This window comes from Geotrypetes seraphini, chromosome 5, assembly GCF_902459505.1.
Source record: "Geotrypetes seraphini chromosome 5, aGeoSer1.1, whole genome shotgun sequence".
Lineage (NCBI taxonomy): Eukaryota > Metazoa > Chordata > Amphibia > Gymnophiona > Dermophiidae > Geotrypetes > Geotrypetes seraphini.
In genome coordinates, this window is record NC_047088.1 from 209,252,247 (window position 1) to 209,322,666 (window position 70,420).

Consider the following 70,420-nt stretch of genomic DNA (forward strand, 5'->3'; position numbering starts at 1 on the left):
ATGTTTTTTTTCTAGAATGGCCTACCTGTATGTTCAGACGTTTAATCACCCAGACCACTGCTACATCTATATTTAAGCCCTGTTTCCGAACAAATATTTGCCCAAGTACCAAACGCCCAAAACAAGACATTTTAGGTGTTGTAGGGACCAGTCCTTCACCTAAAACCATGATTCTCTAACTGGCGTCTGTCATAAGCACCGGTTAGAGAATCGTGGAACTGTCCCCCCCCCCCCCAATGATCGCGGAAGGAGGGATGCCCAGTCCCTCTTGGCCACACCCATCACAACCTCCCCGCAACAATCACGGCAGGAGGAATGCCCAGTCTCTCCTGCTTGCACTCACTGCTACGCCCCCACAACAATCGCCGGCAGGAGAGATGCCCAATCTCTCCTGCCAGACACCCCCACGAAGTCTCACAACGATCATCGGCAGGAGAAATGTCCAATCTCTCCTGCTGGACACCCCCCCCCCCCTCCCGAATACTCAAAAGTTTGTCGGCAGGAGAGATGCCCAATCTCTCCTGCTGGACCCCCCTCCCCTGAAAGTTTGCCGGCAGGAGAGATGCCCAGTCCCAAACACATAAAACAGACCCCCACACACTATCCCAGTAATCACTGACCCCCTCCCCACCCCCATAAAAATATTAATCACATCTTTAAAATTCAGCCTCCAGATCATCATCACCTGGCCACCTGGCATAGGAAAAGCTAGTTGTCCAGCACAGAGGCGGCTTAAGTCATCTTGGGGGGTGGGTTAGGGTCCCATAGAGAGGAGGACCCATGTCCATAAGCCCCTGTAATCACTGCATTGATACTTAAACATGTGCACTCCCCTATACACCCCCAAAACCCTTTTTTACTGGCATATAAGTGGCTCCTGCAGCCATAAGGGCTATTGGGGTGGTAGATAAGTGGGTCTAGGGGATTCTGGAGGTAGTTTGGGGGGCTCACCATGACCTATATGGGAGATGTAGGGAGGAGAAGACATGGTACCCTTTTGTGATGTTCACAGCAGTGCCCTGTAAGGTACTCCACTATTTAGGTGCCATGTCTGGGTGCTCAGTCCATCACTTTGCAGACCCCTCCCACGTCCAACAGGGCTTGTTGTAAACGTTTTTGACTTGGATGAAAAGTTAGATGAAAATGTGGTATAAAGATGGACGATTTAGTGGCTTGGACGATCAGATCGGCAGGACGTATAATTAGACGATTTTCGAAAGTAAAAAAATTTTGGATGTATTTTTCAAAAATTTATCCTGGGCTGTTTTTTACTTTGGACGATGTGCGAGTTGGACGTAAACGGACTTAGACGTCCCTTTTGATTTTTCCCCTCCAAGTGACCTACATTTGGGTACTCAAGTATTTTTCCCTATCTGTCCTAGTGAACTTACAAATTTGACTAATGTACCTTGGGCAATAGCGTTAGGTGGCTTGCCCAGGGTCATGAGGTGCAGTACTGGGCTTGAACCTGTAACCTCATAGGCCGCAACCCTAACCACTAGGTCACTCTTCCATTCCAGCTGAACACTTCCAGTTGCTTCTCCTTTCCTGGTATTCTATGAGCATTGGAACTTTTACTGCCACAGCCGACGATAAAAAACATTAAAGCAGCTTCATATAAGAGGGGAGGGGGGTTTAGTGGTGGTTTAATTTTTGCTATTTTTCCTTTGTGCAATGCTAATGTTCCAAAAGAGATTACTTACAAATTTTGAACTCTAACCAGAAATTTAGATATGGTGTACCATGTGGTGTTCCCTACGATCCTGAGGACTTTTGCCATGGCAATTTTAAGGCTCAGAATTCACAGCTGCAAGAAGCTAAGTAGTAATAGGGTTCTGAAAGCTTATTTAACCCTTACCTGAATGAATGCATTGTTCCATTAATAACAAACTCCTGACCAGATGTCCAAAATAAACATTTCTATTGTTCTGCCTCAGTGCTTTCCACAGACTGATACTCTGCTAAGTCTCCTTCACAGCTTTATTACAATTTTCTTTTTTTTTCTGAGGCAGTATCAAGTTGCCTCTTCAAAAAAGACATCATCTTAAAGTCTTCACTCGATTTGCACAAAGACTGACACTTGATATAAGAGGTTGTTTAGACTTGTTTCTTAGAAGTGTCTAAAAGTCATTGAATCCATATATGTATCTTTACCTTTCCTGTTTTAGAACACTTATCAAAGAAGATTCTCTTTTCTATTTCATTTTACAGCTTTTCAGAAGGTTTTTTCCCACTCAGACAGTGCAGATTTTGCATTATCTTAAAATCTTGTCATTGTTTTCAATTTGCATGCAATATTTGAACCAATCATTTAGTTAATATACAAAGTATATGTTGATCCATATCATATTTCAATTACTTAGGGATCCTTTTTACTAAGATGTGCAGCTGAGTGCTACATGACATATGCTCTGACACCCATTCAATTCCTATAGGGCGTTAGAGCATTTATTGCACTGGTCCACGCTGTCAGGCTTAGTAAAAGGGGAGGGAGGGGGTTAATACTTTGCACTTCATTTATTTTTCTTGCTTTAATGTGGTTGATAGTACACTTCAAAGAAGTATATATTGGGTACCCTAATAATTTTAAACTGGGGTGTTGTAATATGGCTGAGCTGCCAAACCACCCCTTTCCCCAGTTCAGTTAAGGTTAAGCTAGCAATCTTGTGTGAGAAAGGGCACAGCAAGTTTTGTGTGGAGAGAAGGATTTGATTGGTGCTCAAAGGGGGGGGGGGGGGGAGATTGAGTACCGATCATATCCTGGAAAGGTGCAAAGATAAAGTGGGATTTTAGGCAGGCTGATGATTTTTGAGCAATTTGATTCTGTTTCAGAAATTCTAAAGGAAAAGAGGTTTGGGCGATAGGTAACAGGGGAGGTGATAACACCATCCTCAACTGGAGATGGTTCATTGCGGTTGTAAAAGAAGGCTTCTGTGAAACCAGTGGGGAGATGGTTCCATGTGTGCCACTGCCATAGGACTCAGGGAGCAAATATAACTTGGTGATACTGTAGGCCATACCTAAGTTTATATGAACTTAACCGGGTTATTTATAAAATTTCTATACAGTTTTTATCCAAAACGGTTCACAAGGGGTTACATACATAAAATGTTAAAAGTCTATACAAAATAAGAAAATAAAAAAGACATATTCAGTGTAGCATAAATTCAATGTAGTATAAATCAATTGCTCAGAAAAATGCATTAACAAATAGTTAAGTCTTCAACATTTTTCTAAAAAAGTTTCTCTCGATTCTAGAACTTTGCAGCGCACGAAGATGGCTGGGTAGAGGATTAGCTCTGTTGTGACAGGCAAATTTTATTAAGATTTTGGCAGTTAAAATTAAAGAAAAGTGAAGGAAAAGAGAGAATTGAAGTAAGAAATGGCTTCGGGTAAAACTAGTAAAAGTAATCCGGTGAATTCAGGAGCAGGAAGTAAAAAAAGAACAAAAATTGATTCGGTATCCCCGACAGCGGTCCCTTTGCCTCAGGAAGAAATTGATAACAGTGATTTGATGAATGAACTTCAGAAAATTAAAGAAATAGTAAGTGATAACGCTAAAAATATAAAAGATGTGAAGAAGGAAATAGAGAGTCTGACAAATAGAATGCAGGCAGTTGACTTAAAAATTGAGCAGTTAGAAAAGCATGCTGAGAAATCTGAGGCAGAGATGCTGGTGTGTAAAAAAGATCACAGAGAAATAGAGGCGTTGAAAAAGGATTTTGAAGACTTATCAAATCGTGAAAGAAGGAATAATTTGCGTCTGATTGGGATACCTGAGGGGATTGAGCAGAATGATCCTATTCAATTTGTGACTAATTTTATCCCAAAGATCTTGCCATTTAAAAGTTCTTTTCCTTTGGAGATAGAAAGAGCACATCGGATACCGATGAAAAGATCAAATAGTCAGAAGGGTCCCCGTCCAATAATCTTTAAGCTGCTAAGACATCAGCAGGTGGTAGAGATTATAAAGCTGGCTAAAACAAACAAGGATCTTAAATGCCAGGATTCTAAGATCTTTATAGTACCTGACTTTGCAAAAGCTACAGCCTACAAAAGAAAACAGCTTTTGGATTTAAGACCTAAACTGAGAGCAATGGGAGCAAGATATGGATTGATATACCCTGCTATTATGAGGGTAACTTATGAGAATAAAACTTATAATTTTGAAGAAGCAGGCAAATTACAGGAATTTCTAGATCAATATAATTTGCCTATGGTTTCATGAAATTATTTAGAAAATGTAATAAATAATATACTTAGATTATTTTTGGTTTATATTTTTGAGTGAAAATTGAAAGATATTTTATAAAGAAGGAAAAAGTGGAAAAAAAATAGAAAAGGAGAAAATATTTTCTAGAAAATTGTTGCAGTTAGGTTTAAGGGGGATCAACATTTCAAACAAGATTTAAAGAAAAGAAATGAAAAATTTTAAAGAGACAATAAGAAAAGAAGAAAAGAAGATTTTGACAAGGTAAGAAGAGGGATGGAGCATATAGGAAGTGAAGAAAATATGAGGAACAATTATAAGATTTGGATGGTTTCTTAATGTGAATTTATAATTTGCATTTGAGCGTGACTGAGATAATATGAGGACACATAAATGCTGCATTGGAGAAATGTGGGAACTTAGAATATAATAAGATGAAAAATACAAAAGACTATTGATGTAAAGAGAAGAAGATGTGAAGATGGACTGATGGAAATGACTTGAGCATTATTTAGATTTACAATTTGCATCTGAAATTGACTGAGATATAAGGATGATGTTGCAAAAATACTTTATTGGAGAAAGATGAAATAGCAATCTGCAAGAAGATGGAATAAGAGACTGAAACAGCAGGATGAAGATGTACAAGTGTTACAGTTGTGCAGAATGGAGAATAGACTGTAATAGATTGAAGATGCAATGAAAATTAATGAGAGTTTTAAAAAATATGAGGTCTGCTTGGTTGAAATGTTTGATCCTTCTTTTGATGTAAGGTTAAAAAAAAAAAAAAAATGAATATTATAGGATGGAGTGATGTATGTTCCATTGAAGTTGTGAGAAACTTAGGTTAAAAAAAAAAAAAAAATAATAAAATAATAATATTAATCTTGGGGGGGTATATATTGTAAGAAATGGTTTCCGAAATATTGGGTATATACTTTTATAAATATATTAGAGGTATAGGATGGAAGAATGTTTGGAAATTTGAATGAGAGGGGAAGTATATAATAAAGAATTATAGTAAATATAGGTATTTAGGGTATTGAAGAATGGATTGACTGCAGGATAATTTAGTGTTGGTTGTTTGAAAGATTAGAGAAAGAAAAATGAGTATGTTATTGCCTGTGGGGAGTTTATTTTTGCTCAGTAATATGTGCGTTTCGAAGTTTGCATTTGTGTTAGGGGAGGGGAGGGTGGGGGATGGGAATAGGGGGGATGGGGAAAGAGGGGAGGGAGGGAGACTCATATATTGGTTTAAGGAAAAAGAAAAAATGTATATTTTATGTTTGAGTGGATTATATATGTATTTTATATTTTATTTGTAAAATGGGTTTTAAAATTTTTTCTTTGAATGTAAATGGCCTTAATCACCCTATAAAAAGGAAAAAGGTATTGGAATATATTAAACAACAAAATATAGATATATGTTTCTTGCAAGAGACACATTTGTCTGGAACAGAGTCTATGAAGCTGACAGATAAGTGGATAAAACAATGTTTATTTGCACCAGCGGTAAAAAAGAAGGCAGGAGTAGCAATATTGATTAATAAAAAATGTTCAGCAACATTTAATATGGTAAAGGCAGATCCTCAAGGAAGGTGGGTACTTGTTGACATGAGCATGGGCAGTAATACAATGGCGTTACTAAATATATATGCACCTAATTCGAATCAAAGTGAATTCTTTAAATCTCTACAACAATTAGTTTTACCACTGGCTACTACTAATTTAGTGGTGGCTGGGGATTTCAATGCTGTTATAGATCCAATAATGGATAAAAAGCCTAGTAGAATTATGAAATCAATGGGATTAGAAAATTTGATACAAGCATGTAATTTGAAAGATATATGGCGTATTCTTCATTTTAATGATCGGGAATTTACATTTTGTTCACATGTTCATCAATCGTTTTCAAGAATTGATTATATATTTGTTTCAGATCAGATTGTACAGCAAGTTGTAAAAGCTGACATAGAACCAATAGTAATATCTGATCATGGTGGTGTGTGGATAGAAGTTAACTTATTAGATCAAGATAATTCCAAACCTGTATGGAGGTTTGATAATACTTTGCTTGCTGATTCTAAATTTTGCACTGAATTTCAGATAAAAATGAATGAATATTTCAGACTTAATGACCTAGAGGAAATGTCGATTGGAATATTATGGGATGCTTTCAAAGCAACTATGAGAGGACAAATTATATCATATTCTGCGTATAAAAAGAAACAGATAAGAAAGCAATTTGCAAATTTGGAAAAAGAAATTAAAAATTTGGAATTAAAATTGGTTAATAAATGGGAACAAGAGACATTTCAATTATTGTTAAAAAAAAATGTGAATATAATGAAATTTCCTCTGGATTAGTAAGGAAAGATATTTTTGCTCAGCAAACGATGTATTATGGTAGTGCAAATAAGGCTGGAAGATTATTGGCAAATTATTTAAAAGCAAAGAAAAGAAAGGAGAAAATAAGCATAATTAAGGATGAATTAGGACATTCTCATTCTCAAATTGGAAATATATTAAAACAATTTTTAAAATATTATAAGTCACTGTATTCTTCTGAGTCTTATTTAGATAAAGAGAAAGATGGGTTGGATTTTTTGAGTTTAGTTAAAGGACCTAAGGTTCCTGATCATATAAAAGGAAGTTTAGATAAACCTATATCATTAAAAGAGTTACAAATGGCATTGAAATCCCTTAGAGTTGGGACCGCTCCAGGTGGAGATGGATTTACAGTGGAGTTTTATAAAGAATTTCAAATTTCCCTTTTACCATATTTATTAAAACTATATCAGGACCAACTGAATAAAGGTTGTATATCAGGCACTATGGCAGAATCTTTAACTATTGTTTTGCCAAAGCCAAATAAAGATCCAACATTAATGTCAAATTACAGGCCTATATCTTTAATAAATGTAGATGGTAAAATATTAGCTAAGATTTTAGCATTAAGATTGGCTAAAGCTCTTCCGCATATAATAGGAATAAATCAAACTGGATTTGTTGCTCAAAGACACTCTTCAAATAATACTAGACTGGCATTTCAGATGTATTATTTAACAAGACAAATTAATGATCCGGCTTTTTCAGTATCACTAGATGCTGAGAAGGCTTTTGATCGTGTAGAATGGAATTTCATGTATCAAGCTATGGAATGGTTTGGTATTGGATCCGGATTTATACAAATGATTCAAGCACTGTATAGCTCCCCAACTGCTCGTTTATACATAAATAATAATTTTTCAGATGCTTTTAAATTGCAGAGGGGAGTTAGACAGGGTTGTCCATTATCTCCTTTGCTCTTTGATATAGTTCTTGAACCCTTGTTGTTAGCTATTCAACAGGCAAAGGACATAGAGGGTATTCCATGTGCTGGAGTGGAATATAAAGTATCCGCTTATGCAGATGATATATTGCTTCATTTGAGGAATCCGGAAACAACAATTCCATGTCTACTGGAGATAATAGATACATTTGGAAAATTCTCAGGATACAAAATAAATTGGAATAAATCAGAAATTTTACCTTTAAATGTGCATTGTACAAAAGGTATACTTGATTCTTTCCCTTTTATTTGGAAAGAGGATGGTATAAAATACTTAGGTATTTGGTTGAATAAAACACTTGAAGAGACAATGAGAATAAACGAAAAATTTTTATTACAAAAAGTAACAGAGTTATGTGAGCAATGGAATCCTTTACATTTGTCATGGTGGGGAAGAGTTCAAACTGTTAAAATGATGATTTTGCCTGTAGTTTGCTATCAATTGGGAATGATACCAGTGTTTTTTCAGGGGTCTTTTTATAAAAAATTAAATAGTATTCTGGTTAAATTTATTTGGCTGGGTAAAATTGCAAGAGTGGCTCTAGTGTCTTTGCAAAGACCAATTGAGGAGGGTGGGGTAAATTTTCCCAATTTTTATAGGTATCATCAGGCCTATATCATGCGCCAAGGTATGTATTGGGTCCTCCCAGAGCTTTTGGAACAATTACCAGAGTGGTTAAGGGTGGAGAGATCACTTATTTTTCCACTTAGGCTTGATCTTCTGCTTGGTATAAAAGTGCCTAGAATACGTAAAGACAATAGAGTATTAATGGATACTTGGAAAACATTAAGATTTGTAGATAAATTAACTAGTGATTCTATTTTAAAATCGAAACAGCAGACTATTTGGGTAAACTCCAAGATACAAATAGGCGGGTTTAAGATTGTCTGGAAGGATTGGATTAAAGCAGGTATAAGATCCTTAACGGAAGTAATTGATAATGGTAAGCTGCTTGATTTTTCACAATTGCAACATAAATATGGTCTGAATAAAAAACAAAGTTATAAGTGGTTGCAATTGAAGCAGGCTATTCAGGTGGGGTTCCCTGAATGGAAATCTTTAAATGATCATTACAGCTTAGAATTCTTATGTTTCCAGGCAGATTTTCTGGGACACCAGGCCGCAAAGTGGTATAAAATGATATCTAATTATTTGAATAAGAAACCAAAAAATGGATTAAGAGATATTTGGAGCATTGAGATTAAGCATCAGATTAATGCATCTCAATGGCCACGTATTTGGTCTTGGAGAATTAAAGGTACGATGTCGGCATCTATTAGGCAAACATGGTTCTTTTTGTTGCATAGAGCATTCTGGACCCCTACTAGATTACAAAAATTAGATTGCTCTAAGTCTAATAGATGCTGGCATTGTAAAATTGAAATTGGAACTTTAGACCATCTTTTATTTTATTGTCCATGTATTCAGGCATTTTGGATATCAATATGGGATCAAGTTAATATATTGATGGAAAATCATGTAGCATTATCCTACGACACAGTGATTTTTGGAATGTGTATGAGGGCCAAAAGTCAAATATCTGCAGCAAACAACAAATTATTGATGATTCTTACTGGAGTGGGAATTCAACAAATAACGACTAATTGGAAAGACTGTTCTAGATTGAATTGTAGTTTTTGGTGGAACTCAGTTTGTCATTTATATAAGATGGAAAGATTTCTTGCCGTACAGAGGGGATATTTTAAAAGGTTTAAGGAGGTGTGGAGGCCATTAATTGAATATTGTAATGATTAAGGGTTATTCTTTTTCCTTAGGGGATAATTTGTAAAAATGGGGGGGAGGGAGAGTCTAAATATGTATATGTTTGGATAAAATATTTTGTTGATAGGGGAGGGGATGGGAGGTGGGTGGAGGGAATTAAAACATGTGTAATAATATTGCTTAAGAATGTCAAGTGAGTGATGTGAATTACTTGTAATAATATTGTACACTTGTTGAAAGAAATAAAAAGGAATAAAGATGAAAAAAAAAAAAAAAAAAGTTTCTCTCTCCACATTTTCGAATCTGGCCAACAAAGCCATTCCATAGCTTAACTCCTGTACATGTAAAAGTCGTGGTGTTTGTATCTACATGTGTAGGGTTAGGTCATGACATCTAACTTGAGGATTATTGTGTTGATATTGACATGTTTAAGTATTTTGGGGTGGTTTGTGAAGTAAAAACAGAAAATGTTTGTTAATGGTTACTCAATAAAGTTGCAGCCAGTTCTGTCAGAAGCATGTAAGTTTATGGTTATTCTTTTGAGAGTTGGAGTCTTTGTTAAGTATAAATATTATACACATATCTCTTTAATCAAATGCATAGATCAGCCTGTCATATTGCTCAAACTGATTCTTTTCAAAGTATTTATGCATTTTATTCCAAGGATAAGCGTCTGGTACTATAGTATCTAAGAAAATACGTAATTGTTTATGGATTGTATTTAAGAAGGGAAACCATGAAGAAAGGAAATCATTTTATAAACATTTTTCCACAAGTAAACCCCATTTGTCAACTCAGAACAAGGTTTTTATAAAATAACACTGGGATTACATACATATAAGACTGGCACAAAGAAGGCAATGTTGCTCATCTGTACGAGATACTTTCCATAGACAGCACGAGTGATAAGATACCACAAGTGAGTGACATCATTCAACTGATGAGACTATTAATCTAATAAAAATGCTGCTTTATGGAATGGATGAAATATCTGGAACAACTTCCCTGTGACTTGTATGTGAATTCGAGAAAAAAGATGTCTGAGAGAGAGAACAGGATTGTAGAGCTTAGTAGTTAGTTGTGATGGGCAGATTGAAATGACCATATGTTTTGTTTTGAGTTGGGGTTTTTTTGCCATCATTTTTCTCTGTTTCTAAAAATGTCATATTGTACACTCGATGTTCTTTTCACTGTCTTTAGTTCAAATATCAAAACATGGACAACGTGTGCTCACAGCTTAGATTACATATAATTGCTCATAATGACTAGAGATTCAGATGTTATTCATTTAACTTAATAGGCTTTCAATAAGAGCTTTTTCTTATTCAGCAGGTTTACTGCATATTCTGTAGTGCTTCTGTATTTATCCCTTAGAATCAATCACTTTCTATAAACAATTCTAAATACTCTGAACTTCTTCCATCATTCAACTGTGTCAGAATCCTTAGCATTTTTAGTCCAGAATAATTAGCTACAACACAGGATCAATATTTGATCATGTTCCATGCCATTTATTCTTCCTGAGGTTTTCTTCCACGGTGTCAATAGGTTATGATGTTTAATGTGATTTTTTTTTTTTTTCTCTGTTTCTATAACATTTTTAAATTGATAGATATTTTGAAAAAAAAAAAACAAAACCCTCCTTTACAAAGCCGTGTTAGCGTTTTTAGTACGGCCGCTGTGGTAACAGCTCCGATACTCATAGAATTCTATGAGCATCCGAGCTGTTACCATGGCAGCCGGTGCTAAAAACACTAGCACGGCTTTGTAAAAGAGGGGTATATTTTAACAATGAAAACCAATTAAAATATATTCTCTGCACATTTTATTTCCAATAAGTCATACATTTAGTAAGCACTTCACTGACATTCAGCATGTCTTTCAGGGCCTCTTTTACAAAGCAGTAGTAGCAATTCCCATGTAGTAGCAAATGCAAGCAGCCCATTCAATTCCTATGGGCTGTATTGCATTTGTCATGTCAGGACTCATTACCATGGCTTTATAAAAGGGGCCTTTAGTTTTTTGCACTACTAAGAGGGGCACCCTTCCTTATTGTAAAGCCATTAAAGTAAAATAATAGGATTCTTCTAGACAGAGGAACAAAGTCAACCTGGAAAAGAGGAGGCTTAGGGGGGACATGATTGAAACTTTCAAGATCATGAAGGGCATGGAGAAGGTAGACAAGGATAGATTCTTCAAACTACGGGGAACCACAGGCACAAGAGGGCACTCAGAGAAACTGGAAGGGGAGAAGTTTAGAACAAATGCCAGGAGGTTCTTCTTCACACAGAGGGTTGTGGACACATGGAACGCGCTCCTGGAGGAAGTGGTCGGGCAGAGTATGCTACGGGGATTCAAAGAGGGATTGGATGGATTCCTGAAGGATAGGGGGATTGAGGGATACAGATAAGGGTAGATAAGAGTATGGAAAGAGTATAGATGAAAACAAGGGGGCTATAGGGCTAAATCAAGATAACATGACAGGTCATGGACCTGATGGGCCGCCGCGGGTGCGGACTGCTGGGCGCGATGGACCTCTGGTCTGACCCAGCGGAGGCAAATTCTTATGTTCTTATGTTCTTTTCTTTCTTCTAGCATACCAAGAAATAAAAAAGTAACCTGAGCAAAAATTAATCTACTGGAATTCATATGTTTACAGAAAGCATAAGAATAAGATTTTGCCTTATTTTCTAAAGGCTCCTTTTACTAAGATGCGCTAGCCATTTTAGCACGTGCTAAAAATTAGTGTGCGCTAACATGTGCTAATGCATCCATTATATCCTATGGATTCATTATTGTGCATTAGCATTTAGCGCATGCTAATTTTTAGCGTGTCCTAAATCGTTTACCACACTGTAGGGCTCCTTTTACAAAGGTGCACTAGCGTTTTTAGTGTAATAGATTAGCGTACGCCAGCCAAAAAACTACCACCTGCTTAAAAGGAGGTGGTAGTGGCTAGCGCGTGCGGCATTTTAGCGCATGCTATTCCATGCTAGGGCCCTAATGCACCTTTGTAAAAGGAGCCCTTAGTAAAAGGACTACTTAGTAAAGGTGAGGGGTAGGTACAAGCCAAAGAGTCACGAGCACAATGAAAAACTAAAAAAGAAAGCATGAAAAACACAGATAAGTGACTTTGAATCTACACTCAAAAGAGAAAAGCATATTAAGGACAGTGAAAAGAAAAGGAGAAAATGAATAGAGGAGAAAGAGAGGGGAAAAGACCAGTTTAAAGGAAGAATAAAGCGAAATGACATACGGTATACTTATCTATGTAAAGTTCAAGGTACTGGGTTTCCTGGTTCCCTGGAAAAGAAAGAACACATAAAAGATGTGGTTTTCTTTAAGATAAAGTAATTTAATGAAACATATTTTGCTTTTAGCCAGAGTTTATGTAGTAAACGGAAGAAATGTGTTATGTAGTTGAAAGGTGGAAATCTTTGTTTCTGTTATTAGGTGCCGAGTTATCTGGTATGCGAAAAGAACTTAAACTGGTAGAATTCAGCTGAATTCCTTCTTTTAAAAATTTATTCAGTTAAAACATTAAACATTTATGGGTTGTAAGGTAATGTATTCATTCCTTTTAAATACAACTATCCACTAAACATTTTATTCTACTGTGCATGCCACATTCTCATTCATATAGCACCTACATTTTGGGGTTAACAATAAATAACTGTTTACACCTTAAAGTTCTCAAATGTGCTTTTATCCAGCTTTAGTTTTCATTTCCTCCAATCTGTCTCAGATGTATTAGATAGGTTTAGTATCCACAATCTTTTTCTTCAGAATTCAGTACTTGTATGGTAACTGCTACTGACTACATCTTAAGTAAATTGATAGGTCATTTGCAGATGTAATGGTATGATTCATTGTGGCCAATTCATAGCGACTGTTTCATTGCGGCATGATAAGAACACAAGAATAGCCTTACTGGGTCAGACCAGTGGTCCATCCTGCCCAGTAGCCCATTCTCACGGTGGCCAATCCAGGTCATCAGTACCTGGCCAAAACCCACAGAGTAGCAACATTCCATGCTACCGATCTAGGACAAGTAGTGGCTTCCTCCATGCCTTTCTCAATAACAGATTATGAACTTTTCCTCCAGAAAATTGTCCAAACCTTTCTTAAAACCATTTACATTAACCGCTCTTACTACAACCTCTGACAATGCTTTTCAGAGCTTAACTATTCTCTGAGTGAAAAAAAAAAAATGTCCCCCTATTGGTTTTAAAAGTATTTCCCTGTAACTTCATCGAGTGTCCCCTTGTCTTTGTAATTTTTGACAGAGTGAAAAACGGCTGTGCTGAGCTGGATGCACTGAAACGACCGTGCTGAATCGACCCAGATGCAATGATTCATATTGCCCAGATTGCACAACTCAGAAGTCAATTCTGAATATTAGACAGTTCTGCTCTCAGACTTGTGCTCAACCCCTGGTTCCAAAAATCCTATTTAACAAGCCAAACAAGCTTTTTACTACCCCATTCACCCAAATGCCATGGTAAGTGATGTCATCTCTACTTGAATAGGAAAGTAAAACAAAGTAGATAAAGAGTCTAAAATGAAAGCTAACAGGTAAAGTTTGCAGAAATCCTAAAACAGACATAAATCAGAGTCTCATAATAGCACAGACAGAGCCTATGGACGGAACTTAGGCACAGTTTGGATGTCCTTAATGCGATCTGCTAAACAGCTCTCTAGGTTTTTAATTTTGCTTTATTAAGCTCAAAATATATTTAATAAGGCATCACATAAACAGGGCACATCAAAACAGTTATATTGCAGTAATTTCAATCTTTACAATATCTTGTTAATGGCTTCCAAATAACCTGAAATTTCTTAAAATTTCCCTGCTGCATACACGTCCAGGGTGGGGTGGGGGTTGGTGGGAATATTTTATGATTTCTTTTGCTTATGAATAACTGTGGGTATAAGGGAGGGGGGATATTTGATGCGAGTTAGAATTTGATGATATATTAAGTGATGTTAAAGTATAAATGATTGTTTTATATGTTACACTTATTGTGAGTTTTAAAAATGAATAAAGATTAACAAAAAAAACCAACATTTATATTGCATGCAAAACCTTCTATTTTTGTGAACAAACAGCAATGTTATTTGCTAATTAGAAGAAAACATACATTAACTGAAGCAGAGCATATAAAAAACCCCACAGCTTTAGGGTTCTTGCTAAAAAGCTACCTTTTTTTTCTGACTAAACAGTGCTCCAATCAGTTCATACTTGTAAGCAAAGAAAGCAAATGAAAAAAATAATATATAGATTTCATACATAACTTCATTTGCAAAAGCTTAAAAACAGAAAAAAAACACCATATACAGACCATCCTTGAGACACCCAAAGCTCCCAAAGCTTACAAAACTTCAGACTTGAATCCAACCGTCGGAATTCAGGAAGTCACTGGAGATGCTGATTCCTGGCAGCTGGTAACTTCCTCCACAGGAAAACGCAGAAAACCTCATTCTGTTTCTCTCTCTCACATACAGGGCAGCTCTACATCGATACCACATATCCCCCTTAAGAACAGATACCAGCTGCTACAGGAGGGTCCTGACAACGAGGTACAAGAAGTGGTTGAGCAGACGGTTTCAGTTCCAGAGTCAACAGGTCGGCCCACCCCTAGAAAGCGCAGAGTTGTGGTCATCGGGGATTTGCTGCTAAGGGGCACCGAGGGACCAATTTGTAGACCTGATCTGCAATCAAGAGAGGTCTGCTGTTTGCCGGGAGCCAGGATCCGGGATGTAACCGCTAGCCTGGGCAGACTCATCAAACCCCAGGATCACTTCCCTATGATTCTCATCCACGTCGGAACCAACGACACTGCCAGGTGCACCCCGGAGAGCATACCCGAAGACTTCAGAACCCTGGGAGAGAAGCTGAGGAGGATGGATGCGCAGGTGGTCTTCTCCTCGATCCTCCCAGTGAGGGGCAAGGGCAGTGCCAGAGAGGATCGAGTCCGGAGGGCGAACGACTGGCTGCAGGGATGGTGCAAGGAAATGAACTTTGGGTTCCTACACCACGGAGAGGCACTGCAAGGACTGCTGGGACCAGACAGGTTACACCTGACCAAGAGGGGGAAGAACGTCCTTGGATACCGTCTAGCCCGCCTACTACACAGGGCTTTAAACTAGGTAAGTTGGGGGAGGGTACGGGCGCAAACAACCCACCTAACGAGCTAAGCTACCAATACTCTTTTGAGACTGAGCTAAGTAAACAGTATATTTCTGGAACACATTACAATTTTGGGTCTAGGGGGAGTACACATACCAATTCTGGGTCTAGAGGGAGTACACATTGTAATTCTGGGACCAGCGAGAGTGCACACGTTGCAAACTGCACTATAGGAGCTCAAGTAGCCCAAATGGGAATACCCCCACAGAGTACACACATTACTGAGTCTGAGATAAGAGCACACTATAGTCATGGGGAGTCCGAGACAGGTACAAGTCTTAGCTCTGGGTCTAGGGAGTGTAAGAGACATGCGAATAATGCTAATGGTGTCCCAGATGATAAAGAGGGATTGTCCCCACTGAGATACAACAAACACACAACATGGAGGGCTATGTACGTCAACGCCCACAGTCTGGGAAATAAGATCCTAGACTTGGAAACAGAAATGAGGAATGCCGACCTGGATGTGGTGGCGATATCTGAGACCTGGCTCACAGACTCCCACGGTTGGGACATGGTCATACCAGGTTACAACTTGCTTCGCCGGGACAGAGAGGGTAAAATGGGAGGTGGTGTAGCATTATATACTAAAGATGACATTAAGGTCACCAGAATCACAGATGTACAGTACACTGGGGAATCCTTTTGGGTAAATTTGGCCAGAGGGAAGGACAAATGCCTGTATCTTGGTGTCGTATATAGACCCCCAAGACATCAAGATGACCTAGATATGGAATTAATCGGAGATATAGAGAATGTCACCTTGCGGGGTGACACAGTATTGGTAGGTGACTTCAACATGCCTGATGTGGATTGGGTCACACTTTCCTCTGCTTCCGGCAGCAGCAGGAAGCTATTAAACTCTTTGAATGGAGCAAGACTCAGGCAACTGGTATTTGAACCAACAAGGGATCAGGCAATACTAGACCTAGTACTTACCAATGGGGAAAGTATCACAGAAGTCTCGGTGGGTGAAACTTTGGCCTCCAGTGACCACATTATGATATGGTTCAATATCAGGAAAGGTTTCACGAAATCTACCACAATGACCAAGGTTCTCAAATTCAAGGACACAAACTTCCAAGACATGGGAGATTTCGATCACCAGGCGCTACAAAGCCAAGCAGACTCTGACAGCGTGGAAGAAATGTGGTCAACTTTGAAAGCCACCATACAGGAAGCAACAAACCGCTATGTTAAATCAGTAAGCAAATGGAGTAGGAACAACAAGCCACAGTGGTTCTCTTCGGAGATCTCGGACCTCATCAAAGAGAAGAAAAAAGCATTCATATCTTATAAACAATCAGGGACACAGGAATCTAGAGTAGAATATCTGGCCAAGTCAAGGACCGTCAAAGCATCAGTTAGGGAGGCCAAATTCCGCATGGAGGAGTCTCTAGCAAAGAACATCCAGAAAGGAGATAAATCTTTCTTTAAGTATATCAGTGACAGAAATAAGAACTCGGGCGGGATAGTACGTCTCAGAAAACCAGACGGAGACTATGTAGAAACAGACTCGGAAAAAGCCCAACTGTTAAATGAATACTTCTGCTCAGTCTTCACCCGCGAGGTGCCGGAAATTGGCCCTCAGCCACAGACCAGGGTTAAATCAGTTGACCCGTTTAGTAATTTCAAGTTTACACCCAGCAGCGTCTACTGCGAGCTGTCAAAAATCAAAGTCAACAAGGCAATGGGGCCTGACAACCTACACCCTAGGGTGCTCAGGGAGTTGGGTGATGTCCTAGCGCAGGGGTGTCCAATGTCGGTCCTCGAGGGCCGCAGTCCAGTCGGATTTTCAGGATTTCCCCAATGAATATACATGAGGTCTATTTGCATGCACTGCTTTCATTGTATGCTAATAGATCTCATGCATATTCATTGGGGAAATCCTGAAAACCCGACTGGATTGCGGCCCTCGAGGACCGACATTGGACACCCCTGTCCTAGCGGAACCGCTATCCACGCTCTTCAATCTCTCCCTTAGTACAGGTAACGTCCCGATGGACTGGAAGACAGCTAACGTCATTCCACTCCACAAGAAAGGCTCCAGGATGGAGATGGCAAACTGCAGACCAGTGAGTCTCACATCAATAGTGAGCAAACTAATGGAAACCCTAATCAAACGCGAATTGGATAGGATCATGGACGAGGAGAATCTACGGGATCCCCGCCAACATGGATTTACTAAGGGGAGATCCTGCCAATCCAACCTGATCAGCTTCTTTGATTGGGTGACGAGGAAACTGGATGCTGGTGAGTCCTTGGACATCGTCTACCTGGATTTCAGCAAAGCATTTGATAGCGTACCACACCGCAGGTTGCTGAGCAAGATGAGTTCTTTAGGTTTGGGTGACACATTGACCAATTGGGTTGGGAACTGGCTTGGAAGTAGGCTTCAGAGGGTAGTGGTGAATGGCACCCCCTCCGAAATGTCAGAGGTGATAAGTGGAGTGCCACAGGGCTCCGTCCTGGGCCCAATCTTGTTCAACATCTACATAAGAGACTTGACAGAAGGGCTCCGAGGTAGAATAACATTATTCGCCGATGATGCCAAACTAAGCAATGTAGTGAGCAAAAGCACAACAGACAAAAATTCAATGGCAGACGATATGATGCATGACCTACTTCTACTGGAACGATGGTCTAGGTCCTGGCAACTCAGTTTCAATGCCAAAAAATGCAAAGTCATGCACCTGGGAAGCCGAAATCCATGCAGGATTTACACACTAAATGGTGAGATCTTGACAAAAACTGAAGCAGAAAGAGACCTAGGGGTGATTGTCAGGGAAGACATGAAGTCTGCAAATCAAGTAGAGCAAGCTTCATCCAAAGCAAGGCAAATCATAGGTTGCATACGCAGGAGTTTCGTCAGCCGTAAACCTGAAGTCATTATGCCACTGTATAGATCCATGGTGAGACCGCACCTGGAGTACTGTGTGCAATTTTGGAGGCCACATTACCGCAAGGATGTGCTGAGACTGGAATCGGTCCAGAGAATGGCCACCAGGATGGTCTCGGGACTCAAGGAGCTCCCGTACAAAGAGCGGTTAGGGAAGTTGCAGCTCTACTCACTCGAGGAACGTAGAGAGAGGGGAGATATGATCGAGACATTCAAGTACCTCACAGGTCGCATCGAGGTGGAAGAGGATATCTTCTTCTTCAAGGGTCCCGTGGCAACAAGGGGGCATCAGTGGAAAATCAGGGGCGGGAAACTGCACGGTGACACTAGGAAATTCTTCTTCACCGAAAGGGTGGTTGATAGCTGGAATAGTCTTCCACTTCAGGTTATTGAGGCCAGCAGCGTGCCAGATTTTAAGGTAAGATGGGACAGACATGTGGGATCTATCCGCAAAGATAGATAGGGAGGGTTATTGGAGTGGGCAGACTTGATGGGCCATGGCCCTTATCTGCCATCTATTTCTATGTTTCTATGTTTCTATGACCTTAGCTTGGCTTCTACTTCATTGCAAATGGAGGCATGCAGCTGCACAATGCTGACCTCATTGTGTGATCATCAAGGTGCACCTGCAAGGTAGAATGCCACAATTAAAATTTGTGCTGGGATTTGAACCTATGACCTCTAGAAAATGGGAACAGGGCTTTTACCCATTGAGCCACAGCAGTTTCCGCTAATGTCTTTCTTCATCACATCTGATATGATAGCTTAGGAATCTGCTTCTCAGGTATTTTCACCTTCACATGGCTAGGATCACTAAGCTCTCATGGTAGGAACCCCCACAATTGAAAGGAAGTGGAAGTGGCTGTGGCTCAATGGGTAAAAGTCCTGTGCTCATCTTCCAGAGGTCATGCTGAGCATTGCTGGACACCTATCTTGGACATCCAAACTGCACCTAACTTTAGACGCACTTTGCAGGGCCTTTGTTAACAAAAATGTCCATCTGCTGATTTGGGATACTTTTTGGACATTTTTCTCTTTCAGAAATGAGCACCTAGAGCATCTTACAAGAATTAGTGCAGGCAAAGTCAATGTAACATTATCTAATGTAAAGTTGACTGAAACATGTTAAAAAAGTTCAAACATAATTTAAAAAATGTATTACTAAAAAGGTTTGACAGAATCTGAAACATGTCAGAAAACATGGTAGTAAAAATCAGAATATAACTCAAAAGTTGACTGGAAATTGTTTCCATGCTCATTCCTAATGGATAACTATCTGTTTGAAGTTTTAGAGGAATTTTTAGCAGTGACATGTTCACAGATTGTGCTGCTGAAAATAATTAGATGGTGGTCCCACCACTGAACGCTGATCACATAAAATTTCTATTACTGAAACTGCCCAAAAATTATTCTCTAGCCACAGGGAACATTTGACACATACTTGTGAAACTGTTACACAAACTTAAAAGAAAAATAAAATAAAATAACAGACGTTAAGGTCCAAACACAGGGTTTTCTTCAGGGCAGTTAGACATAATTTGTCAACAATGGATTTAGGGGAATTTATTTTCAAATCTGTCAAATAACAAACTACATCAAATAATGATTTAGCTGCACTTTTCATTGGATTTAAATATAGTTTTCTTATTGCTAATATAGGAAATGTTATTCTGTATATGTTTTCTTTAATATTTATTCATTTTTTAAGCTTGAGCATGATAGCATTGCAAAGCAATCCAAAGCACAGCCTATTTGTAATTCACAAGGGCTCTCAAGATCCTGATGAACGCACAGGATCTAATCAATTATTCATGCATCCACCTATCCTTTGGTTTACCTATCTGTCACTTTCCACATGCTCTTCTCTGAGATGACAGTTTCCAGAAGATTTCTTTACTTGTAATTTTCAAGCTTTATGATTGACTTCTAGAAAAGCAAATTTCCACAGCAAAAATTATATCTATTTTAACATTTTGCAATAATAATATTAATAATGGTTAATACATGTGACAATATCCAGTGATAGTAAAATGGATGAATATCAGCTAGAAAACTAACCAAGATACCATGATTTACAAACTGAAGTAGAAAGACTTTGGAGGAGAAAAAGCAATCATAATATCAATTGTGATGAAGCTCTAGAGCAATGCTGATTGAACTCCACAAATACTTGGATATTCAAAATTTAAAAGACATAACCCTGTCAGTTTTGCAAAAATGCTTACCTTACTTAGAACAGCATACATTTTGGCCCTGATACTATAAATTGTTCCTAGCTTCTAGGCGCTGTTGACTGTGGTTATCAATCGTCCACTAGGCATAATTTATAGAATTGTGACACTTGTAGGCATTAAAACCTTAGTGGGGGCTCATAATCAAAACTTAAACACATCTAAAAACCCACCCAATTCAGCATTTGGACTAACTAAAAGACAGGTTGTCCAAGTGCCTACAATCAAACCGATTTTCTGGATGTGTCCAGGGACTTTTTAGGCCTCTGAATCCAGCTGTGCGAAAAGAGATAAAAGGGGCGTAATTAGAGGAGTGTTTAGACAAACCTAGACTTGGTCCCATTTTAAGGACACAGTCACCGAGGCGCAAAATCTATATATAACCCGTATCAACAAGGGATCCAAGAAGAAAAAGAACAAGGAACCGTCGTGGCTCACTGTAGAAGTGAAAGAAGCGATCAGAGACAAGAAAACTTCATTTAATGAATGGAAAAGGACAAGAACGGATGAAAACTGGAATAAGCACAAACAACTTCCACAAGGTGCCATAAGGTGCAGGTGTCATAAGGCGGTAAAAGGAGCCAAAAGAGACTACAAGGAAAAAATAGCCCAGGAGGCAAAAAATTTCAAGCCGTTCTTTTGATATATTAAGGGGAAACAACCCGCAAAGGAAGCGGTGGGACCGTTGGATGACCATGGAATAAAGGGAGTGCTAAAGGAGGACAAAGCAATCGCTGACAAACTGAACACATTTTTTGTGTCTATATTTATTGAAGAGGATATACAAAGTATACCGGAAGCCATCAGGCTATATGCTGGAAACGAAGACGGGAAACTGACGGGGTTGACGGTCAGTCTAGAAGAGGTATGCAGGCAGATCGATAGGCTTAAGAGCGATAAATCCCTGGGATCAGATGGCATCCATCCGAGGGTCATCAAAGAACTGTAAGGGTCTATAGCTGAACTGCATCAACTAATAGCCAATCTGTTGATCAAATCAGGAAAGATTCCGGAACACTCGAAGGTGGCGAATGTTACGCCGATCTTCAGAAAAGGTTTAAGGGGAGATCCGGGAAACTACAGACCAGTGAGTCTGACCTCGGCACCAGGAAAGATTATAGAGGCGCTGATAAAGGACCGCATCATTGATCACCTTGACGGACACGGTCTGATGAGGACCAGCCAGCATGGTTTCAGCAAAGGCAGATCTTGTTTGACAAACTTGCTGCACTTCTTCAAGGGAGTAAACAGGTAGATAGACAAGGGGATCCAGTCGACATTGGGGATCTGGATTTTCAGAAGGTGTTCAACAAGGTTCCACATGAACGACTACTTCGGAAAATTGTGAGCCATGGAATCAAGGGTGAAATACTCACGTGGATTAAAAACTGGCTGCAGCATAGGAAACAGAGAGTGGGGGTAAATGGACAATACTCGGACTGAAAGAGCATCACCAGAGGGGTGCCGCAGGGCTCGGTGATTGGACCCGTGCTCTTCAACATCTTTACAAATGATCTGGACATTGGTACGATGAGTGAGGTGATTAAATTTGCGGACGATACAAAGTTATTCAGAGTAGTGAAGACACAAGGGGATTGCGAAGCTCTGCAACGTGACATATTCAAGCTCGAGAAATGGGCATTGACATGGCAAATGAGGTTCAACATGGATAAGTGTAAAGTGATGCATGTCAGTAACATAAATCTCATGCACGAATACAGGGGTGGTACTTGGAGAGACCTCCCAGAAAAGAGACTTGGGAGTTCTGATCAACAAGTCGATGAAGCTATCTGCGCAATGTGCAGTGGCGGCGAAAAAGGGTGAACAGAATACTAGGAATGATAAAGAAGGGTATCATTCAGATCGGAGAAGGTTATCATGCCGCTGTACCAGGCCATGGTATGCCCTCACCTGGAGTTTTGCGTCCAGCACTGGTCGCCATACATGAAGAAGGACACGGTACTACTCGAAAGAGTCCAGAGAAGATCAACTAAAATGGTTAAAGGGCTGGAGGAGTTGCCGTACAGTGAGAGATAGGAGAAACTGGGCCTCTTCTCCCTTGAAAAGAGGAGACTGAGAGGGGATATGATCGAAACATTCAAAATACTGAAGGGAATAGACTTAGCAGATAAAGACAGGTTGTTCACCCTCCCCAAGGTAGGGAGAACGAGAGGGCACTCTCTAAAGTTGAAAGGGGATAGATTCCGTACAATTGTAAGGAAGTTCTTCTTCACCCAGAGAGTGGTAGAAAACTGGAACGCTCTTCCAGAGTCGGTTATAGGGGAAAACATCCTCCAGGGATTCAAGACAAAGTTAGACAAGTTCCTGCTAAACCAGAACGTACGCAGGTAGGGCTAGTCTCAGTTAGGGCACTGGTCTTTGACCTAGGGGCCGCCACGTGAGTGAACTGCTGGGAACGATGAACCGCTGATCTGACCCAGCAGCGGCAATTCTTATGTTCTTATGTTCCTTTTGCCCCATACTCTATTTCTGTGAATAACACATTAGGACATTCAAATGACTTAGCTATGATGCTAATGTTTTTCTACAATACAGCTTATTATGTAGCCAAGGATTCAACTGCAGATATATAGATGGAGACAAGATAGGTAGTACAGACACAATTAGAATAAATAAATGGGTGACTAAACCCAAGGCAAGTACTATGTTCAGTTAAGTAAAATATGACAAACTGGTCTAGTTTACTGGGTGTGTAGCAAGTTAGTCCAGGTACAGAATGAATTTACAGTCAGTCATCCTCCTCCAGTTTCTACATAGAATGTTCAAAATTACATGCACCCAAACTCCATCTTCAATTTAACTGAATAATTAACCAATCAGTGCCAATAAGTTGGACAAGTTCCTGCTAAACTGGAACGTACGCAGGTGAGACTGGACTCATGTAGAGCACTGGTCTTTGACCTTGGGGCTGCCGCGTGAGTGGACTGCTTGGCACGATGGACCACTGGTCTGACCCAGCAGAAGCAATTCTTATGTTCTTATGTAGTTATCCTGCAGGGATAATTGAAGGTTTTACTAGACATCCTGAATGGAACTTAAATGTTGTTAGATGATGTAAAAAAGGTATGAGTCAAAAAGGTATCCAAAGTGACCAGATAACCAATGCAGAGACAAAGTAAAGGCCCCCCACACACTCCCCCAGTGTTCACTGACCCCTCCTCACACACCCACAAAGATTGGAATAAAAATGTCTGTCTCCAGAACATCAGCACCTGGTATAGGAAAGCCTAGTAGTTACACAGAGGACCCAGGCCCATAAACCACTCTCATTATATTTATGGTGGAACATGTGTGCCCACCAAAACCCCTCCAAACCCTACTCTACTGCCATATAGGTACTTCCTGCAGCTATAAGGGCTATTAGGATTGTAGATAGGTGGGTATAGTGGGTTTTGGGGGGGGGCTCACCATAATCTATAAGGGAGTTCTGGTGAGATATTTATGTGGCACCCTTTTTGTGAAGTTCACAGCAGTGCCCTCTATGGTACCCCACTGCTCTGTTGCCATGTCTGGGTGGCCAATCCATTAGAAGATTGGCTCCTCCCATGCCCAAATGGTCTTGTTCTGGGCATTTGGGACTTGGATGAAATTTTGGTCAAAAAATGTGATAAAGATAAATGCACTAGTAGTCTGGATAAACAGTAGCCTGGATGGGGGGTAGATGCGTGGAACAATCTCCTGGTAGAAGTGGTGGTGGAGACAGAGACTGTGTCTGAATTCAAGAAAGCCTGGGATAGGCACGTGGGATCTCTTAGAAAGAGGAAGAGATAAGGGTTACTGCAGATGGGCAGACTTGATGGGCCATTTGGCCTTTATCTGCCATCATGTTTCTATGTTTCTATGATGTCCAGATAGACAATTTTCAAAAAATATATATATATATATTCTAGACATATTTTTTGAGAATGGGCATTTTCCCACTGCCGACTTTGGGCGTCTAGCACCATACAACTAAATTCGACTTAGATGTTTGTTTTGATTATGCCCCTCTAGGTGTAGTACCATTTAGGCCAAGGATTTCTTGGCCTAAATGAATGCACCTAAAGTAGGCACCTACCGACATCTAAGTGAAACTACACCCAAAATCCACCTCTAACTATGGTCCCCTTTTATCAAACCATGGTAGAGCTTTATATCACAGGTGTAAATGCTCTGATGCTCATAGGAATTGAATGAGAGTTGGAGCATTTACCTCGCTGGCCCGTGGTACAAAGTTCTACTGCAGTTTGATAAAACGGGCCTTATGCCTACTTGCCAGTAGGCGCCTTGGTATAGACGCCTCCATGAAGTAATTGCGGCCTACCAAATTAGGCATCTACTGGCTAATCAAATTTTTTTTTTTTTTATGTTGCTTTCAATTATCAGCACCAGTTAAGAAAATTAACGCTACCTTTTATCAAACCTCAGTAGAAGGTTTTAACACGGGCTGGTGAGGTAAATGCTCTGATGCTCATTCAGTTCCTATGAGCATTGGAGCATTTACTTCACCGGCCCACAGTAAAACCCTCTACCGCAGCTTGATAAAAGGAGCCCTAAGTTAGGTGCCTAGATTGGTGCACTAGCCAATCTAGGTGCTTAATTTTAGTCATCTTTTATAGCAACAGGGCCTTTGTGCTGATATCTTTATGATTCCTACGTCTTTGGGTATAACCTGAATTAAAGGAGTTAGAGCCAGTCATCATTGGCTGTGAGTTGCCCAACATCATCATATTATTACTATTATTTTGACTCTCATATGATACTCTAGCTGGGGTAGTTTGCTTCAGAAGTAAGATGTGTAGCTTATAAGGACTATATTTTAGTGGTTAGCAGCTTAATTTGAATGCTAAAGCCAGCATTTAAATTAATATGTAAGTTCATTGTCACTATGAAAATAATTTTATGAGAAAATCTTATTTCATATATATATATATATATATATATATATATATATATATATATATATATGTGTACGAGGGGTGCTGAAAAGTTCTTAACCCAACCAAGAAGATGTCAGATTTGTGGGGTACAGGAGAGGGAGATATGGACATGGGGAAGACAGGGCTGCCTGGCAGCTTTTAGGACAAATCAAAAGTACATGCCGGGGGGGGGGGGGGGGGGGCAGGAATTACACACACACACACACAGACCAGGAGGGGTAGAAAGCAGAGACAGAGATATATTTGACTTGGGGTAGAACAGAGGGCAATAGAAGGGGGACAGGGAGAGATGGACTCAGGATGAAACGGCCGATAGAAGGGGGATAGGGCATAATGAACTAGCAATGAAACAGCCGCGATGAATCGTCCCATTCCGTGATTCTTTATGTTGAATGACAACCCCCAGCGGTAGTACTGCAAGAGCAGATGCAAAGTACTTGGATACAAACATACCCACTGGCTATATTTGCAAAGGGAAATTTCATAACATTTTCATTTGAAAATGAGTTTTATGTCTGGGTAGTGTCAAAATCACCCTTCATATCTTCAACTTAAAGTACCTACATTTATTGCCATTTAAAATTTACGAAACACAGACTGATATAGGACTGTATTTCTTCTACTCTTGATTTTTATCTGCATAAGTGACCTACTTGTAGATAATATAACTAAGGATAAGGTGAAAAAATTGAGACCAGTAGTTAAAGGTACAGCCTCAGCCTGAGTTTTGGGGCTCAAACCCCGCACTGCTCGCTGTGACCCTGGGCAAGTCACTTAATCCTCCATTGCCCTAGGTATATTAGATATACCTGAGCCCACCAGGACAGATAGGGAAAATGCTTGTATGTAAACTGCTTTGAGTGTGGTTGTAAAACTACAAAAAAAGCTGGTATACAAGTCCATATCCCTTTCCCATTCTATTGGCCACCTAAAAATATAAAGTGACTGATATAAAATCCCATTGATGCCAACAATAAACAAAATGAATCTAAATATTTTTTGTCCTGATAAAAAAATGGTTCTAAGTTTGTTTTTAGACAGTTACTACAATGCTGGTGTGATGTGAGCAACAGAAAATAATTTACATTATGAGCACTTCCACAATAAATTGTGTAAATAATGTATGTTGCAGAGCAGTGTGTAGCTCTGGCAAGATATTGCTTAGAAAGATTTTGTTTAAAACATTTATTGGAGGCATATATTATATCATTACTGGCAGGAAGCCATGCAATATGTGTCTTTACAAAAAAATTACCTTGTAATATGAGACCCTCAAAGGCATAATTATATAATAAAGTTCTTATTGGGAAAACTGGAAGAAGGCCAAGCCTTGTTCACATATAGTGAATGTCAGAGCCAAATTTATTATCCTTAGCCCTTAATAGGAGAAGGCAGGTTTTGTTTACCAAGCCTAATTCTCCCCTAATTACAGCCACTATAAAATAATTACTATCCATGGGATAACAACACAAGACAGAGCGACTAACAGAAGAAACGGCAGGGGTTGGAAAACAAAGTGCAGTTCTGTGTCATTTTGAACAGCTTGTGTACTGCCATGAACAAATTAACGGACTTCATTAAGAAATTATGTCTTAAGAGTGGCTTAGTTTGTGGTGAAGCAGCTTAGCAATTAATGCATCTCATTTGGTCCCAGATCTGAATTCTAGTGTATTTAATACAACCAATTCCTTGGGTTTTTTTTTAATGTGCCAAATAATAAGATTACTGAGTAAGATATTTAATGAGAATAAAAAATGTCTCTATTTGGATTTTAAAAATATATATATATAGGTCTTTACAAGACAATAGATTAGTTCTGCCATCACCCAGAGAACAAATTGGGAATGTACCAGACATAAAGCTTTTTTTATTTGGTGCTGAGTTCTTGGAACCAATTTCCTAATGTTCATCTTGCACTGAATTTCAAAGCTTTCAAGACACTATTAAAGACATAGGGGTCCTTTTATTAAGGCACACTAACTGATTTAGCTTGCCCGTAGAATATAGTGGATGTCTTAGCATTTAGCGCTTGCTAAATTGATTAGCGCGCTTTAATAAAAGGACCCCATACTTTTTCCAATCTGCCTTTGGGTCTGATATTCTTCAAAATAAGCATATTTATTAATAAGTTATTAACTTATTTTTTTTTCTCTTGTATAATTGCATAGTCTTTCTTATATGGCATGGAGTTCCTTTCTTACCTCTATTGAATAGGGAGCTCATAATCGAAACGGAAATACATCAAAAAAATGGCCTAAATCGGCACTTGGATGATCAGTAAGACAAATCGTCCAAGTGCCGATAACCAAACCTGATTTAGACGTATCTAAAAACGACTTAGGCCTTTTCAGTGCTGCTGTATGACCAGAGCTAAAAGGGGCATTTTAGGAGGAGTGGTGAGGGCGGGACGTGGGCTGATCTAATCTTAGTTGTACTGCAAGTATAACCGAAAGTTTAACGAGGCTGCCTGGACAGAACTTGTACATTGTGACTTAGGCCATGCATAACCAGGTCTAAGTGCCAAAAAGGTATCCAAAGTGCCCAGTTAAGCACTGCAGACACAAAGTACAGACCTCAGTGATCACTGACCCCCACACAACACCATAAAAATCAGAATACAAATGTACATATCTGCCTCCAGAACATCAGCACCAGGCATAGCTAAGCTTAATAGAGCAGCACAGAGGTGGCTTAAATAGTGTGGGGGGTGGCTAGTGAATCATAGAGAAGAGGACCCAGGCCCTTAAGCCACTCTAACCACTGCATTTATGGTGGAACATGGGCACCCCCAAGCCCCCCAAACACTACTGTACTGCCAAATAGGTGCCACCTGCAGCCTTGAGGACTATTGGGGTGGTATTCAGGTGGGTCTAGTAGGTTTTGGGGGGCTCACCATGACCTATAAGGGAGTTATGGTGAGATGTTTATGTGGCACCATTTTTGTAAAGTTCACAGCAGTGCCCTGTAAGGTGCCCCACTACTCTGTTGCCATGACTAAGTGTCCATTTCATTACTTTTCTAGCCCTTCCCAAGTCCAAAAGGTCTTTTTCTAGGCGTTTTTGACTTGGATGAATTTTTGGATGAGAATGGGGTATAAAGATAGATGACTTAGCGGTCTGTGCGATCAAACAGCTGGACGTACAGTTAGACGACTCTCGAAAAACAAAATATTTTGGACGTATTTTTTGAGAAAGGACTTTAGACACTGCCTACTTTGGGCGACTAGCGACTTAGGCCCAAAACGGACTTAGACATTTCTTTCGATTATGCCCCTTCACATGTTTTAATTGTTAGCCGTAGAGAACTGTTGTAAGCTTCTATGGGATGTCATATTTTAATAAACATAAGCATAAACATTGACAATCATAGCAGTGCTCCTACTTTCAGGAAGATAACATTTAGGCCCCCTTTTATGAATCTGTGTTAGGCTTTTTTTTTATCACTGGCCCATGGCAGTATTATCTCCGATGCTCATAAGAATTTTTTTTTTCTTGTTCTATAATTTTTATTGGTATTTAAAGAAAAGTCATACATATGTAATCACAATACAATACAATTCAATTCAACATAGGTTATATGTATGGAAAAAACCCAGTAAACAAACAACAGTAACATCAAATTAGCGATTAAAATTGTTAATGATAATTGGTACTTTCATAAAAACATCAGAAAGGAATTCTATGAGTATCAAAGCTAATACCACAGCAGCTGGCAATAAAAAGCCTAACGTGGCTTCGTAAAAGGGGGGGAAGTTTTAATGAGCTTTAAAATTTCATAACCTTAAATATATATGAACTTTTTTATTTTCATTTTTGGTCAAAAGAAAGATTTGGATTTAGCTTGACAGGATTGGATGCAATGTAGAATGGTTTATGTAAGGGAAAAGATGTAGGGAGTACAGAGTGCTTCCTTCAGGCATGCCATCTTGAGCATATGTCATTTGGACAAGACTTGTGCCATCTTTACAGGACTCTTTTACTAAGATGTGCTAAAAAATTGACTTAGGCCCTCTTTTACTAAGGTGCGCTAACTGATTAGCGCGCACTAATCGATTTAGCGTGTGCTAAACACTAACGCGTGCCTGTTAGCCTATGGATGCGTTGGTATTTAGCGCGTGCTAATTTGATTAGCGTGCGCTAATCAGTTAGCACACCTTAGTAAAAGAGGGGGTTAGAGCATTTCAGTGTGGGACTCTCCCATGCACTAAGCTCATTTCCTGCATATCCCTAAAATAGGGCTTTTAAAAATTTTGTGCAGGTCATGTGCTAATTTTTCCAGCAGTGCAAAAGATCTGCAAGCAAAAGATCTGCAAAAATATTAATATGGGAACAAATGCCCATACCCATTTCTTCCTTTTTTTTTTTTTTTTTTTGCATGCTAAACCCCTATTATAGCTTAGCACACTTTAGTAAAAGAGCTCTTACATGTTTTTACAGAATATTTATGTCCCATCAGACCTGTAGGATTCCTGATGCATGCATAATTGCTGAAACACAGCTGTGTTGGGTTCTTAAAACTATTCTTTTAGAAACCAAATAAAACCAACTTTCACTAGAGCTCTGGTCTCCTCAGTCATTTCCTCAGGGTCCTCCGTCTTTATCTTTTGGGATCATTTTCAGCCTGTGGTGAATAACGGCTTGTAAGCAGCTCACAGCCATGGACTGAACTAACCCTGGATATTCAATGTCAGGGGCATGCATGGCTCCTGGTATGTAAACTGATCCAGGCGTAAACCAGGCACTGGACAATATTCAGACTGATGTCCAGTTAACTCAGTGCATAATCTTTTTTTTTTAAGTTCAAACATTCTTTATTAAAGAATTTTAGAAAAATACAAACAGAAACAGCTAAAGAAAAATTAAACAATACAATAGTGATATAATAACACCAACACAGTACCTGAAATCTAAGAATAACAGAAAACAAAGTATCCAGCTTAGAGAAGGACACGGGGAAAAAATCTGTCCCCGTCACTGCCCTGTCCCCGGCCCACCGTCCCCTTCACCGCCCCGTCACTGCCATTCCCTTCACCGCCCCGTCAGCGTCGCCGCCATCCCCTTCACCGCCCCGTCACTGCCATCCCATTCACCACCCCGTCACCGTCCCCGCAGCATCCATATAAGCCTTAGTACTGCAATATTTAGCTTATTCCTTTCTTATAAATCAAAGTTCTGGCTGCTGAACTAGAGAAAGATGTTCAGCTGGCAGGGCTTTGTTTATAAATTTTTATCAACACAACTAATATACTACTTTATCCTAAAGCAAAAAAGAAATAAATAAATAGAATTTTTTTTTCTACCTTTGTTGTCTGGTTTCTGCTTTCCACATCTTCACATTCAATTCCTTCCATCCACTGTGTGTCTTCTCTCTGCGTCTTCCATTACTGTGCCTCTCCCTTCACCCCCCCCCCCCCCAATTGGTCTAGCACCCATCTTCTTCCCTCCGCTTCCCCATAGTCTGGCATCTGTCTTCTTCCCTTCCAGCGTCTTCTCTCCACTCTGTCTTCCACATTTCCCTTCAGGGTCTGTTCTTCTCTACCCTCTTTCAATGTCTGTTCTATTCTTTTCTACCACCTTCCTTCACCATCTGTTCCTTTCTACCACCCTTCAGCTCCTTTCGCGTGGCTTATCTATCTACCTTCCTCCCTCTTATTTTCGTGGCACGTTACAATGTAATTTGTGCAAGCCGCTGGAGCCTGCAAGCTTGGTCCCTGTCCCATCCCCACAAACCATCTTGCTTCTGTGTTCCTATTTTCCCCATTTCTAATATCTCCCCTATGTATCTGGCATTGCCCCCCCACCCCTGTGTCCATATACCATCCCCATGGCATGTCACCTTTATGTCTCTGTCCCTATGCCCCATGCACATAATTTCCCCTCTTTCTGTTACCTTCCTGTGTCCAGATTTCCCCATCTTCCTCTTCCATACCAGTGTGTCTCTTCTTTTCAACCCCAACTAGCTTCTCTATCTCTTTCTTCCCCCCTCCTGCTTCCAGCATCTGGCTCACCTGCCTGTCCTACCCTTTCTTTCCTGCTGTGGGTTTCTTTCTTTCCCTCTTCATCCCCTTGGCCCAGAATCTTTTTCCCTTTCACTCCCTCCTTCCTAGTGTAAGTCGAGATCGCACGATCCAGCAGCCCTCACCCGCCAGATCACAGCGTTTAGCCAGCTCCCTCCCTCCACCTCACCTTATATGCCGAGTTTGCCGGCTTTCTTTTTCCTGAGCCGCACGCGTTCAAAAAGCCGCGCACATTCGGCTGCGCGAGTTGATCAATCTCTTCTCCTGCAACTTCCTGTTTCCGGTTGCGTCAGAGGAGAAGATTGATCAATTCGCGCAGCCGCGCATGTGTGGCTTTTTGAACACATGCGGCTCGGGAAAAAGAAAGCCGGCAAACTCGGGATATAAGGTGAGGTGGAGGGAGGGAGCTGGCTAAACGCTGCGATCGGGAGAGTAGGGGCTGCTGGACCGTGCGATCCTTGATGCCTCACTGTGGAGACAAGACCATTCACCGCTCCACGGGGCGGTGAATGGCCTTGTCCCCATCCCCGCAGTGACTACTCTTTTTCTTTCCCCGTTTCGGCGGGTTACACGCGACTACTCGCGGCTAGCCGCGGGTAACAACCACCATGTCATTCTCTAATCCAACTTTCAAAAACAATAAAAAGAAAACAAATAAAATAAAAAGTATGTCTCATGATGTTAAATAGTGCTGAAAACATGACCATACACGTAAAACTATGTGATGACGAATAGTAAATAAAGTACTAGCTAACTCAAATTTATGAGTCAGACAGACCAAATTCCACCACATGGAAACATGTAGGTCACATTGAACCTTCCAATTTTTAAGGATCACTTTAAGAGCCAGAGCCAATAAAATGTCTAAGAGACTAACATGATCCTCTGACAATAGATCCTTCAATAAAGTGCTCCTCCAAACAACAAGCTGAAGGGAAAGATCAACCTTAAGTAACAGAATTTGTGAAATAATATCCCTTACATCTTTCCAAAAAGGTTAGATCAATTTACAGGGCCAGATTTTCCTATAGGCTAACTAGGCTTCAGCCTAGGGCCTCAAGATCAAGAGGGGCCTACATTCAAATTGTTAGCAAAATTAAAATTACACTCTTCTAAAAACAGTGAACACTAAAACACTGAACCGAAAATAGGAGAAATTCTACGCATATGACTAATAAACAAACATAAAAATGTATTGGTTAAGATCAACGCGTTCGGCTCATTGGGTCTGTTCGTTTGTATATACTAGATTGCACCAAAGTATAGTTCATATGTTCACTGATTGCTATGGCAAATATTGACGTGCTCTGGTTTGTTCTTGCATAAATAAAGTTCAGATTGGTGTAGATTGGAACAGACAAACGAACAGACTTATTGATATCCCGACATTCGGTTATAGTCGTGTTACTTCGATAATATGAAACACGTGTTAATGTTATTAGAAAAGATTCTGATTTTAGGATTGCATACACGATCATTTGATGTATTTTATTATCTCTCATGTAATTTACAAACTTAAAAATGGGAGGTGAAAGGGCCTCATAAGTGGAATAGCCTAGGGCCTCTTTTCATCTAAATCCGGCCCTGTATATAACATATGTATCAAAGTCCCACATTCAGTTTGACAGTGCCAACATACATCAGAAGGAAGATGTCCAATATGAAAAAGTTTTCTAGGAGTCCAAAGTGCTCTATGAGAAATAAACAACAAGGATTGAAACAAGGACGCTGACATTGATGTTTTAACAGAGGCACTCCAAAAGCGCTGCCATTGCAAAGGCATCAAACAGATAGATAAATCCTGTTCCCAGACCGAATGTAGGGCTCGTAAAGGAGAATCCACCAAAGAATGAAGATGTTTGTAAATCCTGGAAGACAAATGACATGAGTCCACATGCAGAGCAAAGTATCTAATAACATGCGGAATTTCAAGAGACAAATGAAGCTTGCTCTTAGTAAGACATTGCTGCAATTGAAGCCAATGAAAAAATTCACAATCTGCAAGCTGAAATCGATCCTGTAAGACATTATAGGACAGTAATTTCCCATCCCAGATCTCAGTACATAATCTAATCTAATCTAATCCATAATGTATTAATCACACTATACCAAAAAGGTTCAAGGTTATTTACTTTCAAAGAGGCTGTAAAATCTATGGGAAAATACAAAATAACATAACATAAAGGGACCCTTTCACTAAGATGTGTTATAAAGTCTTAGCTCAATAAGACCATTTTTACTGCATCATTAAAATGGCCAATTTTCTATTTCTCCTATTAGAGGCTATGTGCTAATGTTGCTATTAGTGTGTGGCCACTAAAAAATATTAGCAACCACAAAGGGAACAAACACCTCTGTACAAACAGCAACAGATCCCAAGGAAAGGAGCAGAGCATGCCTAGTCCTCAAAGCCTTTTTGTTATTAGCAACCAATAATAAAATCCAGGTGCAAAGCAGTCTTAGTCAATCATAAAAACATAATGCAAATCATGGACTCGACAAAGCATAGTTTCAGCTAGGGTGCCTGCATCAGGAGTCCCAAGAAAGGTTAGTGACAAACCAACAATGAAATCCAAATCCGTAAATATGTGAGATCAAAGCTGCTTTGTAGTTCTTTTTGACAAAGCAGCTTTGATCTCGCATATTTACGGATTCAAATATGATAAACTTCAACACATTAACATTCCAGGTTAGTCAGCAACAATCTAACTGTGGCCAAGCTTATATTTCACCAGGCATGACCTGCGGTATCATCAAATCATGCTTCCTCCCCTTGGTTTATGGCAGTAATGCATATGGACCATCCCTCCCCCCACTGCTTCCTGCAGAATATTTATTTTCCAAACTCCTATGGAACCATATCCAGATAGAGATGACCACTCAAACTCCTTTGTGCCATCGACCACATTCCTCCTGCTTTTACACACTAGTCTTTCAATAACTCATTAAGGTGGGCAGGCAGGACAGCATACTTTTCCACGCAAGTACACTCAAAAATTCCTTGCTTGCCAAGCTCCCACTTTTGCCGTGCACTAGTCTGTTTTAAGATTGGTGCTCATCCCAAGACCAAGTACGAATCATAATCCCTCCCTGTTCTAGGAGCTCTAAATCATAACCAAAGAACATAAAAACATAAGAACTGCCGCTGCTGGGTCAGACCAGTGATCCATCCTGCCCGGCAGTCTGCTCACACAGCGGCCCCCAAGTCAAAGACCAGTGCTCTAAATGAGTCCAGCCTCATCTGTGTACATCCCAGTTTAGCAGGAACTTGTCCAGCTTTAGTCTTGAAACCCTTGAGGGTGTTTTCCCCTACAACAGACTCCAGAAGAGCGTTCCAGCTCTTCACCACTCTCCGGGTATACGTTTGTACAGAATCTATCCCCTTTCAACTTTAGAGAGTGTCCTCTCATTCTCCCTATCTTGGAGAGTGTGAACAGCCTGTCTTTATCTACTAAGTCTATTCCCTTTAGTATTTTGAATGTTTTGATCATGTCTCCTCTCAGTCTCCTCTTTTCAAGGGAGACGAGGCCCAGTTTCTCCAATCTCTCACTGAACAGCAACTCATCCAGCCCCTTAACCATTTTTGTCGCTCTTCTCTGGACACTTTTGAGTAAGGGTGGGGCATCTCAGCCATGTTAAAACTCCTTAGGGAGGTCACCAAATTTAATTACCATTTGCATGCTTAAATTTATAGGACCTGATATTCAGACCGCAGGAGGCAGGCCGGCTATCTCCTGCAGTCAGCAGCGAACACAGAAATTAAATGCCAGGCTGTATCCAACAACTGGCATTGAATTTCCACAGTTTTTTTAGCTGCTATTTACACAGTTAGTTAAGCTGATATTCATCGGCTGGCCAAATAATTTATAGCGGCTAAAGATTGTGACCGGTCAGACTTTGTGTCTGACGTGTTTCAATCTAGAAACCCCAGGAGAGGCAGAGACAGGGCTAGGAAAGCTGTTTCCAAGCCCCACAGAGCCCAGCAGCCTACATTCCCTGAGTACACTAGGGAGAATTCCGCTGAAATGAGGTCCTATCTGACTATTCAGAAGCTGAGGACATGGAAACTCAGTCCAGCTCTGCTAGGTTTTTCTCCAAACCAATGAACATTAGGTTTAGACAGAATACTCCTGTGAAAAAACTCTGCAGTTACCAAAACATCTACAGGGGGAGTCCAAGAGAGCCTCAGAGCAGTGCAGGCACACTGAGAGCAGGACGGGGCTCTCACTCTGAAAAGCCTGCAGCTTTCTCTTTAGAATTAGAAAGGACAAGGAAGGGAAAGGGTCCTCTCTCCGGTGCTCAGCAGTCAGTCAGACCAGAGCACTTGAATAACCTGGAACCCATGGAAGTGGAGAATGTAGCTCCTTGCCAGGAATCTGAGGCCACACCTCAAGGGGAAGCAATGGAGGTTTGTGAACAAATATTTCCAGAACCTGAAGCAATGGAAATTGGTATTGCCTGCAAGGCTAGTAACTGAAAAACTGTGGGTTTTTTTGGGGGGGGGTTTTTGGGGGAGGGGGAAGTTTTCCAAGCAAGCCACTGTTTTAAAGGGAGGGTTGAAGAAGGACGGAGAAATACCAGATGAGAGTGGTGGAGTTGAGAAGGAAAGATGTTGATAATGAGTCATTATCCTATCCCGTTGTCCCCAAGTACAGCGCCTTTTTTGAAATTGTTACAGTGGATTGTTCTCTTTCTGAAAATGGAACATTTTGACATCTCAAAGCTGTGCTTGGGGACAACGGGATAGGCTACCTAAAAATGGGATGGTCCTGTTCAAAATGGTCACATTAGTCATATCACAACTACTTGTTAGTTTCTTTTCCTGTAAAATATTTGTAAAGAAATTGAAACAGTAGTTATGATATCCATGGTGCAACCAAACTCAATGGCAGAATCATGTATTGGGCAAGGAAAGACAATGCTAAAGGCCAAGCTGAAAAGCGATGAAGAACGGATACTAAGTAGTCTACGGTAAGCACAGAGAGACATTTGTGTAGGCTTAAATGTCTATATCTACCAATTAGTATTACAGTGGAGTATTAAGAGTAAAAATAAAGATCCTAGCCAAGCCCACAAATATACAGAAGCAATAGCTAGCTTCAAGACAACTGTTTCCTTCTGGTTAGTGATATTGCATAAGAAACATATAGGCAATAGTACTTAACATTTTTCTGTAGCTGTAAAAAAGTGAAAAGAAAAGAAAAATAGAACCCAATGCCAGAAAACAAGATTTTTATATGTAAACAATTAATATTAAACTAGAGATCAATAAACAAAAAATTCAGCCAACTTGATAAATTTCTTGATATGTTTAGGGAATTCAAATTTCCTTTATAAGGACCCAAAAGCAACCTTATTTTCATTAAAGAATTTCTGAACATTGGAGTAACTTTAATAAAGAGACAGAAAGCACAAATAATAGTCTATTGCCAGGAACGGCCTTAAGCAGGAGCAAGAGGGGGGGCCACACTGTGTTCCATGCTCTTAGATGCCATGTGCTTAACCAAACCAGCACCTCTTTTTCTCTCCCCTCCACCTCAAGTTCCGTAACTCATCCCTCTCTCAAGCTCTCCTGCCCATGGACCAGCTTCTGTAATAATCCTCACTCTGACCCCTCCCCAACTCCCCTCTCACTCCATGCCTATTTTACCTCAATAAGCTTCAGCCACCATGGAGAAAAAGAACCAGAGCCACATCGCAGGAGGAAGGGAAGATAGAATGGTCACCTGCCTGCCTGGTGCACGGGTGAAGGATGTGGCCAGCAGGATCACCAGGATCATAGACAGCATGGGAGCAGAGGACACTGCTGTGATTATCCACATGGGAACCAATGATGTGAGTGGACGGAAGTACAACAGGGAAGAAATGAAAGACCAACTCCGCTCACTCGGAAGAAAACTGAAGGTCAGGGAGGTGAAAGTGGCCTTCTCGGAAATCCTCCCAGTGCCAAGAGCAGATGGAAAGAGACAGGACGAGCTGCAAGAAATCAACGCCTGGATGAGAATATGGTGCGACGAAGAAGGATTCGACTTCGTGCGCAACTGGACGGCATTCTGGGGAAGAAGCAGATACTATAGAAATGACGGCCTTCACCTTACCAAACAAGAAGCGAGAGTCTTGGCAGATAACATGAGGAAGACCATTGAGAAGGCTTTAAACTAAGGAACAGGGGAGAGCCGACAGTCGACAGCCAGTCGATGGCCCGGGCATCAGATGATCCCAAAGATGGATCAACAAACAACTGCTCACATAAACGGGACAATCATGTTGAAATCAAAAGTGACAAGGAAAGAGTACAAGAAGATACAAAAAGGGCTGGGAAGACTAAAAAGTCCAAGAAGGCAGCAACAAGGGAGCTCAACTGCATGTACATGAATGCCAGAAGCTTGAGAAACAAAATGGGGGAACTGGAAGCACTAGCAAGACGAGATATCATTGGAATAACTGAAACTTGGTGGAATGAAGAAAATGTGGACACAGCACTGCAGGGATACAAACTATACAGAAGAGATAGAATAGGGCAAAAAGATAGAATAGGGCAAAAAGAGAGGGTAGATTCTAGCGGAGAAGGAATGACGGATGGAAAGGATAAACTGGAGTCCCTCTGGATAAGGATCCCAAACCAGAATGGAGCAGACACAAAAATTGGCCTCTATTATCGACCCCCAACACAGATGGAAGAAACAGACGCAGCAATGAAAGAGGAAATCAACCACGAATGTAGAACAGGTAACGTAACAATCATGGGAGACTTCAACTTTCCAGGGATAAACTGGAACCTAGGCACCTCAAACTGCGACAGGGAAACAAAGTTCCTGGAACTAATAGGGGACTGCTTCCTGGAACAAATGGTGGGAGAACCGACAAGAGGAACCGCAACCTTGGACTTGGTCCTAAACGGCATAAGTGGAAGGACATCAGATGTGGAAGTCACGGTCCCACTAGGGACAAGTGATCACAACAAGATTAATTTTAAAATCGGCATCGGAAAGGGGAAATGAACCAGAACCCAAACCACAACCTTTAACTTCAGAAAAGGGAATTACGACAGCATGAGAGCCATGGTTAAAAAAAGGCTCAAGAAAAGGACAGCCGAAATCAAAACTGTCGATCAAGCATGGTCCTTACTAAAAACTACTATCACCGAAGCGCAGAATCTCTACATTCCGCGGATAGCCAAAGGAAGGAAAAATATGAACAAAGGAGAGCCAGCTTGGCTGACTAAAGGGGTGAAGGATGCGGTAAGGGAAAAGAGGAACTCGTTTAAAAAATGGAAACGCGAACATACAATGGAACTGTCACAAGGCCGACCAGAAGTGTCACAAGGCAGTAAGAGACGCCAAAAAGATCTATGAGGAAAAGATAACACAAGAAGCCAAAAACTTCAAGCCCTTTTTCAGATATATAAAAGGGAAAAAACCAGCAAAGGAGGCAGTAGGCCCTCTCGATGATCAGGGAAGAAAAGGGTACATCAAGGAAGACAAAAAGATTGCCGATAGGTTAAATTCATTCTTTGCGTCTGTCTTTACCAGGGAAGACACTGCATCAATGCCCAAACCAGGGAAAGTATTCAAGGGAGAAATCAAGGATATCCTCACCACAGTGAGTGTGAACCTGGACATGATATACTATCAGATCGATAGGCTAAAAAGTAATAAGTCCCCTGGACCAGACGGAATTCACCCGAGAGTGCTAAAGGAACTTAAGGTAGAAATCGGAGAGCTCTTACAATCCTTAGCTAATTTGTCAATCAGAACCGGGAAAATACCAGAGGATTGGAAGATAGCGAATGTCATTCCAATCTACAAAAAAGGATCGAGAGGAGAACCAGGCAACTATAGACCTGTGAGTCTTACGTCGGTTCCAGGGAAGATGGTTGAAGCGCTAATCAAAGACACAAAGACAGCATAGTGAAGCACCTGAAAAATCATGACCTGATGAGAGACAGTCAACACGGCTTCAGGAAGGGGAAGTCATGTCTGACGAATTTGCTTCAATTTTTTGAGAAGGTGAACAAACATATTGATAGTGGACACCCGGTGGATATAATATACTTGGACTTCCAGAAGGCGTTTGACAAGGTTCCACACGCTAGGCTTCTGAAGAAACTACAAAGCCATGGAATTGAGAGGGAAATACTAAGATGGATAGCGAATTGGCTGAAAAGCAGATTGCAGAGGGTAGGCATAAATGGGAAGTTCTCGGACTGGGAAAAGGTGACAAGCGGTGTGCCCCAGGGCTCGATCCTTGGGCCAATCTTATTCAATATATTCATAAATGACCTGGAAGAGGAAACAACGAGTAACATAATCAAGTTCGCAGATGACACGAAACTATGTCGGTCAGTTGGATCACAAATGGATAATGAAGAACTCCAGAGAGATTTGAACCAGCTAGAGAAATGGGCGGAAAAGTGGCAGATGAAATTCAATATAGAAAAATGCAAAGTGATGCACCTAGGCACGAAGAACAAGGAACATGAATACAAAATGTTAGGTGTGACATTGAGCAAGAGCGAACAGGAAAGGGACCTGGGGGTACTGATAGACCGGACACTGAAACCGTCGGCACAATGCGCGGCGGCTGCAAAGAAAGCGAACAGGATGTTGGGCATGATAAGAAGGGAATCACAAGTAGATCGGCTAACGTCATAATGCCGCTTTACAGAGCAATGGTCAGGCCACACCTAGAGTATTGTATCCAACACTGGTCTCCCTACCTAAAAAAGGATATAACCCTGCTGGAAAGGGTACAAAGGCGAGCTACAAAGCTAGTAAAAGGTATGGGAAATTTGAGCTACAAAGAACGCCTCAGAAAACTGAGCTTGTTCACTCTGGAGAAAAGAAGAATGCGTGGAGATATGATAGAGACGTTTAAAATACTAAAAGGACTAGATAAAATCCAGCAAGATGCATCGTTATTCACGTTGTCAAATGTGACTCGGACGAGAGGTCATGTACTGAAGTTGAGAGGCGACAGGCCCAGGACAAATGTCAGGAAGTTCTGTTTCGCACAGCGAGTGGTGGATGCTTGGAACGCTCTCCCGGAGGACGTTGTGACGGAGACCTCCATTATAGGATTCAAGGGCAAGTTGGATGCATACCTCCTTGCAAATTACATTGAGGGATGCAGGTAAACAAGGTCTCATTATGAAGCACCTAGTTGGGCCTCCGCGTGGGCGGATCACCGGACTGGATGGACCAAGGGTCTGATTCGGTGAAGGCATTTCTTATGTTCTTATGTTCTCTAGAACCTTCCTTATGCCGAGTTCCTCCTCGATGTAACTTCTGGTTTTGCAAAACCGGAAGTTACATCAAGGTACTCGGCAGAAGGAAGATCCTGGAGCAGGCCTTTGATTCTTTTCTCCATGGTAGCTGAAGCTTCTCAAGGTAAAATAGGTGTGGGGCGAGAGGGGAGTTGGGGAGGAAGACACAGAGATGCTAACTTGGGTGCAAATTTTAATTTTCACTGTGGGAAAAAGGCTCTTTACCACTCCTCCAGGGTGGTGGAAGGCCTTGCTCTCGTTCCCATGGTAAACTGGGTGAAATGTTTCCTATTCCTGTGGGTTTCACGTGAAAACCCATCCCTGTGTCATTCCTAGTCTCCAGGTAGAGGTGACCAATACAAAGACTGTGTCTGAATTCAATAAAGTGTGGGGCAGGCACGTGGGATCTCTTAGGAAGAGGAGATAGAGAATGCTGTGGATGGGCAGACTGGATAGGTCATTTGGCCTTTATCTGCTATCATATTTCTATATTTATAATTGCCCCATTTAGGCTTATTCATTTACACTTGCCATAGACCTTGTATAAGTGTCATATCTAAATTAGGTGAACCAATGCCAACACACTATTATTCTATAATGGAATCTGGGAAGACAGATGCAATTTTAGTATAGGTGCTCCCTGGGTTGCAATGGTCCACCTAAAGGGGTTACCCAGTTATAGAATTGTTGCTTAAATCCTGTTAACTTCTGAGTACAGTTTATTAAAAAGAATGTAGACGCGAGTTTTCAGACATGTCTCCATTTCTATAGATGGCCTCCGTAAAAAAACTGCTTAACCATATAGGCATGGGTGTAACATAGGCGTGGCGTGGGAGAGGCATTGATATGGACATCAGTTCACATATTTGGGCACCACAGTATGTCTATGTAACACAGAAAGTGTGGGCATACTTTTCATTGTGGTTTGGGCTTCAGCTAGGCGCAGCTTTCTATGGGCAAAACTTAGGCACGCTTTGGACGTTCTCAATGCGATCTTCTAAATAGGGTTCAGGGATGTTAATTTTGCTTTATTTAACTCCAAATACATTTAATAAGTCACCATATAAACAGGGCACATCAATACAAACATATTGCAAGCAAAACCTACTAGTTTTCTGGCCAAACAGCAATGTTATTTACTAATTAGAGCACATGAAAAAAAACACAGCTTTAGGTTTCTTGCTCAAAAAGAACCCTTTTAGTTTCATTAAACAGTGTTTCAATCAACTCATTCTTCCAAGAGATGCAAACACATGACATAAATATAGAGATTGTACAGATAACTTAATTTGCAAAAGGGTAAAAACAGAAAAAACAGATACAGACCTTAGCATGGCTTCTAGTTCATTGCAAATGGAGGTGTACAGCTGCACAATGGTTTATTATTATTATTAGGATTTTTATATACCGCCTATCAAGGTTATCTAAGCGGTTTTTACAACCAGGTACTCAAGCATTTTTCCCTCTCTGGCCCGGTGGGCTCACAATCTATCTAACGTACCTGGTGATATCTATCTAATGGTGACCTCATTGTGAGATCATCAAGGTGCACCTGCAAGGTAGAATGCCACAATTAAAATAGGAGTATAAATACGAATAACACAATTCATTGTGTTATTCATATTCATATTTATACTTCTATGACAAAATTAGGTTTAGAAGATGAAAGGATTGGTCTAGCACCATTATATTTAAATTAATCACTACTACAGACCTTTCTAATTTTTCACAACCAGTTTAATTGATTGGACAATTATAATAGGAACATGTGCTGGGGGCAGTTATTTTGGATTTGAACCCATGACCTCTGGAAGATAAGCACAGGGCTTTTACCCATTGAGCCTCAGCTGCTTCCTTTAAGTTAGGGGATCCTAACATGAGAGCTTAGGATATCCTAGCCATATGCAGGTCAAAATCAGTTTGCCTGCAAATGGCAGACTGGTGTTAAAAATGCCAAAGTCCACCATCTATACTCTCTTATCAGAGCAAATAGGAAGCTGTAAAAATTACTGGAGATGAGGAGGGATTTGAACCCATGACTTTCAGACAATGAAAGCAGTGCTTTAAGCCATTGAGCCAAAGCTGCTTTCTTTCAGGTACCTCTGATATCATACCTAAGCTATGATATCACTGAGCAGTCAGAGACATCTACCTGGAAGCTGCTGTGGCTCAAAAGGTAAAAGCCCTCCGATCATAAAATCCCAAACAACTGTCCCTCAGCACATGTTCCTATTTTAAATTGTAGCATTCTATCTTGCAGGTGCACCTTGATGATCTCACAATAAGGTCATCATTGTGCAGTTGCACACCTTCATTTGCAATGAACTAGAAGCCATGCAAAGGTCTGTTTCTGTTTTTAACCTTTTGCAAATGAGCTCATTGGATCACTGCTTAGTAAGACAAAAGGGTTGTTATTTTAACATGAAACTAAAGCTGTGTTTTTCATGTGCTGTACTTAGCAAATAACATTGCTGTTTGGCCAGAAAACTAGTAGGTTTGGCATGCAATATGTTGGTATTGATGTGCCCTGTTTATGTGGTGGTTTATTAAAAGTATTTTGAGATAAATAAAGTAAAAATAAAATCCCTGAACTCTATTTAAAAGATTGTATTGGAAATGTCCTAAGCCCGTCTAAGTCCTATCCACAGAACTCATGTCTATCTGAAGCCCAAGCTACACTGAAAAATAGAACGGCTTTTCAATCACCTACAATTTCCACATTAGATGGATGTACTATGACGCCCACATATATGTTAATAAGTGAAGAAATGTCCATATCAAAGCCTCTCCCACGCCTAAATGGCTAGGCACAGCTTTTTCCAAAGGGCGCCCACAGAATTATGGGCGCATCTCGAAACTCACGTCTACATCCCTAGAACGCCCCTCTGCCAATTATTGCTTGTTAAGATCCTTAAATTGCTCATTAACCACTTAGTTTAGATGCTTAACTCATACCAAAAGTTAGGCGGGACTTAGGTGGGCTTAGGCATCCTTTAGAGAATCAGGACCCAAGTACAAAATGCATAGTTAAAAAAGGGCGTGTGTTTGAATTAGGTGCTTAGTTTTGAGTTAGGAGTCATTGGGCGCCTAACTTAGGTGCAGGCATTTATGCCAAGGGTGCTCCTAAATGTTACAATGCATGTGTAGGTGGGCGCCTAACTAGTCGGCATCAATTTTTTTTGGGGGGACATATATAGAATCAGGCCCTTTATGAATATCTTAACAGAACTAATCATCATGGAAAATGTATTTCTGCAGGACACAATTCTCGTATTTGAACTACATTTCCCATTACTTTTGATACAGAGGATACTAGGAAGATCCTACTGACATTGGCCTGCTGTATTTCTGGGCCTGATCAATACAAATATATTACTGTAGATCATTTTACTATCAAATGGCATTCTGACTATTGGAAAAAAGTCTACATAGTTTTATTTACTATTTTCAGGTGTTACAAATGCATTTACAATTCCCAATTAATATGATTATGTGCTATTCATTTTTTAAATAATACCTTACCTTCTTTTAGATGTCACACACTCTGCTGAACACAAATGCATCATTAAAATAGTTGTAAGTAAAGTACTGTCCTTTGAGGATACTGTAATTGTTTTTCTTTTCTTTACCAGTGGTATAATAAAATGCTAATACATGCAGATTATACATAATCTTTAATGCATACTAAAGAGGCAGCATTTAAAACCCAAGTACCTTTTGTTGATGACTTGTCATTCCATTATTACTTTAGTTTTCCACAATGTGCTAAATTGCATGCTTCAGCACTTTTTTTTCTCTGTTTACATGCACAGAAGACTAGAACAATTATGTTTTCCAAATGAAGAAATTTTTAATCAAACTAATTCTTCAAGAGAATTCTAGAAGGAAAACAAACACTGTCTACATGACAGCCATGCCAGCTCAGAAAAAAGAGAGAAAAATTGAAATACATGAGAAATCAATGAGGCAATAATTGTGTCATGGGTCCAGAGAACAGCAGTCACAGCTTTGCATGTATTTGTTATTGCATGCAATTGTCTTACATAATCAGAATTTGAAGGAAAGCAAAAATAAATAAATATAAAAAGGGGAAAAAAAGAAACTACCTGCCACCCTAAAGCTAATTCCAAGATAAGACTCTTAAAACCACCTTCCTGCTACCTTATTCTGTGATATTTATAGGAGGTTAAAGATAGAAATTACAGTGTGAGAGACTATACATTCCTGATTATCCTGCAAACTTAAATCAGTCCTCTCGGTCTCACACCTGGGGCCTCCACTGCAGTGTAGCTGTCATTTCTGCTATTCATGACATTGGATTGATGACAGTCATTCGCTGATGAAACTGTGTACATCATTCCTGTCCGTGCTGCACTGGCCAGATGGACCCTGACCATCCATCGCCTGTCAGGGACACATCTGTTCACATTGCTGCTAGGGATACTAACAAGTCTCTAGATTTCCAAAAGGACAATGTCAGCTGGATAACGCACCAAATGATGTTGTATGCTTGTGTACTGTGCATGCCTGTGTGTAGTTGTGCTTAGGCAGCGTCTTTTGTTACCATAAAAACTGACAGTTTCTATTAACACTGTTTAAAAGCAGCTGCATCTATCTTCTACAATAGTAAGCTCGACTGGATAAAGCATATAGCACAAAACGAGGAATTTACATTTTTTGATTCTTCATGAAAATTGTTCATCTGATAGAACAGATTATTATATGGAAATAGTATACGGTCATTTTGTATTATATATATGTGGGAGTATTTCTGTGTTCCTTTCTAAATCTCGTATTATTCATGAACCTTATTCCGGTCAGACTTAACTTGCTATTTTGATCCAAAGGAGAAAAGAATATTTTAAATATCAAGCTACTGTACAATTTTCATGAATTAAAAAGAAACCTAACTTCTAAAATGATTAGTGTTTTCTATGCTGACCCTTATCCATGCCCGCAGCATAAATTTTGCTTCCTTTATTGCAGTGCACAATGGGCCCCTTTTATCAATCTGTGCTAGAGGTTTTTTGCACAAGACGGTGCAGTAAATGCTCCGACGCTCATAGAATACTTACCTCGCTATTTACCTAAAACCTTTACCGTAGCTATTTAAAGGGGGGAGGGGGATAAGTTTGCATGTCCCTGCTATTCTCAAAGAAAATACTTCTGAAAAAGGTAATGACACAATAGCTTTGCAAGAAGGATAAAACTTTTTTTTTCAGGCAAGAGATTGTTGTATACTTAAACCTAGAAAGAATTACTTTCTGATAAAACAAATCTCTCTTCTTAAACAGATAAAACTGCATTAGTTTCTCAAGGGGCTACAAAGTGTGCAAGGCAAACCACTCACCGCATTAACAGACTCAACATATGACAGAACCAGAAGGAAGATCAAAACAGCCAACAGAACAGTTTCTTCAGCTTGCTGTGGAGCCAGATGCCTGCATTAGAATTGGACCCTTCCAGTTGTGCATAAGGTCCCTCTGCTACTTGATGAAACCTGCTTTTCATATCTATAGTATAAAAGAAAAATGTTCTTTATTTTTTTTTTTCTTGGGTTTTTGTTTGTTTATTTAGGTAGATTTAATTCATTACAAAAGCGCCTATTAATCTCAGGATTAGTCTTTCTGCCTCAACGGATTTTGTACATATTTTGGTAAGATAAACCAAATAATAATAGTTCTATTTGAAAGCAGCTATGATATTTCTTGTTGAAAACATCTATCCATTTTATTTATCTAGCTATCTTATCAATAAATAGATTGATATAGGTATATAAATATATGAATAATAATAATAATAATTTATTTTCTTGTATACTGCCCCACCAACAGTTCTAGGGGGTTCACATCAAAGAAACTGAAACATTTCAGCAGACCATACAATTTCAAAAACACACTTCTACATACATCAGACAAATGTAGCAATAGCTAAGATGCGATTTCAACTCATTGCTATCATTAAAACATAGGTTAAAAATAATTATAAAACACAATCGTAATAAAAAAAAAATCAGCATTCTTGTTTATCAAATAGATAAGTTTTTAATAATTTCCTAAATGTAAAGTAAGAATAGGCTTGAACAATCAACGGGCTTATTTGCTTTGTGATGAGTTATTTTTTAATATGGATGTTAATAGCATTAACATACTTTTGTGAATCTAGCCCTCTAGTTTACAAATTAGCTAAATACATATTTATATATTGGGATTTATTAACCGCCTTTAAGAAGAGATTCACCCGAGGCATACAGCAGTATACAGGAGCCCTTTAACCAAACTGTGTTACTAGGATTTTTGCAGAGAGCGATCGAGTATAGGGGGTGAAGTACTTCTGTGTATGAAACAAGAGTAGGACTTGGGGATGAGCGTGCCTGATGATCTTAAGGTAGCAAAAGAGGTAGAAAAGGGAATGGTCCAAGCCAGAAGGATACTCAGGTGCATAAGGAGAGGACTGGCCAGTAGGAAAAAAGAGGTGATACTGCTATTGTAAGTCACTGGTGAGGCCCCATTTGGAATACTGTGTGTCATTCTGGAGACTGCACCTTCAAAATGATATAAAGAGGGTAGAGTCAGTTCAGAGGAAGTCTATTAAAATGGTCAGCTGTCTATGTCATAAGACATATGCAGACAGACTTAAAGGTCTCAATATCTATGCTTCGGAGGAAAGGCGGGAGATAAGGGATATGATAGAGACATTTAAATATTTCTGTGGCATTAATGTATGAGAGCTGAGCCTTTTTCAAATAAAGGGAAACTCCAGATTAGGATATGTAATCACCAACTTCTCTGACCTGAACTTCCAAGTAGTGAATCGGACTAATTTAGTGATACACTCTAAATATCTTATTTCAGTGGTCCCCAACCCTGTCCTGGAGGACCACCAACCAGTTAGGTTTTCAGGATAGCTCTAATGAATATGCATGAGAGAGATTTGCATATAATGGAGGTGACAGGCATGCAAATCTGCTCCGTGTATATTTATTAGGGCTATCTTGAAAACCTGACTGGCGGGTGGCCCTCCAGGACAGGGTTGGGAACCACTGTCTTATTTGTCATGTCGACTCCATCACAGCAATTAAGAGAAACTGCTTGAAGTTTCTACTTTTTGTACTTTTATTACAATGTTATCCTATGCTTATCATATGAGTATCAAAAAGTGGATGATTGCTCTTGATGGACTTTTATACCAATTGGGTAATGTCACTTATGTCTGTGTTTATTGGTCCCTGCATGATATCAATATGATTTTATTTGTATCAAGTACACACAATGATTTTTGTAAGGATTTTATGATCAATTTATCATCTAATTCATTTTGATAATGGTTCCTGTTTAAAAGTGAGGCACATACATCAGTGAGCCTGGCTAATGTAGGTGCCTAAATTAATTGATTCATAGGCTTAATTAGTGCCAATTGTCACTTAAGAACTTGTAATTGATATTAATTGTACTTAATTGAAAGTTAGACTCACAACCTGGTAGGGCACATATTACAAAGTGGTAGGCACCTAGTCCAAAGTGCCTACCTAAAAGTGGGAATGATTAGGGGCAGATTGTGGGTGTGTTTTCAGGTTAGGCACCTATTTTTGATTTAGGTGTTGGGCACACAACTTAGGAGCACTCATTTAGGCCAAGAAAACCCTGGCATAAATAGAGTGCACCTAAAAGTTAGGATGCACCTAAAAGTTAGGATGCATAGCAAAGCCTAACACCACTTAGGTGGCACTAAGCGCAATTCTATAAAGTGCACCTATGATTGAATCATGCTTAGCACCACACTAGTCAACGCTGATTTTTTTTTAGACGCCACATATATAATTTGGGGATTTGTATATAATATGATTTTGATTTCATTTTAATTTGATATGTTTGTATTATGATCAATAATACCCTCTAGATTCTATGATTCTATGGGTCAATGATTGGCTGAGTGGCAGACTTCAGAGGGTGGTGGTTAATAGTACCCTCTCTAAAACATTGGAGGTGACCAGTGGAGTGCCGCAGGGCTCGGTCCTGGGTCCACTCCTTTTCAACATATTCATAGGGGATCTGACTCAAGGGCTTCAAGGTAAAATAATACTATTCGCCGATGACGCCAAACTATGTAATATAGTAAGTGATTGCAGTTTACAGAATTATATGGCGCAGGACCTGCTTACATTGGAAAGTTGGTCCTCAACCTGGCAGCTAGGCTTCAATGCTAAGAAATGTAAGGTCATGCACCTTGGAAGCGGAAATCCATGCAGGACGTACTTCTTGAACGGAGAAACTTTAACTAGGACTTCAGCAGAACGAGATTTAGGAGTAATCATCAGTGCAGACATGAAAACTGCCAATCAAGTGGAGAAGGCTTCATCTAAGGCAAGGTAGATATTGGGTTGTATCAATAGAAGTTTCGTCAGCCGAAAGCCTGAAGTCATAATGCCGTTGTACAGGGCCATGGTGAGACCTCATCTGGAGTACTGTGTGCAATTCTGGAGGCCACATTACAGTAAAGATGTACGCAGAATTGAATCGGTTCAGCGGACGGCCACCAGGATGATCTCGGGGCTCAAGGGTCTCTTGTATGAAGAGAGACTGAACAAATTGCAGCTCTACACTCTCGAGGAATGTAGGGAGAGGGGAGACATGATCGAAACATTTAAGTACCTCATGGGACGTGTCGAAGTGGAAGATGATATTTTCTTTCTCAAGGGACCCTCGGCCACAAGAGGGCACCTGCTCAAACACAGGGGCGGAAAATTTCATGGCGACACCAGAAAGTATTTCTTCACAGAGAGAGTGGTTGATCATTGGAACAAGCTTCCAGTGCAGGTGATCGAGGCAGGCAGCGTGCCAGACTTTAAGAATAAATGGGATACCCATGTGGGATCCCTACGAGGGTCAAGATAAGAAAATTGGGTCATTAGGGCATAAACAGGGGGTGGGTAAGCAGAGTGGGCAGACTTGATGGGCTGTAGCCCTTTTCTGCCGTCATCTTCTATGTTTATATGTTTCTATATATGGTGCTCAAAATTGTGCACCCAAATTTGAGCACATTGCTGAGACTTGCATGCAAATTAATTGATTAACAAACTCTTATCCAGTAATAATTGAATGCAAGCAACCACTCATTAGAATATGCATGTGAATCTGGCTTTTTTTTTTTTATAAGGCAGGATGCCTAACTCTCATAGTACATATCCCAAAAAGGGTCAAAGTAGGGCATGGCCATGGGAGAAGTATGCTATAATAGCACACAAATTACACTTCACCAAGGGTATTCAGTCAAAATAGACCAACTCAAAGGGTGGGAAGACCTTAGCCACCCCTTTAGTGCCCTTAAGTGCGTATAGATTTTACCACGATCCTCAGCGGCACCACTTGGAGCTCAAAACAATCTCATTGCTCCAAGCTTTACGTCAATCTCATTGCTCCAAGCTTTACGTGTCAACTCGTCATCGGATTATTATTATTTTTTTTTCTCATTCTTATTTGTGTTTTTCTTAACTTTTGTGTATTAATAAAACTTCAATGTTAGCACTTAGTTTAGTAATTTTAAGCATATCACTTAGCTTAATCATGTGGTCTCTGGCAGGGGATTATAACACCGACATGTTTCACTATACAAGCTTTATCAAGGATAACCCCTCAGTATAATATACTGCCAAGCTCTGTGACCACTATATCTACAGAGATATAGCTTGGAGCAATGAGATTGTTTTGAGCTCCAAGTGGTGCCGCTGAGGATCGTGGTAAAATCTATACGCACTTAAGGGCACTAAAGGGGTGGCTAAGGTCTTCCCACCATTTGAGTTGGTCATGGGAGAAGTATGGGCATGCCAGGGGGGCGCTCCAAAAGTTAAGTAAACAGTTAAAGATTATTATTTTAGCATGTCTTATTTGGGTGACATCATTTATACCAGGTTTCAGCAGGTATAAGCCTGGAACCCAAAGTGCAGTGCAAAAATAAGCACTATGGGGGAAATTTGATAAATGGCACCTAGATTATATGCAAGGCGCTCTATTAAGGGATGTCTAGCAATGCCTAGCCAAAATTCACAAGCAAATTAAATTTTTCTTAATTAATTTAATTGGCATGGTAATTGTCTATGTCATTAAAAACTTATTTACAAAATGTAAACAATGATTAAGAGTTCCGCACAGAACTCAAAGCAGCACCTAGCAATGCTTAAGTTGGGTGCCTACTGATGCCTACCGGTCTTCTGAAAAGTAGGTGTGCAAATGATTAATTGAAAGGCCCACACAGAACTCAGTGGCACCTAGCAATGCCTACCAGCACCTAACAATACATATCTGAAAAGTAGACATAGTTAAAGGATGGGGATTAGGCATGGTATGAGTTAGGCATCGCTAGGCTTCTGTGGTAGGCACCAGTAAATTCAGCCAGGAAAACTCTGGCCTAATGTACCAGTGCCTACCATTAGAACACCTAGCAATGCTTAAGTCATTTGGCACTGCTAGACGTGATTCTGTAAATAGCACCTAGCGGTTGATTGACAACTGTGCCGAGTGGCGCCATTAGGCACCATTTATAGAATCGGGCCCTATGTTCAATTATATAAAAAACACATACCTTTTATAAAATAGCAGATAGTGCTAATAGTTTTTAGTATCATTTATAGAATTCCCCCCATGTGTGTGTAGATCCTACCTCCCTTGTGGGTGGGTGGGTGGGTTAAGCTGGCAAATAGTCTTTCATTCATATAGAATCTAGCCTCTATGAAAAAGCTCCGAAACAGTCTGCATCTTTAGCTCAAATCAACATCAGTAGTCCCTCTTCCATGTACACTGTCCACTCAGGATATGTTTCTCTTCCCTACTCCTCTGAACTCCTCTTCCACTAACAACTCCTGCTCCTACTTGGAGACAACCAGCACTCTTGCTTCTCCAAGTCTCTGTTGCTGTATCAGGCAAAGGTACATCACAATAGGCTATTCTTACATTCTTGGATTTATGCAAATTAATCCATTCAAAGTCCACCCCCTTAGGCAAATGGACTTTATTTCCAGAAAAGACTGGCACTATTTCAGCGGGTTTTCTTTAGCATAGACCAAACCTGGACTGACTCCTTTCTGGACCAAACTCTTTGGAGTGCAGTCCAACAGCACCTGCACAGGGCAAACCTTAACATAACCTTAAAGTCCTATCCTTCAAACTCAGCTGTTAGTCCAACTCAAATTAAAGTTCAAAGTCCATAGTTAATAAGGTAAGTACCTCCTTAATGCTTGTACTTCCTTAAATCCAGTCTCTCAACCCCTCAGGATTATATTCTCCAGTAGCAGGAGGAAAACACAAGTTTTTTTTGCTCTTGCTCCTCTTCCAATTTTTCATCTCTACATTATTTCTGGGGAAGTCTTTTATGGGGCTCTGACCTCAAAATCCCTTCATTCCTTTTAACTGTCCCACCCATTAGAGATTGTCTCTTTCCCTCTCACCCTTATAGGACCCTCTTTCCAGTTCTCCACTGGCATGGGAAAGAACTCTCTAAACAGTCTTTCCTTTCTGGGTTCCGGAAGCTTTTGGCCCTAGTAAGGCTTCCTGGGCTCAGTAGTTTGTATTCCTCTTTCCCTTCTTAAAAGGGCAATGACCCTATTCCAATTAGACAAGTCCTGTGCCTGCTAGATCTTAAAGGGTAAGAGAGCCAAAGCTCCAAGAAAGGGCACGAATGATAGATAGATAGATACAATAACTACTCACCCCTGACGCAGCCCCTTGGGTGAAATATGTCCATGTTGGGCATGTGTGAGAATCTGGGAGCTAAAGTAGTGAATAAAGCCTGCAATTGTCTGCAGTTTTGTCTTTTAAAATCCACCATGAGCAGAAACATAAAAATATTACATGATAGCAGATATAGCCTGAATGATTTATCAGGTTATATCTACTATCTCCTCTTGGAAGTCAATGCATGTATACCCACTACTTTTTTCTTAATGAACTAGTTATTTAGATTACTCCTGTAAGCCCTCATTCTAGTGCAATAGAGATGGTATGCTGAACCACAGGGTTATCCATCTATGCTTGTGAGCATACTGCAGAAAATTTCAATCACAGCTTTCCAACTCCTCCTCCATCTCTATGGTCTCTACTGCCTCCTTCAGTTTTTCCTTCTTTAATGAGCATGAAGGTGTCTTTCTGATCTGCTCTGTTTATTTTTTTATTGTTTTGCAATGTTTTTTGTTTTTGGGTTTTTTTTTTGGCTTGTTCACAGATTTTTTTCTGTGGTGTCAGAGATCCAGGTTCAAAGGGAGTGCTCTTCCTCTTCATAGAGGAGCAGACATTTAAGTCTGCAGCTAGCAGGTGTATACCTCAGGGACCTGTACAGCCAGTCTGCTGAAGATTTGTGGAGCTCAAGGATCCGAGCCCTCAGCACTTGCTCCTTTCCTTGACTTGATTAGCAACTTGAACGCAGGGTGTTAGACATCATTAGTGGTTCTTTGGGGCACTCAGGGTGGCAGATGCAACTTTGCTTATCCCCCTTTCCACATAATGTGTCATGGACCTGGGGGTAGAAGATCAGTCTGACTAATGTCTGACTGGCAGCCTGAAGACCTTGGCATGGGAACTGACCACTGGAATGAGGCAGAGAGCTTCTCCAGATCCAGCTACACTTTCAGGGAACTGAAGCTGACTGCAGCAACATTTCCCCAGCACATGATATGTGAGTACAGGCTTATGCAGTATGTTATGTAATCTCTTTTTCCAGAGCTTCTCTTCAAATGAAAGAGTACTATCGGAGGGGGTGGTGGTGGGGGGGAGGTCGTCAGGAGGGACTGGGCATCCCTCCGGCCACGATCATTTGTGGAGGGGTTCGCAGGTGTAGGCTGGAGAGATTATGACAGATGCCAGTTAGAGAATCATGATTTTAGACGAAGGTCCCTCCCACGCCTAAAAGGTCTTGTTTTGGGAGTTTGAGACTTATGAATTTTGGGGGTTTTTTTTTGAATAGGGCTTAAAAGGTAGAAGTATTGGTGGTCTAGGCGATTAAACTCCTAAACATACAGGTAGGCCATTCTAAAAAAAAAACAACCCACATTTTGGATGTTTCTTTTTTTTTGAGAATGGACATTTCCTTGCTGCCTACTTTGGGCACCTAGGGCCTTAGGCCTAAAGGGGACTTAGACATTTTTTTAAATTATGCCGCTCTATATAATTATTGGACCCTCAATGTATGCATCTTGCTATAACAAGGCCATGTCGAGTCATAATTTTTTAAAATTAAGATTGTTTTTGCTTAAAGGTCTGGTTGGTAGTGCACTCCTTTGGTTGCTTCCACTTTTGGATTTATGGAGGTTTGTTCCTTTCTGCAGTTCTTCCTGAGAAACAGAGAAACAAAGGTTCAAATCCTGCTTCTTTCAATAATGCTACTTGTGTTGTTGGACAAATAACTTCAAACTCGGGACCTATTTACCAATCTGCAATAATGCATTTCTGCATGGTAATATATGTTATCACTCACTAAATGGAATTAATTTGTGAAATTTTTAATTAGTGTAAATCTTGAAATGTTGTTTCCTGGCCCATAAACCAAATGTATCATGGTCATACTAATTAATTGCAAATGCAGGCTAAGTAGTTCATTATTCTGCCATTAAGATATTGCAGCTCATGTAAAATCAATGTGCATTGTGTGACTTGGAGAAAGATGTCTGGCAATACTCCTGGGGTGCTAATTAAAGGGTTGCAATGGATGGATAGATCATGCCACTGACTCATGGCAACGCACAGTGAGGAGTCCTGTAATGTTTCATGACAGGGTACATGAGTGGTTTGCCATTGCCTCCAGTGCAGTGTGTGGCTCCACTATGTTGCAGATGCCCAACATAGGGCCCCTGAGCCTATAGCTCCCAGCCAGGTACTAGCATGATCTGACCCTGATTAGCTTCTGATGGCAAGAGTGGGCCTACTCAGAGCAGCCAGGCTGTAGGCTAAAGGGCTCAACTATTCTGTGGGAACACCCAAGCTCCCCTGTATAAAACAAACAAAAAAAACTCTAGTGATCTGTGAAACAATATAGAGTTCCTCTCCATTCATCTATAAATATGGAAAGAAGAATTCATATTCAATCACTGCCATAAGAACATGAGAGTTGTCATACTGGGACAGACCAAAGGTCCATCAAGTACCTTTTCAGTGATGTTGGCTGCTCCATTGTTTGGAGTTTTAGGCAATTTGCCTGATGTTACTCACTTCCAGCCCACTATGGAAGGAAAAGCGGTGCAAGTATTCTCAGACAACGCCACGGCAGTGGCGAACATAATTCATCAAGGGGGCACAAGAAGCTTGCATGCTATTTTGCTGGCGGAGTTACATCTTCTGTCTCTCTCGGCAGCATACGTGGCCGGAGTTGACAGACTTCCTCAGTCAACAATTCCTGGACCCAGGAAAATGGTCCCTTTTGCAGAAAGTGTTTCCATCTGATCGTACAGTGCTGGGTTTGGCCCCAGATGGCCTTGATGGCTTCAGTAGAGAACTTCTTCAGTAGTGCTTCTTCAGTTGAAAAACAGAGTGCGGAAACTAAGGGTTGGATGCCTTGGTTCAGCTCTGGCCAGCTCACAAGCTCCTTTATGTGTTCCCTCCGTGGCCTCTGGCTGGTCAGCTCATCCACTGGAGAGCGATGCATCCCAGCGTTGACTAGCCTTGTTTGGCGAAATGCATCAGGCATGGTTCTTGGGAGCACCTTGAATTAACCTGATCTGAATCTCCTTATTGTCTGCCAATCTTCTTTTGTTTCATGTTGGATTCTTTGGTGGACTGCTTGCCTTGTTGTTTCATTGCAAGTTAACATACATGGAGTGGAACGTACTAGAGGAGTTACAGATTTGGTTGTTTATACATACATATGGGTTACAGTTGGTTGATGTAGAGTGAGGCAGTTGAGAGGCGTTGTAAACTTGGTTATTAATATAGACTTATATTTCGGATAGTATTACTGCTTTACAAATATTTGAATACTTTCATATATGCATGGAAAGGGTTCAGAGTTAAATTCCTGGGTAAGTAGGTGGGAAGGGAAGGGAAGGGAAGGGGTATTTGTTCAGAGATGTTTGGGGGTTGCATAGAAGAAAAACTGTGCACTGGCCTACTTCAGAATGACAGGACCAGCAGAGGTTAGAGTAGGAGGAATTGATTCTATGTGATTTAATAGGGGTCCAATGTGCTCTATGGAGGAAAAAGACCATGTGTTGAAGATTTGATGCTGAACGAGATGTATGAAAGGTGGTGTGGAAAATATGAGGCCAAGCCTCTTCAGAAATCGACTTACCCAGATCCAATTCCCAAGAGGATTTCAAAGGGGCTAAGGAGTCAGGGAGCAGTGATTTAAGTAGTTTGTAGAAATGTGAAGCAGTGTGTCCTGTTGACAGAAATTGACGGGAAAGAGAGTACAGTGAGGGAGCCGAATTGAAAGGTAGTGGGTATAGGCCCGATTTATTGAGCGAGGATCTTAATTGGAGCCATCTGTAGAAGTGGCATGCTAATCTTTGTTTTGAATTAAAAAAAAAATACAAGTGGAAATAAAGAAGTAAAGAAGAAAACAGATAAATGGGGCGGAACATGGGTGAGGTGGGGATGGGAAATGGGCGGGGCATGGGCAGGTTAGGGGCGGGGCAGGGCCAGGGGGGCCCAGTGTACTTGTGTGCCTAGGGGCCCTCGAAGAATTAATCCTACCCTGGGCTCCACAAATCATAATTAGCACCGTTTCCAGCAATATCAGTCAGAGGAACTTGCAAAAAGGCAAAATGATAATTTCCACCATTCAGTGTTAATACAGTTTCAGTCACAATTGTAACCCCTAGGCTAACCGGGCTGCCTTATTCAGTGCAGTTCCAGCAGTCCTATGCCTCTTCCCCCAAGAGAAGGTGGGATGGCAAGCCCGGCCTTATGGGGTCATGCACTGCCTCTCCTTTTGTACTTCTACTATTTATAAGGGATTTAAAATGTTCATTCTCTTCCTTTTGGTATAGGCCAAAACTTAGCACACTGGAAAATTCTTAATAGCACTCCTGCCCACCCTGGGCTATAGCACTACTGGCCAGTTTAAACAGGGTGAGAGTGTAGGGGACATTCCCTTCCAAATACTTAGTTGGTTCAATGCCCTCCCCGATAGGCGTCCATGAAATTATGGACGCGTCTACAAACACATCCACATCCTTTGGATGCCTATGTGCCAATTATTAAGGCACATTATCTACTTAGTTTGGATGCCTAAGTCCTGCTCAGATTTAGGCATGATTTAGGTGCCCTAATGTTGTTTCCACAGAACATTCTTTTAACAGAATACTTTTTCTGAATAAATTCAACACATTTGCAATGTTATGGTATAGAATGGCATCTCAAGATAACTTTTCAATCCATGTAATGTCAATTCTGTATACATTCTAGATGATTCTCTCACAGTAACCTACATATTGGCTTAAAAAAGATTGACTTTTAAAAATAAGTCTATTGGCAATGGCCTGAATCTGAAAGACAATGCAGAGCAGACTTTGTGTTTTCCATTGAATTAATTTTTTTGCTGAGTGAATGAGTCCCTGGTCCCTCAGAATGCTTAGCCTGCAGTTTGGAACAAGCACCATATAACCAGTCACATTGACTAATGCATTATAAAACAGCTCCAAGTTATGCAAATATTAAAGTCTCAGACAAATATAAAATGTGTAGAAAAATCCCTAAAGCATAGTAGATACAAATAATTATTTACAGTCAAGCTGTGTTCCCTTGAGGATCCACTACCTACATAACAACAATCTGTCTCAACAGCAGACTATGGACATTTCCTCCAGGAACTTGTCCAACCCTTTTTTAAAATCAGCTATATTAACTGCTCTTATCACATCCTCTGGCAATGCGTTCCAGAGCTTAACTATTCTCTGAGTAAAAAAAAAATATTTCCTCTTATTGATTTTAAAAGTATTATTCTGTAACTTCAATGAATGTCCCCTAGTTGAAAAAGAGTTTGGAGAAGCTCGAGTATTATTTGTCTTGGGCATATTATGTTTGACTGCTTGGATAATGTATAAGTGCCAAGGTTAGATGACAGCATTCATATATCTGATCCTAAAGAAAAATAACTTAAACCCATCTGACCCAAAGAATTATCACCCTGTACCAAACCTGATATTTTTATCTAAACTTTTGGAGACCGTGATCTTTTAACAGCTATAGCCTCATTTAGAATCTACTAAAAACTGCATCCATGGCAATCAAGATTTTGATCAGTCTACATTACCGAAACTGCCCTGATCACACTTCTTAGTTTATTACAGTCCCACCTTGAAGATGGTTATATAGCTCTTCTTTTATCCCTTGATTTATCTGCAACATTTGATATGGTAAATCATACTTTTCTTCTTGTAAGGCTTTATAGGATTGGAGTCTGTGATACAATCTTGCAGTGGTTTTCTTCTTTTCTACATGAGCATACCTTTCAAGTGTTAGCATCATCATCTTTTAGCATTCCAGATAGATCAGCTCCCTACTTTTTAACAGAGATAATGGTTACTGTGGATGGGCAGACTAGATGGGCCATTTGGCCTTTATCTGCTGTCATGTTTCTATGTTTCTATGAAGTCTTGCAAGCCTCTGTTCTTTCACCTGCACTCTTTAATCTCTTTGTCCATCCACTTGCTCTTCTGATTCAGTCTCATAATATCAGTACATAAGAACATAAGAATTGCAGCTGCTGGGTCAGACCAGTCCATCGTGCCCAGCAGTCCGCTCCTGTGGTAGCCCATAGATCAAAGACCAGTGCCCTCACTGAGTCTAGAAACATAGAGTATGATGGCAGAAAAGGGCCGGCAGCCCAACAAGTCTGCCCACTCAAGAACCCTCCCTCGCAAAGTCTGATCTCCTTAACAAGTCTGCCCAATCAAAAGTCCTCCCTCCCATGAGAATCCATTTTATAAGCTGTAACCACATTGCAGCCCTAGACCCTAAGGGGCTCAATAGCGCTCTTAGTGGTTAACAACAAAAGTACACTAGCATGTGACCCGGACTGGAGTCACCCTGCAGGTTCCTCACAAATCTTAATCAATAACTCAAACACAGTGGATTGAATGACAAATGTGAAAACTTTACTTGTTCAAAAATAGAAGTCAAAAAATGGCATACAGTTCAAAGTAATCAACCAATGTCCCAACTGGAAACAAAATAAAGCCTAAGGAAAACACCGGCAGCCTTCAGGATTTGTATTCTTCAAAAAACAGTTCTCTCTGTGTCCTGCACTCTCACAGAGCAGCTTTATATTACAACTTTCTTTTCTCACAAGTCTGCTCCTCAGCAACACTCAGGTAAGTTCATAGCTTTCAACAGTTCCCAGAGATAATCTTGTTCATTCCAATTCTCCAGGCAAACATATACCAAAAATAAAGCCTCCAGCCTGAAAACTGTAGCAGGGCTGGGTAAAGAGGAGTCCATTAAGTTTGCCATCAAAAACACACAAAACCGCTTTCAAACTTCCCTCCCAGGTGTTGCCAAACTTTTCCCCACCCACTCTTAGCTTCAAACAATTGTCCAGAACAGAAAAGATTTTGTCAGTGACTAGGAGCAGGAAAAGGAACCTAGCCACAACAATAAAGAGAAAAAAAAAAACTCACAATGATTCAGCACAGGCAGAAAAGCAGGAGCTGCCAATCCTCATGGCTTTCCTTGCAGCACAATCACATACACACTGGCTCCTGCTGCAAAAGGTGGTGTGGACCTCAGCTTCCTCCACACCCGGGTCTAAGGCAGTGCCCTAGCTTGCCAGACATGCCTTACTTGGGAAAAGCCCTTCCTCTCCATTCCATAGTCAAGAGCAAACTACTGACTTTTAAAGGAAAGAGGCCACGTCCTACTCTACCTGCACCTGATCTCCTCTCTGGCTCCCCCAGTGGGCTTTAATGAAAACACAGGGACCAAGGCAGGCTCGGAGCTTGACTGGTCACAAAGAATAACTCTGTAGCAACCCCACTTGTTTGTCCCATCGTCTCTTGAAGTCGAGCACGCTACTGGCCTCGACCACCTGGCGTGGTAGACCATTCATCGATCAATCACTCTTTTAGTGAAGAAGTATTTCCTGGTGTCTCCATGAAATCTTCCCCCCTTTAAGTCTTGTCGCCGTGGGACCCTTAAGAAAAAAAGATTTCTTCCTCCACTTCAATGCGGCCCGTGATGCATTTGAATGTTTCTATCATGTCCCCCCTTTCTCTGCGCTCTTCAAGAGAATATAAGCGCAGTCTAGTCAGATGTTCTTCATATGGGAGATCTTTAAGTCCTGAGACCATCCTAGTGGTCATTTTCTGAATCGATTCCATTCTCACATCTTTTTGATAATTACATTACATTACATTAGGGACTTCTATTCCGCCTATACCTTGCAGTTCAAGGCGGATTACAAAAGAGCTAACTGGACATTTCCAGTGAAGTTACAACAGTATTGGTTGTTTTTTTTGTTGGTTTTTTTTTGGTTACAAGGGAGGAGAGGTATCTGGATTAATTCCGGAAGAGCTTGCAAATTGGATATTAAATTGTCTGTACGTTACTGTGTGATATAACAAATAGATTACAGTTAGAGTACAAATAAGATTACGTTACATTTCAGGGATCTGAATACTTGGTTGATGTTTTGGGGAGGAAGAGATTATTTAAGTGGAGGTTTTGGGGGAGAATTTATCTAGGAGGAGGGGGAAGGGTTGGGTTAAGATATCTGGATAAATTTTTTGAAAAGTAGAGTTTTGATTTCTTTTTGAAAAGTTTTGAAGTCGCCCGTTGCAATCAACAGGTTGGAGATGGAGTGGTTAAGTTTTGCTGCTTGCGTCGCCAGAAAGTTATCAAACATTTTTTTGCGCTGAGTGCCCTTGAGTGGAGGGAAGGCAAAAGGGTTCAGAGTTCTTCTTTGACTTGAGGTCAGGATCTGGTTTAGGCGGTTGTTTAGGTAGGGGGGGCGGAGACGTTTAATGCTTTGAATAATAGACAGTAGAATATGAATTGAATTCGTGCTTGCATAGGTAGCCAGTGAGAGTCTAGGAAGACAGTTGTAATATGATCATATTTTCTCAGGGAGTAGATCAGTCTGAGGGCAGTGTTTTATATAGTCTGAAGTTGTTTTATCATGTTGGCCTCCAGAACTGGACACAGTACTCCAAGTGTGGTCTCACTATGGATCTGTACAATGACAGTATGACTTCAGGCTTTCGGCTGATAAAGCTCCTTCTGATGCAACCCAGCATTTGTCTAGCCTTTGCTGAAGCTTTCTCTACCTGATTTGCAGCCTTCATGTCTTCTCGGATGAGTACTCCCTAGTCCCTTTCTGCAGTAGTTTTTGTTAAGTTTTCACCCTTCAAGGTATATGTTCTGCATGGATTTCCGCTTTCAAGATGCATTACTTTACATTTTTGGGCATTAAAGTTTAGCTGCCAAGTACTGGACCATTAAAAGTAAAAGTAGGTCCTGTAAAAGTAGGTCCAGTAAAAAGTAGGTCCAGTAAAAGTAGGTCCCGCTCCATATTGTTGGGCCTGGTTGCGCTGTCAGGTTCTGTTGCCCTGGCCAAAACATTGCATAGTTTAGCATCATCGGCAAATAATGTAATTTTGGCTCGAAGTCCCTGAGTCAGGTCCCTTACAAAGATATTAAACAGCATCGGGCCCAAGACCGAGCCCTGTGGCAGTCCACTGGTCATTTTTGACGTTTTTGAGGGAATACCGTTTACCACTACCCTCTGTAGCCTGACGCTAAGCCAGTCTTTTACCCATGCTGTCAGTGTTTCTCCTAGTCCTAACGTGTTCATCTTGTTCAATAACCAGCACACTTTCTGATTCAGCAGGAACTTATCTAACTTTGTCTTGAATCTCAGGAGGCTGTTTTCCCCTATAACAGCCTCCGGAAGAGCGTTTCAGTTTTCCACCACTCTCTTGGTGAAGAACTTCCTTCCTTATGCAGATGATATTCTGCTGGTGTATTACACCAGGACTCTATCCCAGCTGGTTTTATACTTATCAATTAGTACTGAGTCCATTATAAAAAACCGAAACAGTACCATGTTGGATAATAAGTTCTTTATCTCCCCCATAGACCATACCTATTCTTTTTAGTCATCCTATTTTCTCAGTTTCATAGTTCAAGTATTTAGGAGTTATAATAAACTCTACCTTGTCATTTTTCCCAGATCTACTATACAGTCATGAAAGCCCTTTGTATGATTAGTTCAGTTAGGAGCTATTTTGATCAGAACACTTCGTGGCATGATTACTGCAATTCAGTCTATGCATGTCTGCCCAATTATAGCCTTAAGAAACTTCAGCTCCTACAAATACCATTGTTCAATTAATTTATAATGCAAAACGTTGTTATCATATCACTCCTCTGCTAAATCAGTTACACTGGCTCCCTATTCAATCTTGGATAAAATTCAAAATTCTTAATCTCACTTGTACAGCTTTTCACAAAGGTGGTCCTACTTATCTGTCCTCCCTTACCCTTCCAAACACTCCTGCATACCATTTACGATCACTAAACGATCATTGATTAGTGATGCCACCTTTATCACAGTCGAAATGGGAATCAACACGGAAATCTGAATTTTCCTATCTTGCTTCCTTTCTGTGGAACTCTGCCATGTACACTTCTAGTGATAAACTCATGCTGAGGATTTCAATTAGAACTAAAACCTATTTATTTCAAATTGCCTTTGATATATCTTAATCTACTCTTTGTTGAAGGGGGCAAGTAGTGCACCATCAAAGTCCAGACACTGGTTGACATTTTATTTTCTTCAGATTTAGAAATGAATATGTATTGACTTTCCTGTATATAAATATGGAGTTCCCTACTACTATATGTAATTTTATTGTAAACCACTTCGATTTGCTTGGGCAACTACAGTGGTATAAAAAAAATCAATAAAAAATAAATGATTAAAATGTACAGAATTTATAATCCATGCAACTGAGTATTTTCTCTATCATTCATATATATTTTAGTTCAGTATTATAGCATACTGTAATTCAACTATGAAAAAAATATTTCTGTAGAAAAATGCATATTGTTAGTATATTGCATTTTTATTCATTGATTGTATAATTTTAGCACTGTATGTGAACCACCTAGAACTATGTGGTAGGGCGGTATATAAAAATAAAATTATTATTATTATTATTCCAGGTTAGAAATTTAAAAACAAGTAGGGAAAGCTTGTAGAGCATGTCTCATGGAATTCTTTCTAACCCTTCTGGATTTACATTTGTCTCCATGTTGAGGCCATGCAAGGTTGATTTACGTGGTTTTGTGGGGCACTGGGATAGTTGTGAAGGATAGGGTTTTTTGAAGTGGTATAATTTACAAAATGGTGGGGTGTGTTAACATAAATTTGAGGACAAAAGCCGTTTGCAAGGTCATGAAGCAGTTGTGATAAGCAGTTATGGAGTGATGAGGCAGTTGCAGGAGTAGTTTTTGGAACTGAGACAGTTTGTGGACTAGTTTATTTTTTGGGGGGGATGCACAGTTTTTGGGCTGGTAGGGCAGTTACAGGAGGGCAGTTTTAGGGACTGGTGCAGATTGGTGGTGAGGAAGCTGTAGGGGTATTTTCTTGGAGGGGGTCTAGAAATTAAATAATGAGAAATCTAAAAGAAAGAATTCCCTAATTGCTTTGTTTCATTGTTTATAGGTTTTTATTCTACAGAAGCTAGAAATCTCTCACAGAGAAATAAACTGTGCCATTTTGGTGGGGGGTCTTATTTGTCTGGAACTCCTGGTCTGATTTGGCCCATATTTTTTTTAATTCAATGTGGGGCTTTTTGGGTTTTTTTTCTAGTTTTTCCTACATGTCAAGTTTCATCTTATTCTATACATTTTCAGAAAGTTATTTTGCCTCCACAAAGTCAAACATTTTCAACCACTTTTGTATAATTCTGTCTAACTTTTGTTGGGTTGAAAAAATATATAAGGCTCCCTTTTATCAAGCTGCATTAGGTGTTTTTTTTTTAAATCACCGGCCACTGCAGTAAAAGCTCCGATGCTCCTAGGAATTCTAGGAGTGTCAGAGATTTTACCGCAGCAGCCTGTGATTTTAAAAAACATAACGCGGCATGATAAAAGATGCTTTAGTTATCTTTATAAGTCTTATATAGTCTTTCAAAAATAAAGCATAGGCATTGCATAAAACCTATCATATTGTAAATAAATGAACATTACATTTCTTTCATGTGTCTGAGAGACATTTAATGTGTCTTTAAACTGTAAACTTGCTTCCTTTGCGAGCCAGAGAGTTCATTAGGCTTACTACAAGGTGCAAAAGAGGCAGAAGAAGCTAGTGTGGAGTTATTCATTGTCTTATGACTCAGTTCTAATCACTTCAGTCAGTGTGGCTGACGGAGAAATGCCATCCACTGTGATTGAGAATATTGATTTCTCAGCCCCTTTTGGGGCACACAAGACATACACAAAGTCTTCACTTTCAAAAAAACCTCTTCATCTGCCTTAATCATCAGATCAATAATCAGCATCAGGACTGTGGATCTTCAACAAAGCCTTGTTTAATGTCTTTATGTTTCTTTCCTGTATTAGGTTACAAATCTGCCAAGTCAAGGTGATCTTAGCAGATCAGAAAAGTGAACAGTAAGCAACAACACTGATGGTGCTTAGTAATGGTGGATAGACTTACTTCTCTTTTTTCCCCCCATTATCTCTTGGACCTCAATTTACCCACATTTTTCAAGATGACTAGTAGGGGAAAAAATATTGCTCATAGACCTACCTACAAACAACCATTCACTGAAATCATGTAAATCATTCACCTCAGGATGCTTTTGGTTGATGTGAATTCATTCATATCACTGCATCAGCGGTGAAGGTCCCATCTTCTTACATTACATTACATGTTACACCTCACATTTGTTACCCTCCCATACCAGAAACAGATCAAAGTGGTTTACAATAAGCAGAAAGCAACAGATAGATAGTAAAAAAAATGTCCTAAAGATTAATTTACATTATAACCAACAAATCCATAATAACTTAATCAAACAGTTTGCTCCACTTCTCATAAAATTCCTATATGAGGGCTATACCGAAAACAATGCAAAAATGGGCATAACTTTCTTATTAACTGACATAGGTTGTTCAAATTGCATATGCTGATAGAGTAACTCATCCTCTATACAAAGGTACTACTACTCAACATAGTCTTCACCACAAGTGATAAATTTGTGCCTTCGTTGAACCCCACTCTCAAATCTTCTTTGAAAAAAATCAGGTGTGCACTGTTGTACCCACTTTTTCATAGCCACTTTCTCCTATGTGTCATCAAATTGTTTTCCCAAAAAATTGTCCTTCATTGGACCAAACAGGTGGAAGTCGGTGAATGCCAGATCTGGGCTGTACAGTGGATGGGAGACCACTGACCAGTCCAATTTGCTGATCACCTGATTTGTTGCTAAAAATATGTGTGGCGTTGCATTGTCATGATGAATGTGGATTGTTCCAGATTCTTGTTCAGTCTCTTCTTCCTAAAGGTTTCTCCAAGCTTCTTGAGTGTCACAATGTACTACTTTCTGGTCACGATATAGCCACATTCCAGAATATCAAGAAGATTGATTCCCTTGTCATCCCCAAAAAAGTCAGCATGACTTTCTGTGCTGATTGCTTGCTCTTGAACTTCTTAATTCTTAGGCCTTGGAGAAGAGGTGTGACACCATTCCATGGACTGATTCTTCATTTCTGGATCATAAATATATGCCCATGTTTTATCCTGTCAACAAATTGGCAAAAAAATGTATCTTCATTGACTTCAAACACTTCCACAAGATCAGAGCAGACTTCCACCCTTCTCTACTTCAAATTGGTTGTCAACTACTGAGGTATCCGATTTGTACACACTTTCTGATACCCTGAGTCTTCCATCATCTTCTGTATGGCATTATGACCAAAGTCCAGTTGTGCAGCAAGTTCACGGATTGTGAGTCATCTTTCTGCATGAATCAATTCATCCACTCGTTAATGATTCATGTCAGTCATCGCAGTTGATGTTCTTCCACTACATGGTTTGTCCTAAGTGCTAGTTTCCCCTTCTTTAAACTTCTTTATCCATCTGTGTACATTGTTCTTGTCAACAGTGCAATCTCCATAAATATTCTGTAGCCTTCTGTGGATGTCAGACAGCCTTCATCCCTCTTTCATTAAGAACTCAATGACGACATATTGTTTCTGCTTGGAATCCATTATTTACCTGCAATGAAGAAAAATATTCTGAAACACCCACTTAGAGGAAGAGTTACTCTAGCAACATGTGCAATTTGAACTACCTATGTCAGTTAATCTTCAGTAAAGCAAATTCGGAAGAAGAGAGCATTGTTTTCAAAGTTGGTGGCCAAAGTATAAACAATAGTGGAACACTACTCTCTAATCAATGGAAAAAGTTCCCCAAGTTGATCAACCAACAAACAACGGACTTCAACACACAATTGTTCCCAACTGGAGTATAGCTGACATCATGGTGAGAAGCTCTCAGATGCCTGCGCTGATCAATAATGAAATTAATTCAGCATTTTGGCAGGTTTTACAGTTTCTTTCATCGAGCTTCTTTTCACCACCTGCTCTAGTATTTGAATTGTGTATAGTTTAAAGATATACTGCTTATTTATAAGTTTAATACAGCACTTATCTTATATCCATCATTAAATTTTGTGCTTGAAGGTGATGGATTAGAAGTTGTAAAGAATTTCAATCTCCCGGGCTCTTTCGTAAAGAAGCAACTAATAGGGAAGAAATACTTCACAGAATAGCACTGGGGGACTCTTCAATGAAGGCTCTTGACAAAGTATTTAAAGGCAAAAGAAATAATACTCCAAACTAAGATCAGACTTGTCCACAACACTCATTTTCTCAGTGATGCGAAAGCTGGACACTATTGAAACAAGCTAGAAGGAAGATTGACTAATTTGAGCTTTGGTGCAGGAGAAGGATTTTATGTGTGCCGTGAACCGCCACAAAAACTAACATTGATTCTTGGAGAGATCAAACTGGCTATATCACTCGAAGCCCAAATGATGAAATTATGACCATCTTATTTTGGTCACACTGTCAGAAGAGAAAGATCATTGGAGAAGGTCGTTATATTTGGGAAGATAAAGGAACCATAGAAAGAAGGTGACCTGAAATCACATGGCTGGACATATTGAAAACAACCATGGAGATAAAGTTGGAGGACCTTACCGGACTAGCACAAAACTGATCTCTTTTTAGATCAAGTCACTAGGATTCAAACACGAGTCAATAGTGCCTAACTAAAATGCCAGTTAATAAAAAAGTTATGTCCATTTTTTGCATAGAAGGAGTGGCTTAGTGGTTACAGCTACAGCCTCAGCATCCTGAGTTTGTGGGTTCAAGCCCAGCACTGCTCTCTGTGACCCTGGGCAAGTCACCTATCCCTCCATTGCCCCAGGCAAATTAGGTAGATGATGAACCTGCCAAGACAGATAAGGAAAAATACTTGAGTACCTGAATGTAAAAACCTGCCTAGACAACTTCCATTGACAGGCAATATATAAATGACTAATAAGCTTGGAAGAGTTTGACAAACCCTCCCTTTTTAGCTCAAGCAGGTCTTATTACTCTGAACTTTTTCTTTTTGCATTGGGTGATGATTTAAGTAACAGCCTGCTGGAGGATAAATACAAACCTTCTGCATCACCGTATCTTGTTCAGATCTCCTTTCATTTTCCAGATCTTGTCATTTGCTCTTTGCTAGATATCTTTACTCCATGGCTCAAATTCTGCTTTCTATTCCTCTCATCCTCTCATCCCAGTACATTATCTATAACTAGTCTTTAAGCCCGTTACATTAACGGGTGCTAGAACATATGTGTGTGTGTCTGTCTTTATTTCTTTCTCTCTCTCTCCTTAGCCGCTTTCTTTCTTTCTGCCTTTCTTTTTCCTTGGCTGTCCATCACCACCCCTTGCCTGCTCCCCCTGTCCATTTTCCTTTCCTTTTACCTCCCCTGTGTCCACCACCACCCCTTCACTGCTCTCCTTATGCAGCAGCAGCCCTTCTCCCTTTTTTTTACCTTCCCCCTGTCCAGCAGCACCTCTTTCCTTCTCCCCCTGTCCAACATTAGTCCTCCGTTCCTTTTTCTTCACCCCCCTGTCCATCAGCATCTCTTTCCTTCTCCCCCTGTCCAGCAGTAGTCATCCCTTCCTTTTTTATCCCCCCTCCTCCTTCTTATCCCTATGATACTCTTACCTTGCTCTGCCCCTGATCAGAGGTTCCCGACAGCTGCCCAGTTGCACTCATTGGAAAAGTTCCCACTGCCGCATCCCGCACCCCTCCTGACGCGGCTCCCGCTGTCCTTTTTGTCTGTCTCTGTCCCTGGCCCCCTTTGTCTGTCTGTCTTTCTGTGTATCTCCCTGCCCCTGTGTCTTTCTTCTTTTCTTTCTGTCTCCCTTCCTCCCTCTGTCTGTCTGTCCAAAGCAGCATCCCATCCCCCTCCATTTCCCTCCCCCCACACCAGTTCCCTGTGCACCTGCCCCTGTGTCTTTCTTATTTTCTTTGTGTTTCCCTTCCTCTCTCTGTCTGTCTGTCCAAAGCAGCATTCCCTCCCCCTCCATTTCCCTCTCCCCCCCACCAGTTCCCTGTGCAGCAGCATTAGTGTTTCCTCTACCCCCCCCTTTCCCTTCCCGCGGTCCGGACTACAAATGTGGTGATTCCAGCAGCACTTGCATCAGTCTCCACACGCTGCTTCGGGCCCTTCTACTGCCCTGATTTGCTCTGCCGCGTCTCTGATGACTGATGCACACGCTGCTGTAATCGCCATTCGGGCCAGCGGGAAGAGAAGGGGGTGGGCGGCAAAGGAGGAACGGAGATCGGTGGCGGCAGGAGGAACGGAGATCGTCGTCTGGCTGCGGTCCGGCTTGTGGAGGCGATCGGCTGGTGACGTATTAGCGCGCATGCGCACTCCTTCGGCCACAGACCTACATGCGCACAGAACACGCAAATAGGAGTGCGCATGCGCGGCTAGCTCTTTATTATATTAGATAGTAGTGTCAACATGCATTAATGCAATAACTACAAGGTATACATCCTACCTCTGCCCTTCCCCCTTCAATATTAAGTTATAAAATTGAGATAGCAAGAGAATGGGTAGCTCAGCATTTAGTTTGTGCGTCATTGCAGCACAGCTTGATAAAAGAGGGGGCAATACATCAGTGGCGTACCAAGGGGGGGAGGTCCACCCCGGGTGCAAGGCCCGATGGGGTGTTCAGCTGGCCACTTAATGGGCAATAGTCTGCCGCCGGGGAAAGGCTGCCATTGCCGTCAACAGAAAGAAGCCGGCGCCGAATTCTCCCTCCCTGCTGCTTCTCTTCCCCGAGCCGAGCAACTCTAGCCGTCTGACGTCAATTCTCACGTCGGAGAGGACGTTCTGGGCCAGCCAATCGCTGCCTGGCTGGCCCGGAACATCCTCTCCGACGTTAGAATTGACGTCGGGCAGCCAGAGTCGGTCGGCCCATGGGAAAAGAAGGAGGGCGAATTCGGCGACGGCCTGTTTCCGATGGCCAGTGGCAGCCTTTCCCCGGCGGTGGTGGCAGCATGGTGGTGGTAGCGGCGGTGGCATGGGGGAGGGAAGGGAGAAAGAAAGAAAGAAAGGGGGGAGCCAGGGAGCCAGAAAGAAAGCAAGGGGGGGGGCAGAAAGAAAGAAAGGGGACAGGGTGAAAGAAAGAAAAAAAATGGGGCATGGGTAAAGAGAGAGAAAGACAGACATAGAGAAAGAAAGGGGGCATGGAGAGAGAAAGAAAGAAGGGGGCAGGGTGAAAGAAAAAAATGGGGCACGGAGAGAGAGAGAAAGACAGACATACAGAAAGAAAGGGGGCATGGAGAGAGAAAGAAAGAAGGGGACAGGATGAAACAAAGAAAAAGTTGGGGGAGGGAATGAAGTATGGAGGAGAGGAAGCATACAGGAGACTGAAAGAAGGGAAGAAATATTGGATGCACAGTCAGAAGAATAAAGTGCAACTAGAGACTGATGAAATTACCAAACAAAGGTAGGAAAAATGATTTTATTTTCAATTTAGTGATCAAAATGTGTCCGTTTTGAGAATTTATATATGCTGTCTATATTTTGCACTATGGGCCCCTTTTACTAAACTGCAATAGCAGTTTTTAACGCAGGGAGCGTCTAGAGCAGCGTGGGGCATTCAGCACAGCTCCCTGCGCTAAAAAACGCTATCGCGGTTTAATAAAAAGGGAGGGGATATATTTGTCTATTTTTGTATAGTTGTTACTGAGGAGACATTGCATAAAGTCATCTGCCTTGACCTCTTTGGAAACCTGCGGAATATAAATGATAATTAACATTTTCTCTGCGTACAGTGTGCTTTGTGTTTTTAAAACTTTATTGTTGGTAGATCATTTTGACTTGGCCACGAAGGTAACGGGGAGGGAGGGAGGGGAGCTGCTGAAAGACATCTAGTAATCCTTGCAGGCTTTACTGCAGGGAATTATTTTTGTAAAATCATGTTTTGTTATGTGACTGGCATTATTTAGACTTTAATTTCTATGAATGAATAGAATGAAAATGATATAAAATTACTTGCTTGTTTTTATGTACGTGCGCTGAAGGAAAGTGGAGAGAGAGTGGGCTGAGG

At 40.6% G+C, this 70,420-nt stretch overlaps 1 long non-coding RNA gene across 2 annotated transcripts; it reads right to left on the reverse strand.

The window, feature by feature from the left end:
• Positions 1 to 12,511: 12,511 nt before the first annotated feature.
• Positions 12,512 to 59,555, reverse strand: LOC117360709. 2 transcript variants are annotated; one of them, XR_004539492.1, is made up of 3 exons: positions 59,404 to 59,555; positions 46,156 to 46,318; positions 12,512 to 12,567 (listed from the first exon to the last, which is right to left on the reverse strand). It is a non-coding gene; the product is annotated as an uncharacterized LOC117360709 (long non-coding RNA). The 2 variants fall into 2 exon arrangements; XR_004539491.1 differs by lacking the exon at positions 12,512 to 12,567 and adding an exon at positions 33,156 to 33,408.
• Between the last annotated feature and the right edge of the window lie 10,865 nt (positions 59,556 to 70,420).